Genomic DNA, 72089 nt, shown 5'->3' with positions numbered 1-72089 from the left:
TAGTTGAGTTAAATAAGATACACCAATCAAACATGGACGAGATGAATGAGTTGAAAAATGATTAGGGCCGAACTTCAAGATGAAGCTGCCTACGTATCGTAAAGATAGGAATCAGGCCATACATAGTTCTGACTAAGGTTCACTCGAGTATGAATACTCTCCTTTTGTGTTCTAACTTTTTCCAAAGTCGCCTTTTTGGGTTTTCAACCTTGCCAGCTTTTCATTTTTTCATTTTTCTATTTTTTTTCATTTTTTGTCAAATTTTTTTTTCCTATTTTTTCATTCATTTTTTTTTTTATTTTCTATATATTTTCTTTCCTGCTCTAACTTTTGCCTGGGTTGCCCTTCCGAGTTTTCAGCCCAGCGAGCCTCTCAAGGGTGGTACTCTCGTTTTAGCTTGTCCATGTTGATTAGTTGTGAGATCTCTAGGCCATCTAAATCTATAAGAATGACTGCTATACTTGACCAGATAGACACGATGATGTAGGGACTAGGCTAATTGGTTTTGAATTTGCCCCTAGTGCCATGGATAGGAACTCGATTGTCCTTTTTCTCCCAAATTTTGGGTTTTGACTTTCTGGATGGTCTTCATTGGGAAACGATCCAGTTTTAAATCTTTGATCACATCTAACCTTATTGCCCCTAGTTCAAGAGATGCTTCTAATCTGAATCACATCTGACCTTATTGCCCCTAGTTCAAGGGTTGTTTCCAATCTAAATCACATCCAACCTTATTACCCCTAGTTCAAGGGTTGCCTCCATTTCGGCTATGCAAGCCTCATACTTTGGTTGATTACTGAACATTCTGAATCAAGGTTTGAAAGCTAAGGAGGTCGGACCTTAAGTCAAGAGGGATCCTATGCTGTACAAGCTCAAGATCAATTCCAGGCATATCTTCATAGGACCACGCAAAAATAGTTTTTGAAATCTTTTCACAAAGTGACTAATCGCTCGTGCTCTTACGAAGACAATATAGAACCAATCTAAACCAAGCCAGGATCCTTCTCAGTAGCCACATTAACATAAATGATCTCATTTATCAAGGGCTTAGCACACTTCTCTTTCTTTTAGTCGATCAAAATTTGCAAATCCTGAGGAATTTCTTTCTCTTCATTTTTATTAGAGTTTTGAAAAAAAGTTTTGTAATTTTTGGTCAATGCATTGAATTCAAGGCACAGAGAAGTAGGTAGAATCTATGGCACTTTTATTGAAAAGAAACAACGACTCAGCAATGACAATAGACTCAAAAGAAAATGACAAAGAAAACCTAGATAGGGCCAAAATGTCTAGTTTAGCATTCTCGAAATCAACAGACTCTGGATCACTAGAATGACTCGAGCCTGATCCCAACTCTACAAACTTGATGGAATCACACTTAGACTTAATACTCAATTTAGAACTTAAAATAAAACCATTCTCAAATTGCTGGTCAAAGTGTGGGCCATCCACAACATTCAAAATAAAGCCCGTGCAATCAACAGGTGGTCACTCCCTTATCACAGAAATGGTCGGATATCTCACAAGTTGTATTTATTTAAACTGGAAGACTTTGTGGGATATTGGACTTTTCTGAAGTAATGGTGCTAAACAACTTAGCAAAAATAGAAGTTCCAATCAGAACTACGGCAGCGCTTTGGCCCAATTCGCACAACGGCCACTATATACATCATCGAAAAACTAAACTCAACCTCACAAACTAAAATGCCTGAATCACTCATTCGAATTTGAGAACCTCTGTATACATCCAATACATTGCACATAACATATAACAGGAAAAAAAACAATCACCCCTATGGATGATAGGGTTATCCTGTGCTAGCTTTTTAAATGATCTAGGGTTCACTATTCAAACAAGCGACATCATACATCCTATAACTGGGAGAGCATCATGTCCTAATTTTGGAAGGTACTATAGTTCATTATATGCACAAGGTTGGCTCTACTCTAGGGGTTGAAGTCAAGGTATCTCTAAATCAACATGTAAGAAATCATGTAAAAAGTCCCAAATCAAAACTCTAAGAATAAATTTCAAATAAATCATGTAAAATGTCCCAAATCAAAACCCTATGAACATATTTGAAATAAATCGAGTAAGAATATCTCAATCAACATATTAAACAATCTTACATTACCATTACCATTACCATTACCATTACCATTCAAAGAAAATCCTAACTTTTGGAATCAAAACCCTAATATTTTAAGTTTGGAGGATGAACCGGTGGTTTTTTTCCTTTTTTTTTTTCAGGAATCTGTTGGAGTATGGCGGGTAGGGCGGCGGCGTGGCAGCGATGACGGCAATGCGTTGGGGTGGGAAGGGACAGGGCGAGGCGGCGACGTCCTCCTCCTTTTCTCTCCTTTTCTTAGCCCTTCTCTCTCTCTCTCTCTCTCTAACTCTCTTCCAGGAACGAAGCATATGAAAAGTGAAACCCAAAAATTTGAAATTTGAAATTTGAATATATATATATATATATATATATATTTTCAATTTACTTACCAAAACGACGTCGTTTTGGTGAGATTAAATCTCAGCCCTTGGTTGGTGAGTGGGCCAGGTGTTAGTTGCCTCTCCATCATTGTAGGAGATCATTATAGGGTCTAGAGGATCTTAACGCAAGATGAGAGCCTCTCTCTAGATTGAGAGCTTCTCTACCCTAGTACAACTTGTTGGGTTTGGTTTCCTTTATTATTCATCTCTCTTCGTTTTCTTTTGTCTTCTCTCTTATGCTTCTAACTTCGTCCTCTTCCATAAGAACCACCTACTATTGAGTTTTGTTTCCTTGCGCACCTCATAATACACTTTCTTTCCCCTATTTCTACATCTCTTCCATTACCATCATCTTCTCTGTATATTACCCATATTTTTCCTCTATTTCCCCAAGCCCAACCTGCCATAGCCACGCTTGTGAAAGAGTTCGAGGATAGGGAAACAGACCTTGAGAACGTTTTTGCTATTTGTCTATTAGGTAAAATTCTATCCCCAAAAACCTTGAATGTTGGTGCTATCTCCTCCATTATTAAGTGGGCTTGGAAGATTCGGGGTGAGCTAACTATATCTCCATGGAAGGACAATATTTTTCTTTTCTCCTTCACTATGGCTGAAGATCAAAGCTGTATTCTCAGAGATAGACCCTGGTCTATTATGAGCTGTCTTCTTGTGCTCAAAACGCTTTCTATAGGCCAAACAATTGAGGAAGTTGATTTTCATTGGTGTCCTTTCTGGGTTCAAGCCCATAGCCTACTGTAATAACCCCGATACGTAATATGCTATTAATTACTATTTTTGAATGTTAATTAAGTGTTTAAGGTGAGATTTTATATGTTAATTATGTGTTTGTATGATATTTGAATTCACATTTGTTAGTCATTGGAATATCTGTTGTGAACTGTCTTACACTAGAAATTGAAAGTCTAAATGGCGTCAAAAGCCAAAATTGACTAGGTCAATAGGTTAATTGGAATATTTAGAATTTTATGGTAAATTTAATTAGAATTTGATTTGAATCAAAATAATTAAAATAAATCAGTTAGAATTGATTAGGATGAATTAGTCTAAGTTAATCTAACTATATATATGTAATAAGAACTTAAGAACTAGTTTCATCATTTTGAGTTTGGTTCATGCTACTAAGGTATGAAATGAGAATCATATCACACATGCATCCATGAATCATGAAAATTTGAAGCTCAATTGCATGGTTTTGAAGTCTAGGAAAAGAATTCAAGTCAAATTAGTACATTCATGGTGAATTCTCAAAGTTTTAAGCTTTAATTTTGCCAATTGAGTTAGTATCCATATTTTTGGTTGTGTATTTGAAGATGAGAGTATGTCATGCATGAATTGTGGACCTTCAATATGTTTTTTGGAGTTCAAATTGCATTCGGGAAATTCTAGAATCTGGTTGCATCGCTCGAGCAAACAACTCATCGCTCAAGTGCACTTTGCATGCTTTCAGTATTTTTGCAGGCGTTAGCAGTTGACGCTAGCGATTAAGTGTGCGCTTGAGCGAACTCAGCTTTACATTGCATATGGGTCATGCTTAGAATTTTAGCATCCATAAGTTTTACAGAGTTTTCTAGACCGCTCGAGCAACCAAAGTTGTGCTCGAACAAACTGCCCTGTTTTCAGCATTTTTGAGATATATTTCCAATGTACACTTTCATCGTCATACCTGCATAGGCATTTTTAAGCTATTATTTGGACAATGATAGTAATGAAAAGAGTTAGAAACACACTAAAGGGGGACTAAATTCGATGAGACATAGTTTGGGGACATGTGTTTCAATCCAACTCTGTTATGTGTTTGTGAAGGTCATGCGCTTCATTTTATTCAATTTGTCTAAGGAGCCATCTGTGAGTAACAACTCTGTAAAGCCATGTTTGATTACAAGTATTTTTTTGATTTACAATTTATATTCTGTTTCTGAACTGATATTTTATGAATGAATGAATAATTGTCTATTTTCTGAAATGTAATTGTTGTATCCTTAGCATCTGTATCTGTTATCAGAGATCTTTGTGGGTTCCAACTCTTGGAATTGTCTGTTAAACCTTAATGGTTATTTGTTTGGATTATGCATCATCATCTGTCTGATCTGAATAGGTCTTATAAGACCATATGCTCTACTAGCTAATGGCTATACCACGTATGTCACACCCCAAACCCGGGCATGACCGGCCGTGGCCCACAGTGACTTAGCCCAAGGCACAAGTAAGCCTAAACATGAACCAAAAATCACAAAGAGTAAATGTGACGATAGCCCAGAAATAAGAAAATCAAAACCCAAACCGGTGACAAGTCATAAGTATAAATGGTAAAACCAGCCATAACCAACTTCCAAAAATATATACTAAATGGAACACAAACCGCCTGTGACATGCCCGGGGGGTACCCGTGCGCGTTAAACAGTTCGGACCCTCGATTTCTTTGATCTAGCCTCACGAGTACAATGTGAAACAAATATGAGAGTCAAGATTTGGCAACTTTATAGAAAATCCATTTTATTACAAAATTATTGCCACAATGGACTGCATCATTAGATCTTAGAGTTGCACCTAACAGTTTGGGAAATTTGAAAACCCATGACTCGTGCCAAGGACATTGTTCGTCATAACCAAAGTTGTCTCGGTTCAAAATCTTAGGTATGAGAAGGGAAATTCATTAATTGAGTACCCCCGCTCACCCGATCAAAAGATCAGCATTTACTAACCATGATATGAATTTTATTTTCTTTATATGTTCATGTTCTGATTATTTAATAAATCCTAAAATTTACCATATGAAGCATACAAGTATTGTAATAACCTGACCTTTCAAATGCTCTATATGCTTTAATTCCCTCATCTTATGCACGATTATATGTATGCTTATGTGCTTGATGTGAAATTTCATGTTTTAATGTGTGAATTACATGTTTATAAATTTGTGTCTATCGGTTAAGAGAAAACCTATTGAAATTGTGACCTTTGGACAGAAAATTGAAAGCCTTAGAGGCGCGATGAACCGAAATTGACTTTATAGTTATGATTAGCGTAATTTTTAGGACATCATGTAAAATTTTGTAAAAATTTGATTCGTACTGAATTAATTAGTTTTATTTGGGTTAAAATTGAAATTAACGACTTTAGTGAGTTCAGGAACTGAAATTGAGTACATAAATATGCTAATGGGAATGTTTAGAGCCATTCGGACAATTTAATTGAAAATTAGTTTCGTCTGATTCGCTAAGTTAGGTTTGGTTGGCCTATATAGATACATAGACTTGTTATATATATTTTTTTGAGCCTTAAATGTTGTATGGACTCAACCAAACACCAAAAATATCTCCTAGAAAAGAGAGAGAAGAAGAGAAAAGAGAGAGAATGAGAGAGCTCACCTTAAAGCTTGTGGAGTTGAGAAATTTGAAGGGGAAATCAAGAAGATAGCTCAAAGTAAGTCTTAAATACCCTAAATCTTTCTTTAATTGGTTAGAACCAAATCTTAAAATGAAGTTTTCTACATGTATGGGAACTAGGGTTTTGGGTTATGATCTGAACTTAACCAATTTCATGAAATTGAAGATGTAGTCTTTGGATTTGGCTAATTTAAGGGTTGATTCTTGTGTTTGAGGTGTTTTGAGTTAGAGTGTGGGTCACTACCTTTTTATCTTTAGTTTTGGTATGTGTTGAACTCATACATATATGTATGTATATGTTTGTATATATCAAGATGAAGGAACTATGGGAATTAGAGTTGCAGATGTCAAATTAAAATGAGTTATGTCCCATTTGAGTTTAGGTTTCATGTTTATTATGCTTACATGTTATGTTTTGAAATGAATTTTTCTTGATTTGGGCCATATGAATACCTTTTGAAAGCTTGAACTTGTTGAAGTTTCGGACTAGTCAAACAGAGCCCAAGACCGCACATGCGGGGCTCATGGCTGCACATGTGAGGCCCACAGTCGCACGTGCAAAAAACGGGGAAGACAAAATGAGGCTTACTGCAATAAAAGCACGTGCGACGCACCCTTCCTCATGTGAGGTGAGGAACTCCTGCACGCGCGGCATATGGGGATGAATTCTGTCAGCTTCCTTTCCCCTGTTTGACCTTCTGAAACTGTTAATGTATATATTTGATCCTTCTAAACTGTTTAAAACTGAATAAGAATTTACGAATCGGACGTAAGGAAAAGCTAAAGAAAAGTGAATAATTTATAAGTTGTGTGTGTGCGCCTTGTGTAGGTCACTTGCCGGAGGAAGCTCCAATGCGACCAAAGCACTGTGAGTAATAATAGTGTAATGATATATTTGTTCTTGTATTTTTGCTTATGAATTATTATACCTTGAATGTACTTAGCATGTTGGAATCATTGTGCTATGGTTTATATATTGTGATTATGAATGGCATATTTGGGATGAGTAGTACTAGGATTCATGTATTTCTGTTGGATACGAATTGTGTTTATTACAATGGAGTACATTATGTGAATTATGTTTTGATGGAAATGATTAAACAATGGCATTGACATAGACTTAAGGCCGTTTTGTATTACGTTGGGCCCGAGGTTGTTTTGTATTACGTTAGGCCCGAGGCCATTTTGTGTAATGTTGGGCCCTAGGCCGTTCTGTCTTATGTGGCCCCGAGGCCATTTAGAAATATGAATATGAGGTTATGTGTACTCTAGATGAATATTTTCCAAGACACATGCTTATTCACCCGAACCTCCCTATATTATTATCCTTCACTAAGCCTTGCTCACTCCATTTTTATATGTGTATGTAGGTGATCAGCTTGGAGGGCAGTCCTAGGTGAGCTTCAGGGGAATTTATGAGGGACCGGTTTTCTTAAGCCTTCAAAGTGCAACCTTTTGTCTTTTGGGAAGCGTCTCTACATTTGTTGAGTCTTTTGGAACTTGCTATTTAGATACTAATGGATATGTAATTTTTGTCTTGTTAGTGTACAGGAAGCAAACTTGTATATATGAACTGTGTATATGAACCTTCGGAACATGCTGTTTAATGATCCTAGCATGTAGACACAAGCTCGATGGACATCCTTAGTTTGGTATTTGCGTCCGCTTAAGGCCCCATATTTGAATAAATATTTTTGGAATTTTGTTTTGAGGCCTACGTATAGGCCGGTCATGGACCAAACTTTTAGGGGCGGGTTTGGGTTATGACAAGTATAGACTGTGTCACCCACTTTGGAACAACTTGATTTCATGTAGTTTTGAAGATGTACAACCCAAATAAATTGAGTTTACAAACATGAAAATCAACATCATTCCAAGTTAAGTGACACAACCTCCATCCACTAGCATTCATAGAGTTTTATCACATAAGCAAATAGTCTCATGGTGGAATGCTAAAGATAGTAAGAAAAACACAGACAAATGGGATGCTAAAGCATAAAAACTTACATGTTTGACGTCCCGCGAATAAGCTACAAAACAAAGTTAGTAAAACATTCATGATCTTATATATAAAATCCTAATGCAATTCACTTATGAGATGCAACTAAAGATTCGGCTTCTAAGATATGACACGTGAATCATCTCAAGAATATTAGGTAGCACACATAATCACATAGGAATTGATTAAATCCACAAATGCAAAATTAGCCGAATCAAGATGTATGAAACATGGATACAAAGTAAGGATATACTAAAAAAATAAAAATAAAATAAACATGATGCATATCCACAAATAAGGAAAGCAAGTAAAAGAACAGGATAGAAAGAAATGGGCGAGAAATTATTACAACACTTTGAATAAATTATTACAGACCAAATGAGAGAGAGGAGGGAATATTGCAATAAAATAAAATAAAACCTCACAAAACACTCAAAATAAAAATAAACAAAATAAAAATTCATGTTCCTTGGAACCGTTGGCGGAAATTGGTCAACATTGGGAGATTACGCCATCTTGTCCAAAAGAAGTTAACCGACCGGCCAACTAGGCCGAGCAAAACTTGTCTTGTTGCGAAACCAAGAAAAGGAACAAAAAAGAAATATGTAGGTGGCTCAACTAACCAATACCGGTTAGCTTACAGTACAACTAATATGAAACAAGAGCAAGCAAATAAGCAAATAATAATAATAATAATAATAATAATAATAATAATGAGCTAAACACACCACTTGGATTACAACAACACACTATGAAATATAAAGTATGAAAATAAATATGAGATAAACGAACCACTTAGATTATAACAAAACACTATGAAATATAAAGTAAAAAAATAAATATGAGATAAACAAATCATTTGGATTATAACAAAACACTATGAAATAAGAAGCAAGAAAATAAATATGAGATAGAAAATATAAGAAATGAAAGACTAGAAATTCACCTTCCAAAGAAAGATTGAGCTTTTAGATTTTGAAACTTCCTCTTGACCACCCTCAAGTTTAGGAAGTGTGTTCTCAATCCTCAATTCGAAACTAGAATTTGGACTTGGAATGACGGTTTTGAACAAAGGCTATGATCACTCCTTTCTTGGCAAGAATACTCTCTCTTTGATTAAGGCTTTGAGTGGTTTTGACAAGGGAAGATAAGATGTAAGAGATATGTAACTTCACTAGTTTGGGAAGATAACTCTCTGTTTTTTAAGACTTTCTTTTCTTTCAAATTCTAACACAATTTTAGCATTCTCTCCCTACACTTCTCTTCTTCCAAATTCCTCTCCAAATTCAAGACTAGAGCTCTCATTATATAGCCAATGCAAGTGGGCAATGGTGGAAGACAAAGTGAAGGATAAAATGGAAGACAAAGTGGAGCATTTTTAGGAAGATAATGGAGTTAATGGAGGACAATGTATAATGGAGGTGAATGATAAATGGTGATGGTGGTGTGTGATTTAAAAAAATGCATGATTAGTTGAGATGGTGGGATATGATTATGAAAGATGGTGAGTGGAGATAGTGGGATGTGATTATGAAAGTAGATGGTGAGTGGGAATGGTGGGGTGTAATTATGAAAGTGGGTGGTGAGTGGAGATGGTCGGATGTAATTAGTGAGTAGAGATGGTGGGGTGTGATTATGAAAGTGGATGATGAGTGGGGCTGGTGGGGTATGATTATGAAAGTGGATAGTGAGTGGAGATGGTGGGGTATGATTATAAAAGTGGATGGTGAGTGGGAATTGGTGGGGTGCGATTATAAAAGTGGATAGTGAGTGGAGATGGTGGGGTATGATTATGAAAGTGGATGGTGAGTGGGAATTGGTGAGGTGTGATTATGAAAGTGGATAGTGACCGGAGATGGCGGGGTGTGATTATGAAAGTGGATAGTGAGTGGAGATGGTGGAGTGTGATCAAGAAAGTGGATGATGAGTGGGGATTGATTTGTAGGAAATTTAGTAGTGGAGATTGGTAAATTTTGGATGAAAAATAATTTGGCCAAAAATGTGTGAATGTTGGGATTAAAGCTCAAATTTCATCTTTTTTACTGAGGATTCTGTGAGAAACACATTTTGATTGTCATCATCGGGTAATCAAAATAAAGCGCTCAAGTCTAGAGCCGGTCAAAATGGGATGTCTACACCGCCCCAAAAATAAAATAATTCTAAATAAAATCCAACCACAATGTATGCACAAAACCGACATAACAAGCTAAAACAAAATGATGAATGTCCTAGAGGTCCATGCAATTGAGTCCCCGCTATACCATGAGTCCACTCTAAGTCCTTCCAACACCTGAAAATGATAAACAATTAAGTCAGCTGATAGCTCAGTGAGTAGTAACATGGATAGTAAATACAGTTTTGAAAACAGGGTTCGATTCCAAAATAAGATATATATCACAGAAACTAGATTAGCATACACTTTTGATAAAGATAATCTGTTTCAAAAAGAAGGTTCCACAGTTCAACAGTTAAAATACTCATGTCTCTCAAGAACATGATAAATGGCATTTTCCACTTAAAACAGATTACAACAAGAACACCAATAATTTTTTGGTACCAAGAATAACAAGTAATATGCCACATAGTTCTCAAGGCAATAAGCCCATTGGATCCAATATCGAACCAAGAGTCATCCTCAGGGTGGCAACCCGGGCCTTTTCTCTAAGACGATCCGATTGAAGGTCACCTAGCCTAGCCTAGGTCTTTTCCTTACAATCGTTGAGCACTAGAGTCATCACGACCGAACCCGGATCTGTTCCCTAGTGGCCAGAGTCATCACACACAGTGGAATAATTTCGCTGGACTAAAATATACAGATGGTCCCGATAATCAATACAATTCAGTTTCGCAAATCATGGTAGTTCATCATTATAAACATGAGACCATAACAAATAGTTTACAGTATGCCATGCTTACACATGTTTCAAAAATAATTTAATTCCATTGATAATATAATAATTTATTAAAACAGTTTAGTCCTAAAACAACAATTTAATTTTCTAACAGTTCAAAGTAGGGGAACATTTATAAAAATATGTAGCATGAAACTACTCACCTGAAAACAAAATAATGTAATCCTCGAATAGAGTATAAAGTCCAACTAGTGCCCTGAACAAAGTATTAAAACTACACGTCACTACTAATTCAAACATACTAAAAAGAATAATAACTCCAAACTAAAATGCACTAACACGACTCAACCCAACTCACTATTACTTTTAATTAAGTTTCGATTTGAACCCATGTCTTGGGTGATTTTAGACCTTGAAAAACATGAAGTTGGATTTTATTTAGAATTATTTTATTTTTTGGGCGGTTTGTGTTCCATTTGGTATATATTTTTGGAAGTTGGTTATGGTTGGTTTTACCATTTACACTTGTGACTTGTCATGGGTTTGGGTTTTGATTTATTTATTTATGGGCAATCGTCACATTTATTCTTTGTGATTTTGGGTTCATGTTTAGGCTTACGTATGCCTTGGGCTATGTTCCAGTGGGCCACGGCCAGTCATGCCTGGGTTTGGGGTGTGACAACGTATGCCTGATTACAAGTCTGAATATGTATCTAATTACGTTATGATCTGAAAATCTGAATCTAGAATTTTATATTATGGAAGATTATTCATTAACCCTTTGCTCTGTAGTTATTCATTGGCCTCCAACTCACCTTATATATATATATATATATATATATATATATATGTAGGTGATTAAATGCAAGACCAAGCCTAGAGTTGTCTGTCTGGATTTCTGTTTTGCAAAGCCAACCTTTGTGCCTCACGTTGAGGTTCCAGAAATGTCAAGTGTCAAGGCTTCATAAGCTGGGTAGTTAGCCTCTTACTATGTAATTAAATTGTTTTGAAAAATGAGAACAATGTTTCTGTATGTAGGGTTTATCCCTTTATGACGAGATTGTACTGTGAGTTCTTTTGAATAATGATACGAATATGTATGTATATAAATGTGTAAATTTCTCCGTCTCATATAAGTCTGCACAGTTCATTGGGCGATTTATTTTAACATATTTGCTTCCACAAGCCCTTATAATTATGTGTCTGTTTAAGAAGACCTTTGGCAATGTCAGATTACTAGCCAACCACTTCGCTAATCCCTTGAAGCGGGGATTGGGTCGTAACACTTACCTTTTCACAATATGACTAAAAAGAGTGGTGAAGTTATTGGTAACCATAGTATCAAAAAAAAAAAAAATTTATTGGTAACCGTATTGGAAGATTGATAATGGTGGAAGCTCAAAAGGAAGGACTCTTGCTCTATTGTAGCTTTCTCAGAATTCGGGTGGAGATCAACACCAATGAACCTCTCCTTAAAGGCCCATGGCTAAAAAGTAATCAGGAGGGCAATGATACTTGGATCTCCTTCAAATATGAGAGACACTCTAAATCATCGTCAAAGGAATGCCTCTGAACAATTGACCCACACGACAGTAGCGACGGCGCGTGTGGCGGCACGTGAAGCTGTCATGCATGACCCAGGAGAGAATACTAGCACTACCCTGGTCACCACTTACTCCTGTACAGAGTCGTGCACACAATTTCTAGCTCCTGGCTCAACAGTGACCATTGACATAGCTAGTGACCATTTAATTTCTGTGGATCAGACACCTCCTTTAAAGAAGGCTGAACAACCCATCTCTCACTCCTCTAAGCCTGATTCAATAAACCAGTCTATTACCCCAGGCCATGGTTTATCCATATCCAATTCTGTTTCCACTGGGCCTTCTTATTTTGTGACTGAACCCCCAGATATCCCACATGGGAATGAATCCACTACCTCTCCATCTGGTAGGGACCTTACTAACTTAATTTTGATATTTTTTTAAATTTTTTACTAAAAGATTGTACCATGTTAGTTTATTAGTAAAGTTATATTATAATTAAAGAGATCACCGGTGCTCCATCAGTTCAAATTTCTAACCTTTACCTCACTATGCCTTAAGATGTGGCTACAAGATTACTAAGCGGCTGAACTTTTGGATGAAACAAATTCAAAATTAAATTTATGAGCCAAGCGCTGATATTTATATCACTCCACTTAACATACTTACTTTAAATAATTTTAAAAGCACAAACAGGATATGATAAACATTTGCTAATCTACTTTTTTCTTTTTAAAAAAATACTTTAATTTTGTAAAACATGGTTCATCTAATATAAAATATAGAGTTAATTACCAAAAAGTCCTGTCTACATATTTGGTGGTAACTTAGATCCTGTCAAAAAGTTTTTGAACCAATAAGTCTCATTTATAGGTAAAAATACGTTTTTCCCTTTAATCCCAAAACTGATAATGTTCTCAATTTCAAAACTCAGAATGATTTCAGTATATAATTATCAAAACTAAGAAATTTTTGTTTGGCTTCTGAGAAAAGTATGGGATTGAAAAGAAAGATAATTTTGCGAACCTGACACATTAGATTGCTGAATTGAGTTTTTTTTCATGATTAAAATTGCAAATATTATCAACTGAGAATATTCTTAATTTCTTTAGCTCGAACCCACCCTCACCGGCGAACCGGCGACCAGTCCCGACGGCGACCCAGACGTACCCTTGAATGCACAGTTCACATTCCACCAAAAATATAGTAATAAATATTGACCAAAGAGTCAAATGTTGAACAACAGTAGACTATAAAGAACATACAGAGCAAAGAGAGAGAAATTTACCAAAGAATCAACACATATACATACATAGATAGATATAGAGAGAGAAGATTTTGTAGTTTTTGAGAGAGCAAGAATCAGAAATCCCCATGGATTTCAAGATCTATGGTTGAATATTCAATTTACCAAAGAATTAACACATAGATACATAGATAGATAAAGAGAGAGAAAGTTTGTATTTTTAGAGAGAGAAAGCAAGAATTGGAAATCTCCATGGATTTCAAGATCTATGGTTGAATATTCAACTTTCTTGTAGGTTCAAGCAATGGAATTTACGGGTTCACCTCAAGATGCAACAACAATAACAATTCGACCCTTCAAAATTCGTCTTCGGAGCTGCAATTGTTCTCATTCTCTTCCTAATTTCTCTGTGGTTCAACTCAAGACGCAAGCAATGGAATTTACGGGTTATTATCTTTTTAGTCAAGTGTGAAGGAGGAGAGAAACTATCGAAAATCGATTCATTTGCTACAGCATTTGAATGGAATTATTACGGGCAAGAATTGGCCACAAACCTGGAATCACAACTAAATCAAACAAAATGAATTCACCACATCGTGGCTTGCTTTGTGTTGCGATTATAGAATCTAAATCTGGAGCCGACGACGCACTAGACAGAGGGGAAGTGATCGGAGGTGAGAGGAGAGGGATGGAGGCAGATGAGGCTATGGTTGGAAGACGACCATCTGATTCCCAATTTCAGGTTTGGAAGGGTAAATTGGTCTATTAAAAATTAATGGGACTTGACGGAGCAAATGATTTTATCTAGGACCTAATGGATTATAAGTTCAGAAAATAAGACTTGTATGTAAATGCCCCAAAAATATAAATATACATAGTGAATTAATATAATATTTAATTTACAATTAATTTCAAAATCTCAATGCAAAAGAATTGGAATCGAGGGAATGCGGGTCTAGACAAAAATTTTAGTGGGTGTATTAAGGAATGGGTGTCATGTTGATTCATATCAAAATTTATCTTAATTCTAGTCTAGATTGTTCAGTATTTTGTATAATCATGTCTTGTCATTTTCAGTCCATTTCTGATTCATATCATATCAAAAAATTTCATTACTACCTAAAAATATCAAATGTTTGAAAAACAAAAATTACAAGTTTCATTTAATAAAACTAATCTTTATTAATTAAAATTATGGGAAACACTATGTAAAATATGCATCTTATAACTAAAAAAAAATGACATAATTTTAATTTTTTGAGACATAACTGAAAACAAATGTCATAACTAAACACAACAAGATGCATAAGTAAAGAACTCATAAGTCATAACTATAAGAAAATTAGTCATAACTAAATAAAAAAATGACATAATTAGGGGTATGATATACCCTTTTTAAAATGGTGTATATTAGAATTTCCATAAAATTATTCATAATAATATTTGATTTCAACTCAATTTTATTTTCTGAATTTACGAAAATTATATCTTATTATTATATTTTTTTACTATATTAACTCAGATAGTAGACCGAAAATTCATTATCTTCGATTAAAAACAAAAATAAAACATATATTATCCTTAAAATCTTATTTTACATATTTTTTAATAAGTTAAATGGAAATACATAAGAGATTAAATAAATAATATTAAAATGTCTACCTAATTCTTCATTAAATGAATTATTTGTATCAATTTCGTATTTGTGTAGGTTTGACATATACGGTTCTACCCCTGATATTATTGAGTCATGTCATATACTTATTTGAGTCAAAAAATTATCAATTTTAACCTACTAATTTCGTATACAATTCGAGTCATATTAGGGCCCCATTCGGGAAGAGGGTTAATAGTGAAAAGTTAACTTTTAATCCATTTTGGATCATATCACCTCTCATATTTTTTATACATTTAAAAAAAATTAAAATAAAAATTAACTTTTAATTATCTTTTCAAAACACCCCTAGCATTGTGTTCAAAATTTTCATCCTTAATTAGAAGGGTGCAGCAATTAGAGATAGATGGGCCAAAAAATAGCAATTGGATCCGGACCATAGCCTAGCCCGGAAAGTATACGTAGGCGCTGACGTAGCAGTCATACTAGTTTTTCCAGCACTCATCATCCATGATTTCATCATATCTTCCTTCCTCATTCTCTATATAAGTTCATTTCTCATCATCACACCATCTCCATGCCACTACTACTGCTCTTTCACAATATCTAGAGAGAGAAAGTCAGAGAGAGAGAGAGAGAGAGAAAAGGAAATGGAGAAAGTGGGGAGGATGAAGCTGGGATCACAAGGTCTGGAGGTGTCAGCACAGGGACTGGGCTGCATGAGCATGTCCAATGGCTACTACGGTCCTGGCAAACCCGAACCCGACATGATCAAACTCATCCACCACGCCATCCATCACGGTATCACCTTCCTCGACACCTCCGACGTCTACGGCCCTTATGCCAATGAAATCCTCCTTGGCAAGGTCTGCTTATTTCACCCTGTTTGATACAGCTTATTAAATTGCTTATATCTCTTTCTTTTTTCGTTTCTTCTTTTTCTTTTTCTTTTTCTTTTTTTTGTTTTTGTTTTTTTTTTTTTTTCTTTTTCTTTATGTGCTGTAATTCATGTTCACAATTTATGATGTAAAAATAACTTTCATATATATTTATATATATATAATATCTCCACTCAAACATTCAAAATTTAGTGTGACAAATTTTTTTTGAAGACTTGAGCAGAAAATTGACATGCGTCAATATAACAAAGAAACTTCTCGCCCGATATGTCAAATTTATTATTCTTTTATTTTTAAAAATGAAATTGTTTTATGGGGTAGACTTCAAATTTGGTAGTAACCTGGATTATGTCAAATTCGACATGTTAAGTTCATGCCAAATGCCAACTTAGTATTTGTCATATATTGGGTAAACTTCATTTTTTATGTCAAAATTGAACTGTTATTGTATCGTGTAGAATTTGACACTTCAATTGGAACTGGTCAAACCTTTTCTCAGACTTTTTTTTGATGTGGGTGCAGGCTATGAAGGGAGGAATGAGAGAGAGAGTTGAATTATGTACCAAGTTTGGTGTTAGTTTAGCAAGTGGGAATATAGAAGTACATGGGGATCCAGCATATGTGAGGGCAGCCTGCGAGGCCAGCCTAAGGAGGCTGGACACCAATTGCATTGATCTTTATTACCAGCATCGTATTGACACCTCTGTCCCCATCGAAATCACGGTTTGTTGCCCCCCTCTGCATTCTTCTCCCTTTCATATTTTTTATTTTATTTTTAAATGTTATAAATCTTTATTATAAGTGTTATGCAATTTTCCCGTAGAGTAATGATAATTTGCAATTTTTAAAGTGAAGTTGTAACAATTTGTGATATGATTACTTATTTTTTTTAGTGTTTTGCTTTTTTTCATTGAAATATTATTAGCCAGTAATAGATTATATTATATTTCAAATTGTTAAGTAACATTTCAACGTAGAAGTCGTTTGTATCACAAATTGTTGTAATTTTATTATAAAAATAAAAAATTGTCACAAATCTACCAAAATATTGTATGACAATTATTACAAAAATTAGTAATATTTATTAAAAAAAATAATGTAACAAGATATATATGGTAGAGTTTTCCTAGTTATCTTAATCTGCAGTCTCGGCCTTTGGGCTAAGATCAAGTGCAGCATTGTTGACTTGTCATAGGCCCATCTATTTGCCTTACATTTGTGTTCGGTTCAATGACAATTTTATGTGCTCCGAGCTGAGAAAGAAATAGGGATCTTCACCAAATGCCCATATGGGAGGTTGTCAAATAAATTGTACAATTCAAAATAGATTAACGGCTGCTTTTTAAATTCCTAGATATCTTAACCTGATTGTCTTTGAATTTCAAGAAATGGTTCAAAAAAAATTTTTTTTTTTTTTTTGTTGGGGGGGGGGTGGAGGGGAACCAATGTTCCTAACACAATTGAAGTTGATAGGTATTACCTTTTACACTACAACCACTAGCTAATTTTGTCTCTGGTGGTTGTGATTTAACATGTTACATAAATAATCCCTCCCAAAATTAAGTAAAGTTGTGTAAATATCTTTATCCTTTTTAGACCCGACTTTAGCAGAAGTCTTATGTAGCAGGGCAGGTCTGGGTCACCCTTTTAACAACCAACTGATTGCTTTAATAGCTGAATTTTCTCTGAAGAGCAGTAGTGTGCATTTGGTAATCCTTTTGTGACATTTTTGTAGATGGGAGAACTCAAGAAACTGGTTGAAGAAGGTAAAATAAAGTATGTAGGTCTCTCAGAGGCCTCGGCTTCTACAATTAGAAGGGCTCATGCTGTTCATCCCATAACAGCAGTGCAGTTAGAGTGGTCCTTGTGGACAAGAGATGCAGAGGAAGAAATCATTCCTACTTGCAGGTGAGAGGTAGAGGCACTGTTGTTATGTTAACTAGTCAGTTTTGCAAGCAATAAGCAAGAATCCAATGTTTTCTAATCTTTTCCATTGTTATTTTGATATAATCAGAGAACTAGGAATTGGGATTGTTGCATACAGTCCTCTGGGTAGGGGGTTCTTTTCTTCAGGTGCAAAGATGGCCGAGAACTTAACTGAGAATGATATTCGAAAGGTTTGCGCGCATCATACTTGCACTTTTCTATGTCCACAGTGAATTTATGTTTGTAGCATTATGCTTAAAAACTATTGCTTAACATCAGGTTTCATGTTTTGATCATGTAGTTAAATCAAAACCAAATAAAAAAATTCACTAGAAGCATAATCTCTAACAATCAGATCACTACAACTCTTCTATAATTCTATTGATTATTAAAATGCTAAAAAAAATATATTAAATAAGAAGGGTAGAGTTTTAAAAATTTTATACCTACGATTGGTAATTTTTTCGAAGATAAAAGCTATAAAATAAATAAATAACAAAAAAATAAACTGTATAGCATAGATTTGAGCCACATCAGAGTTTAGGATGTGGTCAACTGAGTTCTATGAAGTATGGTTACTTTGAAAAATATGTCGTACCCGTACCAAGTACTTAACGGTGTATAGTTCCTCGTATGGTACTTCTGCATACGTACTGGGTATATGAAATACGTACTCAAATTTTTTTCTTCTTAATTTTTTGCGTACCTAGACGTACTTAGTACATACCCAAGCCGTACCATACATCAATTAAAACAATATTTATTCTATTACAGAGATAAAACTCTTTTCACTAGACTTCTTTTTTATTTTTAGTTTTATACTTAGCATGATTTTAAAATTAAACTATGGTTTGTAAATTATTTAATATATTGATATTTAATTTTGATTTATACCTTTACTTTTGACATTAAATGTTAATTATAGGTTGGATCTTAACAAATTAAACCATTTAATTGATTTTTGCATTACTCTAAATTAAAAATAAATATTTTTTTACAAGCGTACCAAGCTGTATTTGTACTCTACTCTTTTTGGATTTTACCGTATCGACGTACTCGTATCATACCAATACCAGTACTCGTACCCGTGCCCGTGCTTCATCCTTCTGGCATTGCTCTCTCTAATTTGTAGGTCATTTGGGCTTCCTTTATTCAATACTAGTTGTGGGTTATGCATATACAAATATATGTAATTTAACAACAAAGAAAATGAATAGAAACCGTTTGTAAAATTTTGAATATATAAATCAGTTTATGCTAAGTTCTTCCTATTAGCAAGTTATCAAATTGTTAAGGGCATTTTTGTAAAAGACAAAAATGTGACAAAAGAACACACATTCACACCAAGTCAATTATTTACTTTATACAATAGACTAGATACCTTTTCTTTCTTGTTGGCCAAAAAAAAAAAAAAACAAAAAGACAAAAGGTCACACCAAAATAAATTTGTGCTACACATCTTATTTTCTATCCTTTGTTATGGTGATTTTGCAATGGTGATGCTGAATATGTATTTTCTTCCATTTGTGTAGAATCTACCAAGGTTTCAACCAGAGAATCTGAAACATAACAAAAACATGTTCGAACAAGTTAACGAAATGGCAGAAAGAAAAGGTTGCACCCCATCACAACTAGCATTAGCATGGGTCCATCACCAAGGAAATGATGTGTGTCCGATACCTGGTACCACAAAGATCGAAAACCTCAACAACAACATTGGAGCTTTGTCTGTAAAACTATCAGTAGAAGACATGGGTCAACTTGAATCCATTGCTTCAGCGGATGTGGTAAAGGGTGATCGATATGGGCCAATCTCTATGAATTTTGCTTGGAACTATACAGACACTCCACCTTTGTCTTCATGGAAAGCTTAGTAATAAATTCCAGTAGTCACATACATACCTTCCTTGTTTGTTCTTCAAATGATTTATGTTTATGTCCTTTGGAGAGTTTCCTCAAAGTCTTGTTTAGAATATATGTGTGTTTTGTCTAAAAGCCAGTATGTTGACTTAGGTTTCTTGAAAGTTCTGAATCATCATATGTTTTGGTTCAATAATTATGTTGGATTTAATGATAATAATAATTTTATAATTATTTACTTGTCTGGTTAATTTGGCCACAGAGACTCTACAATTTTGTTGTTTGAGTTGTTAGGTAATCGGGGAAGCTCATAAGTGCACAACAATAACGGCCCAATCCAACATGAACAAACTCTAGAGTCTAGAGACGCCACATCAAGGTCAAACATACATTATTTGAAACTTATACATGCTTAAAAGCTTAAGCTTATAAGTGGAGAGCTCATCTAATGTGTATTAAGACCTATCTTTTTTTACTCTTTATCCGATGTGGGACTCTACCTTCACACAAGCTCCAACAACGTTCACCTTATGTGTGAACCAAACATTGGGTGTCTTCTTAGTCCCCCTTGAATCTTGATCTATCATCTGCAAATTCGTTATTGATCATACGCACTCCACCTTAATCTTGATCTATAACTCTCCAACATCGAGTTCAACTTGGGCCACCCACACACACTCCATCGTGAGTCACCATATTCCATTGAAAGTCACCTTATCGCAGTCTAACTTCTACGTGCACTAGGAATTTTGCTTTGTCAAGAGTCACCATGGAATCGATGCTTTAGGAGAGTTTGCCCATAGATTGCTTACCATTAGCTTTGATACCAATTGTTAAGGAATCGGAGAGCCCATAAGGGTTGTTAGGGAATCAAAGAGCCCATAAGAGTACCAACCCAATTCAACAGGGAGAAACTCCAGAGTCTAGAGACGCCACATCAAGGCCCAATATATATTATTTGAAACTCATACTCACTTAAAAGTTTAAGCCTATAAGTGGCGGGCCCATTTAATGTATATTAAGACTCATCTTTTTTACTCTTTATCTGATGTGGGACTCTACCTTCACACTTGTTCCAACATGATTTACAAAAAAGTAAATAAAATATTTTTCAAGTAAACCATTTTTAGTCACAAGGCTGAAAATAAATTGGTAAATTATTTATTTATTTATTTCTCATTTAAGTAGACAGTACTTGACATATTTAAAAGACCCAAAAATGAATGTTAGAGAGAGGGAGAGAGACAATGAAGCACTTGAAGGTTGCTTCATTCTCTTTGATTTGGCAAGTCACCAATGATTGTTTATCGACTTTTCGATTTGGCAAGAGAGTGAGAGAGATAATGAAGCACTTGAACGCAATTTTGGAGATGTTGCGCCTTAAGGCACATTAGCCTGTTGTGACCTTCTATAGGGGCCGATGCTGGGACTATTTTAATTATCCGAATCGTTTATATTATAGTGTTAATGTATATATGGTATGTATTCCTAGATATATTAGGTATTGATTTCCTAGATATATTTGTATTTCCATAGTTAGGTTTCTTATAGGATACTCTTTCTCATAGTTAGGTTTCTAGCAGGATACTCTTTCTCAGTCTATACATACAGGCCTTCTATTATATAGGATAAATTCATTGAATACGATACATATTATTTTCTCTCTCTCTCTCTCTCTCTCTCTCTCTATTATTCTAACATGGTATCAGAGTTAGGTTAAGTACCTAGTAATTTTGCTTCACTAGTGGGCAGCAGCCTTGTCTTGATCGCCTGTGGGACCTTAATCTATTCCATTGTCACATTTTCCTGTCAGTATCGCTTCATGGTGATCTCTTTCTTTGTCCACTGGTTTATTCCTACCTCAAATATCTCCATCATATTTTTTTTTAGTCGTAATCCTTTTTTTTGTGTGTGTGTGTGTGTGTGTGTGTGTGTGCGCGCTTCTAGTCCACTCTGTCTTTCCCTCTACTTCAATCTCAAATAGGCTTCTATCTTCAAACCTATTTGAGTTTGTGGGGGAGGGGGGTATTATACCTATCTCATGGTGAACATGGTTATACACCATACAAACCACCTAAGCCACCTCCTCGGTGCACTCCCTAAGCCATCTCATTGGCGCACTCTCTAAGCCATCTCATTGGCGCATTACCTAAGCCGTCTCCTTAGCACACTTCCTAAGCTGCCTTTTTTTGGCGCACTCTCTAAGCCGTCTCCATGGTGCACCACCAAAGTCGCCCCCTGGCGCACTATCCAAGCCATCCCTGGCACACTCAATCATCTGTTGCCATCATCGTTCAGCACCATGTCATAAGTTATGTGTGTGCCACGCTTACTCGTTCAACATCCAATCTCTACAACGGTTCGGCATGACCCCGTAAATTGTTCCGGCATTGATTCCAATCAATTCCTACAATGGTCCTGCATGACCATAAATTGTCTCTCAGCATTAGTTCTGGCCTCTAATTTATCGCAAACACAGTCCGACATGACATAAACGGTTTCCCCATCATCAGTTCTGGCCTCTGATCTATCTCAAACGCCCTTGCGCTCTCCTACAGACTTTGCAATCTATTTGCCTTTTATTTTATTTAGTTTTATTTCATATTTTAGTTTCTTTCTCCAAACTCAAGATGTTTATACTCCTTGAGTTTAAAGGGAGGGGGGGTGTTAATGTATATATGGCATATATTCCTAGATATATTAGGTATTAATTTCCTAGATATATTTGTATCGCCATAGTTAGGTTTCTTGTAAAATACTCTTTCTCATAGTTATGTTTCTAGTAGGATACTCTTTCTCAACCTATATATATATATATAGGCCTTCTATTATATAGGATAAATTCATTGAATACAATACATATTATTGTCTCTCTCTCTCTCTCTCTCTCTCCTATTCTAACAGATTCGTCGAGCAGATCATTTATTAAAAAATGAGGTTAATCAAACATTTGTAGCCACATAACAAAATCACATTAAAACAAAAACAAAAACAAATGGAAAAAATGATTTTGATAATAGACTCCCATGAAGGGCCACAATAGACTGTTGTGACTAAAGGCACAACAACATCCCCAAGTCTCTTGAACAGTGTTTCATCTATTTCAATCTGGTGAGTCACCGACGACTCAAGTCTTCTTCGTTTCATTGCATTTTATGTTGTTCTATGTCACTTCCTTTTATTTTGTTTTGTTTGAAGCAAATATCATGAGGTTTTTTAATACATTACAAGCAAAGTGGGCTTAAAAGACGGAAGCATTTGCGACAGCACACTTGCTGTCTCAAAAAGTGACTTTTTGCGACGGCACAATTTGCTGTCGCGAAAAAGGTGAGTTTTTGCGATGGCACAATTTGCTGTTGCGAAAAAATAGAGTATTTACAACAGGAGAAAATGCCGTCACAAAAAAATGAGAGTATTTGCAAGAACAGAGATTGCTGTCGCGAAAAAAATAGAGTTTTTTGCGAAAATACCAGCTCTAGTCACAAAAAATAAATAAATAAATAAAAGTGATTTTTTCGTGTCTATAACAGGTACCGTTGCAAAAAAAAAAAAAAAAAAAAAAGTTAAAAAAAAAATTTGTGGCTTTGAGACGGCTTCATATATATACAGTCACAAAATGGTTTGAATAAATGCAATGGTATTTTTCTGTCGCAAAAAAAAATTTAAAAAAAAAACGACGTCTTCTTACTCTTCTGATATAACATTTCTCTTTTCACCATTTTTTCATCTCCCTGTCTCTCTGTCTCTGTCTCTCTCTCTTGCTCTCTCTCTCTCTCTCTTCTCTCTCTCCCTCTTTCACTGTGTTCGCCTTACTCGCTCTCTCCCTGCCCTCTTCTCTATTTACCAAGCTCCCTCTCGATTTATCAATTCACTACAAGAAAAAGCACTTTTAGCGACCACTTTGTCTCTCTCTCTCTCTCGCCACTACTCCACTATCGTTGTCACTCCACCACTGCGATCAATACTACCACCACCACTATCAATACTACCACCACCAATCTTCCATCACCGCCATCACCACTCTACCACTGTCGCCACTAACTCTCTTCCACCACCACTACCATCGTGGCCACTTTACCACCACCACTACCATCGTGGCCACTTTACCACCACCACTATCAACTTTACACCACCACTATTACCACCACTGCTGCTACTCGACCACTAACGCCGCCCCCGCCATTACATCACCACCACTACCACCATCACCTCTCCACTACCACCACCACCACCACCACCAGTACCACTGCCCCATCATTACCATTACCACCGCCACCGTTACCATCTTTCTTCCACCACTACTACCTTACTTTACCACTACCGTTGCTGCTACTCCACTTCCACTGCCGCTGCTCCATTACCACCACCACTCCTCCACTACGACCACTTGCACTCCAGCTCTACCAAACCCATTTAAACCCATTTATTAAATAAGTGAGTTTTAATCGATTTCGTTTAGTTTCAGTTTTCGAAAACTATTTTTCAAGTTTCAATCCTTATTTTTTTAATTTTTAGTGAACTTTTTTAATATTTTAATTATTTTTTTTAATTGATTAAAATATTAAAAATTTTCACTAAAAATAAAAAAATACTAATTAAAAACTCAAAAAATAATTTTCAAAAATTGAAACAAATTTTTAATACAAAACCTATTTTGACTCGTTCAAACCCACCTGTTTGCTATGTATGCAATAAACAAAACAAAAAAAAAAACTAACAAATTATTTCCGAAATTCCCCCAAAAATTTCTCCCTTTTTTCTTCTTCTCAGTTGCGCTCATCTCTCTCTCTCTTTCTCCCTCTCTCTTAATCGTTTTGTATTCTTTTCCCTTTAATTTTCAGCCTCGTTTCCTCTCTCTCATTTGTTTCATAACCCTAACCCAACCCGTCTTTGAAAGAGACGCTAAGACCTAACGACGTGGAAACGAAGGCGATGTGACTCCGCAACTAGGCGAGGGGAGGCGGCAGCAAGGCAAGGGAAGGCGACGACCGACAAGGTCCCTTTCATCTTCATTTTGATTTGTTACTGATATATGTATATATATATGATTTCTTGTCATGGTTTGATTTGTTGTTGATTTGTTAAATGAGTTTGATAAGTGCTTTGATTTATTTAGTTTTATGGGTTTGATGATTTAGGGTTTGTTGTGAACTTTTTTCATCATCATTCTCATTTGTTCCTATTATATATATATATGATTTCCTGGGTAAAAATTGCTGTTGATTTCTTAGATTTGTTATTGATTTCGGAAATGGATTTGATAAGTGGAAAAGAAGAATGAAATGGTTTTGATGATGTTTATTCTATCTAAAAAAATTTAATTTCTTGAATCTAAAATTAGAGAACCCTTAAGGGAACTCTGGGTTCTTGAGGGGTCTTACACAATGGTGTTTTCAGGTTTGTTATGTATTTTTGGTAGATTATATTTGTCTCTTGGTATTTCTTTCCCATTAGTTTTTTTTTTTTTTTTTTGTCATTTTTATTCTACAATTTGGCTTACAATTTGAGATAACAATTAACTTGGTTGATCATATTCTGAGCTAAGGTCTTTGGGATTTTGTGCTTAATATTAGGAGTTTTTTTGGTCTTGTTTATTTTAAGGTAGTGCACTATTTTCTTGTATTGTTATTTTGTTAATGTTTGTTTAGGGGGGAAATGGTATTAAATTTTTTCACTATGTTTGTTGGTCTCTTTTTTTTTCATTTTTTTTCTTCTCATTTTTATGCTTTTTCCCTTTTGATGTGTTTTTATCTTATCTGCTTGTAGAATCTTATAGCAACAGGGCTATGTAACCACTTTGTTCTCTGCAGGTAAAGAAGATTTTAGTTGTTATGTTATTATTTGGCTTTATATATTTGGCAGTTCAGCATTATTAGTCCTATTTTGTTCTTAGTTAGTTAATTTTAAATTTTAAGTTGTTATCGAATAGTTTTAAAATTTTTCATTATGTGTATATACTTAGTTAATTTTTTGTTATGTGAACATACTTATAATTATTCTCTGCACATTCTTCTTTTTCAATTCAAATGTTAAATTAAAAAATCTGTTGCTACTTTTTGCTTGTCCTTATAGAACATGTCTTCCAAATTTCATTCAATGATGACAGGTTGTGTGTTTGAAAAGTGATTCTCGAATTTAGGAGCTCACATTTCAGAACTAGCAGTTCATCTCTACTTTCGAGCATAAACTAGCTGACAGAAAGTTCGTAGTCTTTGTTCTTTTTGGGTGTTTACTTCCATAAATTCCTATCTATGTTATTTAAAAATTTCATTTTTTTGGACTTTTTTTCCCCACTTATGGTTGACCTTTACCATGTTGTCTATTTGTCTGTTTCGTTTGCTTTTTGGCATCTTCTACTTTCATGTATTTGTATTTCTTTGTTTTATGCCTATGTTTGGTGTGTGTAGCACCACCGGCTACTGATGTTGCTTGTTTGAAGCAGGGTACTACTTGTCATATGGCTACCATACATTTTCTGCTGCTATAGTTCTTTACTACAAAAGGGAGATTATTTTGCTTTGTTTGGATGCTGGGGGGGTCATCTTATGCTAGGAGTGAAAAATTACTTGGTTATTTTATTACACTTATTTTTTAGTATTACCAATTATGTCTATCTCTGTGATATATTGAAATTTAGAGACAAATTCTCTTGCAATTTTCTTGCAACAGTAAGAGAAGTGACTGCTATTCTTGATGAGTTGGCAGTAGAGAGAAATGCATAAAAATGGCTACTGTTGAAGAGGAAGGAAGCACAAGTCCACTTCCTGAAAGGGTATGATTCAAATTGTTTTAATTTAATATCTAGCATTAGTTTTTCTTTTTTACCTTATCTTACTCTATTTAATTTATACTTGCTGATATTTTTTCCTTTAATTTGGCTTATTTATATATCTTATTTTTAGTGCACTACCTATTTCTTTCTGCTACAATGATGTTAGATAATTTCAGCATAGCCCTCTTTATTGGTTCACATACTAACCTCTCATCAGGAATAATGACATTAAAATCACCCCATTGTCATCCTAAGTAATTCCAACTTGCCTTCACTGCTGACAACTCAGCTCACATAAGTCTTCTATCTTCCTCATCTTGGTGCTCAAAAACACCTAAAAAGGTCCACTGAAAAGCACTCTATAGGGGACAATGTTGGGACTATTTTGATTATCCGAACCGTTTATATTACAGGATTCGTCAAGTAGATCATTTATTTAAAAAATAGGGTTAATCAAACATTTGTAGCCACATAATAATATCACATTTAAAAAATGGCAAACATGATTTTTATAATATACTAACTATTTTTTAGTTCCTGATCATGTGGTTACAAATGTTCAATTAACTTTATTTTTTTTATTGGTACTCTACTTGAGGAATCCTATGAACTGTTCAAATTATTGAAATAAGCTTAGTATTGACTCCCATGAAGGGTCACAATAGACTATTGTGACTTAAGGCACAACATCCCCAAGTCTCTTAAACAGTGCTTCATCTATTTTGATCTGGTGAGTCATTGATGACTCAAGTGTTCTCCGTTTGATTGCATTTTATGTTGCTCTGTCTCACTTTCTTTTGTTTTATTTTGTTTGAAGCAAATATCATGAGGTTTTTAATATGATATTCCCATGGTGTATTTCTCCTTAGATTTGAACATTTTCTCGAGTATTTGAGTTTAGTTCTTTCATGGTTGCTTTTTTATTGCATTCAATTCCTATCTTATTGTATTCTTTTGTTTTGTTTTGTTTTTTTTTTAATGGTGTTATCTATATTTGGTTCATTGTTAAAAAGTTTGTTCTAAAAAATATTTTTAATGCCAACCAAACAATAGAAAATCAAAAGGATAAATTATTTTTGTGCAAAATCATTTTACATCAAAAATATTTCAAGTGTAAGATATTTTAAATCTAAACAGATAGAGCATTAGCGTCCTAAATGAATGTTATAGAAAGAGTACACTGCCAACATATCGAGAGTGGTATTTTGTGTTATAGAAAGAGTACACTGCCAACATATCGAGAGTGGTATTTTGAGGTTATTATATTGAATTGGCATACATTTAGCTCCAAAAAAATGTGTCTGTTTAGATGAAAATTGAATCAAGTATATTAGCATTAGCAATTTCATCTTTCTTTCAAACTTAATTAAAGCCAACAGAATTTACTTAAAATGAGACAAGCCTTCATTGTGGTTGTGTTGTTATCCTTAGGCTAGGGGTGTAAAAATGACCCGTAGGATGTTGGTTGCTCGAAGTCTGCCCGTAGCCTGGGCGGGCCAAGTCCGTCTAAGCCTAGCTAGGCCTAGGCTCGAGCCCAACCTGGGCCTAGCCTGGGCTGTGTGTTTTGGAGCCGAGCTTATCTTCTTGCTCAAGTCCCACTCAGAGCCCGGCCCACCCAAGGCCCAATGTAATTTTTGGTGGAAAAATTTTAAAAATTAAAAAAAAAAAATTGTTCAAGCTCGTCCAGGCCCAACCTAAGCCAGAGCCCAAGTTCGCTGGCCTGGCCCGGGGCCCGAATATCCCCTGGGCCTAGTGCTAATTTTTTGGCTTGTGGGGCGGCTCGATCCAAATTTTGACAGGTGCCCGCACTACCCGACGTGGGTCGGGCCAAATTTACACCCCTACGTTAGGCCCATAAAATTCATTGATTTGAAGGGGCTTTAAATAGTCAATTAAAGCTGATTATATAGGATTGCAAAAGGAGAAATTATAACTAGGTTCAGTTAATGAGTGCCATAAGATAATTGATTAACAATATTTAAAAGGGAATTGATTGAAAAATCCTATTAGAAAGATAGGTGTATCAATAAGTCCATCTAACTTTTTTGTGCATCAAAAAATCATGTTCACTTTTAATTATTACCACAAAATCCTATTATTTATTTTTTAGTGGCATTTTCATAAAACTGTCACTAATTGTTGGTTTTTAGCAACAGTTTAAAAATTCGTTGCGGAAATATGTCACTAGTTATAACGATTCTGGTTTAGACCCGACCCGACCCATATATTATTTTGAATTCAGGTTTCCTTGTCCTTAATAACTGTCCATGTTCTTGTTCATCTTATTCTCTATTGAATTGGGCTATGTGAGCACTGTAGTTGCGTTTGAAATATGTTGGGAGTTCGTTTTTCAAAGGAGTTATTGCCCAAAATTCTACTTGTTCGCTTGAACGAACTTTTTTGCGCTCGAACGATCTTCGCGAACTGCTAGTACTTTTGTAGATCTGCAAAACTTTTAGGAGTGTAGTGTTTTTAGCTCGATCAAACTTTCTTCCGCTCAAGCGGTTAGCCTTTGTCTGCAAAACTTCTGAGAGGGTGTCATTGTGTGCTCGAGCAGTAACTTTGTTTGCTCAAACGGTATCACTTATTGTGTCTAGTCGCTCAAGCGGTGTTTTAGTCGTTTGAGAGGTCTATGCATATATCGGTCCATAAAAGTCACTTTTTAGATCACTTTTCTCGATATTCTCTCTCTTCTCTCTCCTTTTTCTCTATTTTTGGGTTTCTTCAACCTGAAAGCTTAGGTTTTATCTAGTCACATCCATTTTTTTACCCCAAGTCCTATAGATCAAATCTTAGAGGGTGATGAGGGCATCGTTTTAATCTAAGCAGATCGTGATTTCGTCGTCGGTGGATTTCGGAATTTCTCATCTTCGCTTCAAGAGGTAGGGATTTTAGAGCATCTGTTAAATACCTTGCTATAAATAGACTAGTGGTACTTTTTACGACATTCACTTGATTTTGTTAAAAGGCATATGGTTTGGTTTGGGTTTAAATTGGTAGGTTTGTGGGTTATGTTTATAATTGATTATGGGTTGTAAAAGCATGTTTAGGATATGGGGTTGGTAGGGTTTGGTATCTCCTTCGTAAATTTCGGGATGTTAAAGGAAAAGCTTAAGGTGAATTGAAATTGAGTTATGTTGTGGTTGTTTACAAATTTTGGGGTTTTGGATTAATGTTATTGGGTGTTGGTAAGTGTTGTGTATGTTGGGATTTCGAATATGGAAATATCTACGGGTGTTTTTATTGTTTTGAATACGTAATTGGCATTTAGAGTTTTGTCCTTGGCCATTGGTAGAGGATGGTATTAATTGTTGGTAGATACATGCTATGAGTACTATTGTAGGATGGGCTATGTAAGGTAGAAGGATGTATTGTTGATTTTAATTGGACATTGTGAATAGATAATTCCATTGTTGAGTTATAGATTATGTTGTTAGAAAAGGAATTGGAATGCTTGTGGATGTGTTTATGTTATTAGACGATCATTGGATAATTATGGTTTTGATGTTTGGTAATCCACATTTTGTTTTAGGAACGTTTTGAAAATGCAAGAAAACCGTTGTTGAACAGTGGTGCATGGAGCACATTTTAGAAGAAGTGGGTTAATGTATTTAACTGTCACTAGTCAAGATTATGATAATTGGACTAGGTGTATGTGTTACACTGTGTATTATTTTTTGTGGTTAGTGTGTCATGCTTTTAATTGTATATTGTTTGGGAGGTCCGTTTCTCTCCGGGTGAGGCCAGTAAAGCGTGGCACATTGACAGAGATTTCCTCTCCCTACCAGTTTATGCCTGGTGAAGTTTGAAATGAGGCATGCTTCTCTCTGGGTGAGGCCAGTAAAGCATGGCACATTGATAAAGGTTTCCTCTCCCTTCCGATTTGCACCGGGAAAAGTGTGACCTAAGGAGCACCCCCTTCCGAGTGAGGCCGGTAAAGTGTTATAGATTATTTGTGTTGTAGGATCTGCCATCCATACTGTAGGCCAATGGAGATGAAATTAGTAGTATATATTACTTCAGTTATTTCTTTTTGAATGTATATGTGTTATTGGTTTTCATGTTGTGGTTATCTTTTAGTCCTTGGGCCTATGGTCAGGGAAGGTAGTAGATGTATTGGTGTGTAGGTGCGTATGGTGTATTGAGATGTAGGGTTGGGTTATGACTTGCATGTGGACTTATGTTTTCAGAATGAATGTTTAAGTGAGATTCTTTTATGTCAACGTGGAAGGTTTATTAAAACAACAAAATGGATTTTGAATGTTTTTGGAAGTAAAAAGAAAATTTAGAAGAGAATGATTGATTTTATACTGTGTTGTGTCAAGAGGATATTTTTGAGAAAAACATATTTATGGGAATATATCTATAGCGATTCTGGCTTAGACCCAACCCATTTGATGTTTTGGCTCCGAGCTTCATTTTCTTATACAGTTGTTCATGTCTTGTTTCCCCTTATCTCTCTTTGAGTTTGGCTTTGGGACGTGTTGTTTACGTTTGGAACAGGTTGGTAGCTTATTTTTCAAATTGTTGATGTCTAAAATTTTGTTCCTTTACTCAAGCGACACTTCTTGTGCTCAAGCGGTCTTTGTGAACCTCTAGTAATTTTGCTAGTCTATAAAACTAATGAGCGGTGTAACTTATTGTGTCTGGTCACTCGAGCGACACATCTTACACTCGAGCGAACTGTACGTATATCAGTTCGTAAAATTACTTTTCTGAGTCACTTTTTTATCTCTCTCTCTCTAAACATTTCAAAACCCTATTTTCTCTCACCCTCTCTCTAAAACTCACCTATCTCCCTCGAATATACCTAGATCCGTCGATCTTTTCACCCGTGTGCCTTTGTTAAAAAGGTAGAGCTTGACGAGGGCTTCGTTTCAATCGGAGCAAAGTTGATTTTTGGCATCTTTGAGTTTTCATCCCTCTTTCAATCATCTTCTAAGCTTGAGGTAGGAATATCTCTACACTTTTTATGAGTTTTAACTTGGTTATTTGTTATTTCTAAACAATATTGAGATTTAGAAAGATTTGGAACAATCTAGGGTTTTGGGTAAAAATCCAAAGAGGGAATTTTTTTTTTTTCCCCTTCAAATGGATCCTTGAAAATGATTTTGATATGGAAGAAAATGCTGAGTTGGGAATAAATAGTTGATTTTGATATTTGTGATTGATTTTGGAAAAGAAAGGGATTTTGCCCTGAATGCCTCAAATGTTGATTTTATATAAATTATGAGATTGATATTGAAATTGTGAAATTGGATTGATGTTGATGAGGATGGTGGAGTTAGATATGTATTATCACTCACCTGTTTAAAATTTGGAGAGTTAATCTTTATTGATAATTGTTTATCAGTTTAGAAATATCTATTTTGGGCTATTGGTGGAGGATAACTATGAGTGTTGTAAAAATTGTATGTGAATTAGGAGAATTGAAACTATTTTTCTCGGTCATTTAAGTTTAGCATTATATCCCACTTTTACATTGGAAATGTTTATCATTTTGAGAAAAAGGGGTGAATCTGGGATATGCCTCCGCCAAGACAATAGCTTGAAGGGATTTGGAGCAAAGGTTTCTCTTTTGTGTATTATGTTATTATTTTGATTTAAGCCAAGGGCTTTACATGTATTGGATTTATATCTGCTTTTGTTGTAACCAAGCATGGTCTTGGAAAGATGTAAGCCTATAAGGAATTTATTTAATTAAACTCTTTTGTACTATTAACCATCATGAAATGAAAGAACATTATACTCTAATTCATATTGTTATTTACATATGGTCTTGAATGGATTTATGGCATCTATTTCGGGGCGCTACACCTATGGCACAAATTTTGGCCATCACTTAGAAAGATCTCCACTGTATAAAAAAAATAAAAAATAAAAAAAAAGCCATACTTTTTGGTATCTCTAACTATTGACAATAAAAATATTTACAATATTGACAAACTAACAAAAATTAAAAAAAATAAAATAAAATAGGTATCTCTAAATCAACATAGAAAAAATCATGTAAAAAGTCCCAAATCAAAACTCTAAGAATAAATTTGAAATAAATCATGTAAAATGTCCTAAATCAAAACCCTAAGAACAAATTTGAAATAGATCAGGTAAGAATCTCTCAATCAACACATTAAACAATCTTATATTACCATTACCATTACCATCACCATCACCATTACCATTACCATTCAAACAAAATACTAATTTTTGAAATCAAAACCCTAATATTTTAAGTTTGGAGGATGAAACTGTGGGTTTTTTTTTTTTCAAGAATCTGTTTGAGTGTGGCGGGCAGGGCAGCGGTGGCGGCGTAGCAACAGCGACGACAGTGCATCGGGGGTGGGAAGAGACAGGGCGCGCAGCGACCTCCTCATCCTCTTCTCTCCTTCTCTTAGCCCTTCTCTCTCTCTCTCTCCCTCTCTCTCTCTAACTCTCCCCCAAGAACGAAGTATATGAAAAGTGAAACCCAGAAATTTGAAATTTGAATATATATATATATTTTTTCAATTTACTCACCAAAACAATGTCGTTTTGGTGCGTTTAAATCTCATCCCTTGGTTGGTGAGTGGTCCATGTGTTGGCTGCCTCTCCTTCATTATAGGAGATCATTGTAGGGTATTACTCTAGAGGATCTTAACGCGAGATGAGAGCCTTTCTCTAGATTGATAGCTTCTCTACCTTAGTACAGCTTGCTAGGCTTGGTTTACTTTATTATTCCTCTGTCTTCATTTTCTTTTGTCTTCTCTCTCATGCTTCTAACTTTGTCCTCTTCCATGAGAGCCACCTGCTATTGAGTTTTGTTTCCTTGCGTGCCTCACAATACTCTTTCTTTCCTCTATTTCTACATCTCTTCCATTCCTATCATCTTCTCTCTATATTACCCATATTTCCCCTCTATTTCCCCAACCCTGGTTTGTCATGGCTATGCGTGTGATAGAGCTTGAGATTAGGCAACAGACCTTGAGAACGTTTCTGCTCTTTGTCTGTTTGGTAAAATTCTATCCCCAAAAACCTTTAATGTCAGTGCTATCTTCTTCATTATCAAGGGGGCTTGGAAGATTTAGGGTGAGCTATCTATATCTCCATGGAAGGATATATAGACGCGCCCGCGTGGGGCCCTCGCCACAGTTCGGACTCTCGATTTGTGTCACGGTTCTTGATCTTGAACCAAAGAGTCCAAATCTGGCAAATCGTTTTGAGAAACAGATTTTTTGAAAAGAAGTGCCAAACATGGACTGCTTTGCCAGATACAGAGTCGCCACATAAATATTTTAAAATGGGAGAATTTAGAAAACCCTGACTCGGTGCCGAAGGCCACATGTCCGTCATCATCGGAGTTGTCTCGGCTCGGGAGCTAGGGTACGATTGGGGAAGGTCAGCTATGAGCACCCCCTCTCGCCCGATCCGAGGATCGGCCTCTACTAACCGTGATATCCGTTTTTGAAAACGTTATGTGTTCTTATTCCAGTTATTAGCCTAGAATTACTATATTATGCGCGCAGCAAACAAGTATAGACTAGATTGCCTAATTTGGGAATAAACATTGCATATCCATTCGTTTTGGAAAGCGCTTTGGAATTTGCTACTCGCAAGTAGGCTAAAACACGGATTTCAACGAGTTTTTCCAACTCAAACAATCCAACCTTCACCCACAGGCATTCAAACAGTTTATCACATAAGCATTTAGCCGCATGGCAAGCATACTGTCATGGCAACACTCACACGCATGTGGGATGCTAAAGCATAAATACTTACATCGTACTCCGTGCCAAAACAATAAACTAGTTAGCAAACATGCATGTCCTAGTTCATGTTAAAAATGGCTAATGCATCGCATGCAGAAATGCAATTAGATAGGCTCGGCTAACCCTAAACATGGCATGTGAAATGCGATCAATTGATGCACATATTCAATTTGGAATTGAAGTACAAATGCAGTTAGCGTGATGTACCGAGCCTAATGCATGCAATACAAATGCATAAATGTACGCATGTATAGCATAAGGTATGCTAAATTGAACATGTCCTATTACTAACCATCAAAGCAGGTAAGTAAAAGGGAAGAAAGAAGTGGGGATTGGAAGACATACACACCACTCACACACACTTATTACAGATTTGCCCTCGCTCGGAGGGACCAAATAAATAATACAAATTAATTAACTACGCAAGCTAATTAAATATTACAAATTGCCTAATCAGCTAAGCAAATTAACTAATCTAGGAAACAAATAAACCGCCCCGGGAGAAGAGCTCGATGCAATGCATGCTCGATCCTGCTCGAAAATGCACCGCCATGCATAAGCTGCCTCTGTTTTCCTTCCTTTACTCCTCTGGAGGCTGCCAAAATCTCAAGACTGCTTCCTTGGACATTGGGGGACACCACCGGCTGAATGGGATTACCACCGGCAGTGTTAGGTGGCCACCGGCCATTGGTGAAGCTATCGGCAGAGAAAAGATTGCCGGTCGGCACTTGACATTGCCGGTCGGCAGAGTGTTCCTGCAGATTTTGCAATTGACAGCAACAGAGGGCAAGGCAAAGCATGGCAGTACAATTCAAGGCATATATGCACCAATCATGTCCCTTATCATGTTTGTGACTCAAAAGGACATGTGCCTCGATTCTCGGACCACCAATCACGCATTTTCATGCATGATGGCCCAAAGAGTCAAGTGTGCAACTTTCATGTCAAATGAAATGTAAACCAAACAAACAAACCAAGGCCCAATTCCTATCACCAAGTCAAGGAACAAGGCATGCATGCAAGATGCAATACAACCTAGGCATGCAAGCTAAGGATGCAACATGGCATGGCGAGGCATTTATGCAAGCATACAAGCAAACATGAGGCAATGCAAATGGATGAAAAGATGGACTTATACATGATTTAGGCAACTCTAAATAGGTCCAAAACAGTAGCCAAAGTGACCAAAATAAAGGACCAAAACACATACACACATGCACATGTTGAAGGGCCAACACTTAGGCACAAGTGAGGCAACTCTCAAGCACATTTGAATGAGGCAATCATGGACATATGGCATGCAAGGTACGCATTGAAAATCATGTTAGGATGGTGTCAAACCAAGCAAACAAAATAGACCAAGCATGCAATAATGGCCCAAGTACTTGAAGCAAGTCAAAGGGACTTGAACCATGGCTAAGCCAACCAAGCCTCACAAGGCTAAGAGGGCTTAAGATAGGTTCAAGACAGACCTAGACTATGCAAAGGGGACCCCTTAGATGGCATCTAAGTGGCTCAATTTCAAAGCATGCACAATGGCCAAAACATGGAACATGCCACACAAGCTTTCAAAGCATTAAAGAGGCATTCAAGACAAACGTATAGGCATGCAAAGGGGACTGAAATGACATGGTAAATGATTCCAAATTACCAAATCAATGCAAAAATGTCATGCTATACATTCACATACTTAAGGCCAACAAGCCGGAATGCAAAGGGGCTATACCAAGCATGCCAAATCCGACCCAAACAACCATGGACAGACCTAAAACATGGCAAAATATGCACAAAACCTTCACAAGACTAAGCCTAAAACATGCTTGAACAAGGGCTAACAACCTAAGGCATATTAAGGCAATAACAAGGCATTACATGGTAGGTATGCTAAGCATGCATGGTGTACCAAAACCAACAATAAACAGAGGCATATTATGATGTAATAGGCACAAAAAACAGCCAAGGCATGGTCAACATGAAGCTTAGCTAGATGCTCCCTCAAGAGGCCAAAAATGGTCCATTTCAAGGACAACAAGGAGAGGGAATGGCCCTCCCCTTTTGGAGACTTCAAGGCACCATCTTCACCACTGAAATCCCTCAAGATTTCAGTGGTGAAGAGGCCCAAACACCAAAGTCTTGAAACTCACTCAAAATAGCCCAAAATGGGGCCTTTCAATGCCTAAGAGGGGTCAAACACCTCCAAACCACAAAACACTCTAAACAAACAATTTAGAGGGCCTAAAAAAAGAACTTTTTTGTATTATACACTAAGCTCAAAAAAGATTTTAAAGCAGGTAGAAAAGCAATGCAAAAATGGGGAATAAAAGGGAAGTTTCTCACCCTTGTAGACCACCTTCACAAATGATGCTCCAACAGCCCCTTTTAGGTTGAAAGCAGCTCCAAAACTTCAAAACCAACCTCTTAGAACCTCAGTAGCTAAGTGAAGGTGAAACACTATGTGTTTGTGTGCAATAGTAAGACACAAACACAATTTAACACACACAAGAGGGAGATATAGAGATAGAAAGTGTATGGTTTCTAACCCTAGAACTCCAAACCCTAAAAATGGCTGTCTAAAAATATCTAAGGTGTCTCAAGTGTCTAACCCTTAAGCCAAGAGAGAAGACCTCTCTTTATAGAGGCTTTTGTCTTGTAAAGCTTACAAGACAAGCTTCTAAAGAGGGAGATCCCTCCATACACGTGTATGGAGGGGAGCAAAAAGCAAGACAGCTGTCTTAAAATATCTGCAAAAGCAGATGCACAGTAGTCGGCTGGCCAAAGATGCCATTTTGGCAAAATTGAGTGCCGACCGACAACAAATAGTGCCGACCGGCAATATACATTGCCGGTGGCAGCAAAAACCAGCCGGTGGCCTCTGGCCATGGCCGGTGGTGTGTGGGGATGCCTCACAAGGCATTCCCTGCCCCTCCAAGGCAAAATGCAAGTGTTTGGTGCAAAACCAGACACTAAACGGTCAAATTCGGAGATCCTGAGGCAAGGCGCGTAGCCGAGACCTCCGGGAACTCCAAACGAACACAAACATGGATGATCACCGGGTGTTCAAATGGTGACGTCCAAGTCTTGAGGACGGTCAAAAATGGGGTGTCTACAGGATAATATTTTTCTCTTTTCCTTTACTATGGCAGAAGATCGAAGCTGTATTCTCAAAGATAGACCCTGGTCTATTATAAGCTCTCTTCTTGTGCTTAAAACCCTTTATATAGGCCAAATAGCCGAGGAAGTTGATTTTTAATGGTGTCTTTTCTGGGTTCAAGCCCATGGCCTACTGTAATAACGTCGATACGTAATATGCTATTTATTACTATTTTTGAATGTTAATTAAGTGTTTAAGTGAAATTCTATGTTAATTATGTGTTTTTATGATATTTGAATTCACATCTGTTAGTCATAGGGATATCTGTTGTAAACTTTGTCTTACATTGGAAATTGAAAGTCATAATGATGTCAGAAGCCGAAATTGACTAGGTCAATAGGTTAATTGGAAAATGTAGAATTTTATGAAAAAATTAATTAGAATTTGATTCGAATCAAAATAATTAAAATAAATCAGTTAGAATTGATTAGGATTAATTAGTCTAAGCTAATCTAACTATATATATATATATATATAATAAGAACTTAAGAACTTATCTTTACACTCAAAAACAATTTGAGAGAGAGCATTCTAGAGAGAGAGAGAGAAAGAGTTCAACTTGGAAAATTGCATGGTAGATTGAGGAATTGACTTAAAGAACTCAAGAATTTGCTAATTAGAGCCTAATTCAAGATCTTAGGTAAGCTTATGAACTTTAATTCAAGAGTTTAAGTCATTTAATTTGAGAATTCAAGAAAAGTGTGTGATTAAATGTAAGAAATGAAACTAAAATGAAAAGAAATGTTTTACCAATTTTCTCATTGAGAAATCCTTGGTGCCTCGAATGGCTCGAATTTCTATTCACCCGTCGATCGTCCGGACGATTGGGTGAAACACGTGTCTACCGTGGTTGTCATCTGATTGACCGCGGCTGTCAGCCTTTTTACCGGACAACCGACAAAGTGAAATTTAAGTCATTCGAGACAAATTCAAATTCGAGGTACGTAGCATTGTTCTTTATCGTTAAGTAATGTGAATGATGTGGAGTATTATTACAAGACTGTCTAATAACCAACATTAAAACAGTGGATCAAGGAGTATCAATCCAATACTACCATACAATCAATATGAAAAAGGTAATGTTATATAAGCTTAATTTTTATACAAAAGTTTCATATCAAATGACATAATTATTTATGATTTTCTTTAATCAAAATATCTATTATTATGTCTCATAATTATAAATATATTGTTATTACATCATTCTAAATACATTTTTTTACATATAAATTCTGATTCCAAATAAAAAACTAGGGCACTAGATGGATTTGCCCTAGCAATAGTCTAATTGCCCCAATAGGCCGGACTAGTAGTTGGTGAAGTGTAGAAAAAGACAAAAATTGCTCATGTACCCATGTGAATAGGGATCATAATGGAAGTTAATAGGGTGTATATTAATTCTTTATTCTCATTACCCTATAACTATTTTTCCTCATTCGCCATGGGTATTACCATCCCCATCTCCTAATGCCATCCCCATCTCCTAATGGGTTCGGATTTTCCCCAACCCAACTTGATTTTTTTTTTTAATTATTTTTTTTAAAGGTTCACAACCAAATTTATTTTTTATTTTTTATTTTTTAAAGATTCACAACCAAAACTAAATATACATTCAATCTTATTTTATTTTATTTGGCTCAACAACAAAATCAAATACACATTAATTAATATTGTCACATTATTCTCGTCAAATTTTATGTATATTTAGAATTTTTAAAATTTATTTAGAAAAATTCTATTCCTACCAAAAAATTCCATCTTCTTTTTTAATTTTTATTTAATTTTTTTAATTTTATGTATCTCCTTCTCCTCTCTATTAATTGATTTTCGATAATCTGAAGGTGAGTTGCTACTCTCGTTTCCGTCTTCTTCTTCTTCTTCTTTTTTAAATTTTTATTTGCATTTATAGAATAAATTTTCTTGTTTTAATATCTCCTGCAATTGTTTTATTGGATTTCTCTCTGATTTGATAGTAGCCTTAGATTGAATTTCCCAATTTTCATCTTAACTAGTGATCACCTAGATTGAAATTTTGTATGTTTTTGTCTTCAATTTCCATGTTTTGGTTATGATTAATTGCACGTTTTTTTATCAATAGTCACAATCTTGTCGCCGCTAGATTGTCGCCATCGCAAATCGCTGTTGGTGTAGTGAGAGGATGGGAGAGAACGAGAATTAGAACTCTAATTGTAAACAAAGTAGTGAAAACTAAGGATGGCAACGGATAACCTACCATGTGGGTATCTATGGAGACCCAACCCAAATACATTGGTTTTCCCCTTTTTTCTTGTCCGTCGAGTAGGGTAAGTGATGTTCTTTAAATTTGCACCGGGGATGGGTACCCACTAATTTCCCCATATATTTTTTTTTAGGTACATCAGAAGATAATTTCTTCATATGTTTTCACTACTCTATTTACAATTAGAGTTCTAATTCTCACTCTCTCTCATCCTCTCACTACAACAACGACGATTTGCGATGGCGACAATCTAATGGCGACAGGATTGTGACTATCGATAAAAAACGTGCAATTAATCATAACCAAAACATGGAAATTGAAAACAAAAATGTACAAAATTTCAATTAAGGTGATTACTGGTTAAGATGAAAATTGGGATATTCAATCTAAGGTTGCCATCAAATCAGAGAGAAATTTAATAAAACAACTACAAGAGATATTGAAACAAGAAAATTCATTCTATAAATGCAAATAAAAATTAAAAAAAGAGAGATGGAAAAGAGAGCAACAACTCACCTTCATATTATCGAAGATCAATTGATAGAGAGAAGATGGAGATACATAAAAAAAATTTAAAAAAAAAATTAAAAATTAAAAAAGAAGATGGAATTTTTTTTTAGGTATAGAATTTTTCTAAATAAATTTAAAAAATTCTAAATATACATAAAATTTGACAAGAATAATGTGATAATGTTAATTAATGTGTATTTGATTTTGTTGTTGAGCCAAATAAAATAAAATAATATTGAATGTATATTTAGCTTTGGTTGTAAATTTTAAATAAAAAAAATTTCAAAAAAAAAGGTCAAGTTAGGTTGGGGAAAATTCAAATCCATTAGGAGATAGGGGAATGGGAAAAGATAATTATAAGGGAATGGGGACGGAAATTAATATCCACCCCATTAACCCTCATTACCATCAGTGTCCCTATTAATCAAGTCTGGATCCATCAGTGTCGCTATTAATCAGGTCTAGATCGATGTCTGTCTACAGCCTATTTTGAGGGGAGGTTACAAAATTATTTATTATTATTATTATTATTATTATTATTATTTACATTGGAGAGGCGATGTGAGTAGAGGTATGCGTGATGCGATTCAAACAGTTTGAAAATAAAATTATAAATTAAATGGTAGATTAGTGGACTGGCGGATTGGCAAATCGTTGTTTGGACGGTTTTGAGCGGATTGATAGATTGAAAAATATTCTAACCAATTATCAAGTATTTGCATAATATATAATACTAATTTGTATAAAATTTTCCATATATATAACACAGAGCGGAGTGGTTTCGAAGGCGGATTATAAATTTTAAAGTTTAATCCGCGGTTAGCAGATATAACGGTACAGATTGATATTGATCTGTGTGGTTTTAACATATTGGATGGTATTTTTTACATCCCTAGAAGTGATTCAAAAACGCTAAAAAGATAATAAACTGACTTTTAACCTAGATGCTAATGAGGCCTACAATTATCCACAGCGGCTTAGAACTTGTTTGGAATGTGGATACAGTTTGTTTTTAATTTTTTTTTTTACAAAAAGATGTATAAAAAAGTAAAATAAGTGATGTGATTAGATATTTTGAAATTTTTGACTATTTTAGTTAAAAAACCAACATCCCAAACATTTCCTTAATACACCCACTGAAATTTCCTCCACACCCACATCCTTTTTTGAGTCCCGTGTTTTTAGGTTGTGTAGGATACATTTTATAGATTTGGATAAGAATTTTAAAAAATAAATAAATAAATAAAAATACATTTTACACCCTTTTTAATCAGGCTAAAATAGTCATAAAAAAAAGTCAACTAAAATAGCCAACCTCCCAAACGAGCTCTACATCAGTTTTGGTTTTGGTGTGTTTTTATTTTTTTATTTATTTTTATTTTTTTATTATTGTCATTAGGAAAGCATATTTATGTGTTTTGCTAAAAGTTGCAAAAACAAAATAATTCGTAATGATTTTGAAGGGAAACAATAACCTCCCTAGTTTATAGAATTGTATTCCTCTCCATTGCATATTTAATATTTATAATGGAGAGCTTTTATTATATCATTTAATTAATGATCTTTTTTAATTTAAAAAAATTGTAAATTTATATTCCTGTTTCATATCTATTAAATATGTAATGAAAATCTTTCATTACATACATAGTATTTGTGGAGTTTCCAATATGTGTTGGATAATTAGTTTAATGTGTATTTTCAATTTGATTTAGTTTGGTATTTAATTTTGTAATTGGAATAAGAATTGTGCCAAGAGTTATTGAGTCAAATTTGGACTTATTTTTAACTCGAGTTTGAATTTGTAAGAGATCTATTTGACTTGATTTGGATCCTCTAAAACTTTGAATTTAGAGTTTCTTAATTATTGTGAATTAGATTGATAGGAAACCTATTTTGTTTAGGATTAGTTTTAAGAATGATTATTTGGTTATAAATATGTGAAGCCTACTCGTTCAATTAGATTTTTTAGTTCCTTGCAAGCCCCCCATGTTGGGAGGATTTTGGAAGGCCTCTGAGTCTTTGGTAGAGCTTTTGAAGTTCCTTAAGGTCTCTTTTTGGAAGTTTTCTCCATGCTTGGTGATCCTTCATAAATATGTAATCGTTAGTTTTGAAAAATCTATATTTGTTGGTCTTGGAAGATCTGTATATGTTCACCATAGTTTGTTTGGAGTCGTCAAAAATGACTTTTTTAGTTTGGTGTCATTTTTGAAGTCTTGATTTAGTGAGATTTTATCTTGTTTTAGAGGGTTCAAATTTTGTTCTCGTCTCTCTTTCTTCTTTGCTTTGGGATCTATAATTATGTTTAATTAAATCTATTATATGTCTCCTTGTGAGAACTTGTCTCTCGGAAGTAGAGAGGATTTTGGGTTTGATAAGAAAGTATTTGAGTAATAAGTTTTGTGAGAGATTGTTTTGTCACCTTATAACTCTCAAGAGCAACTATCCTCTCGATAGTGAATTCTTCTCTTCACGTGTGAATGTAGACTAATGTTAAACCACATAAATCTTGATATCTTACAATTGTTTCTCTCGTGAATTTATATAATTTACATAATTCTTCTATTTCATATTTAAAACCATCAACTATTTTGATATGATTTTATTTTCTACGGACTTTTCGCACAACAATCTACATTTGATTTGTTCCCATAATTCATTTGGTCATTTCTCGATCCATAAACAAATAACTAATAAATAGAACAAATGTGTTATTTGAATTAAAACTTTCAGGAAGCATAAAATTGGAAGCCTTGATATATTTTCTTCAAACGTTAATAGAAGTAAGTGTAATTTAACCAACCATAAAATTAACCACAGAAATTTTAACTCCTTTTATTTATAGCTCCAATGGTGATGGACAAAATGAAGGTCCCTTCCCTGCTCACATCACACTCAACATGGTCTCACATAAAAACCAAATACAGATTACACACACTCCAAAAACAGAGGATCACAAAACCGAGTTCTTTTACAACTCCAAAGGAGCAACCAACACAAGTGAAAGATGTATTTCTTAAGATGTCCATGAGGACAAGGGTGGGGTGTCTGAATTCTTCCAAGTAGTCAGGCCCTCCCCATACCTATCTCCCTTAACTTTATCAGCTGATGCAATGGATTCAAGTTCAGACATTTCTTCCGGTGTTAGTTTTACCAACAAAGCTCCAATGTTCTGATCCAAGTTTGCAATCTTGGTGGTGCCGGGAATTGGACACACGTCACTCCCTTGGTGATGAACCCATGCCAATGCTAGCTGCCCTGGGGTGCACCCCTTCTTCTCTGCTATTTCATTAACTCGCTCAAACAAACATGTTTTTGTTATGCTCCATATTCTCCGGCTGGAACCTTGGTAGATGCTGCAAAAAAATAAAAAATAGAAAATAAAAATTAAATGAAATACATGATTCAGCATCAGAACTGTGAATCCGCCATACAGAGATTGATCACGTAAAACATGCTCTGAAGTTGCATCACAACCCAACACAATGCCTGTTTTCCCAATGGATTAAGAGAGTTTGAAGGACGAAATAAACGTAACTACATTCACTATAAAAAATTCGTGCCAAAAGATAAAAGAGAAAAGTTTTTCATTGAATAGTTACACATGTTGACAAAGTTCACCGGAATGTAGTTTAATACAAAATCCAAGAAGCACAAAAGTAATTTATGCCCAAAGAAGCAGAAAACATACAACTGACAGGCTATAAAATTACAATTTCAGAATAGGACTTTAATAAGTTTTATATATGAAACTTTCACCAACAAGCGCTCCTCACTTTTAGAAAACATGGTGTATTTTATCAGCTTATAACATCGATTACTTTTCTACAGTTTGCACGAAGAGAGAAAGTCAAGACTATTCACAACAATGTTATGATGACATTAACATTGCACAAACCTTTCGGAAGTCTTCATTTGCAAATTTCTCAACAAGCTTGGGACCTGATGATAAAAATTCTCTTCCTAAAGGACTGTATGCGACAATCCCAATGCCAAGTTCTCTGAATAATCACCACGGATATCAAATTAGCAATTTGGATTTCTTGTTATTCCCTAAAATGTCAATTAGCAGAATAGATGCCTCACCTGCAAGTAGGAACTATTTCTTCCTCCACATCTCTTGTCCATAAAGACCATTCCAATTGTATTGCTGTAATTGGATGAACAGCGTGAGCTCTTCTGATTGTTGAAGGAGAGGCCTCAGATAGACCAATGTACTTTATTTTACCCTCTTCAACCAGTTTCTTGAGTTCTCCCATCTGGTGAAAAGATGGGTTACAAAAAGAAGAATCAAAGAAAAAAACAAGTAAATCATTTTGGAGACATGCAGAAACATGTATATGTAAAGAGGAAGGGAAGTAGAAACAAGATTGTCATCCTACTCTACCACAGCATAATGTTGGTATATGATCAAACAATTTGGATGCATGCTTAACGTAAGAAAGAGTGCACGTTGATCGTAATCCAAAGAGTGTGGTTTGCCTTCATGGGTAATTGATCTCCAAACACGGGCGTTTTTACTTTTTTATTGGCTTAATTGATTCCAACTGTTTTAAAAAATTGCAGCACGGTGGTGAGTTGAGCCAGAACTCAACTCAAGCCTGTCCTAATTACTTGGGATCAGCTACATAAATCCAGTTCTCCAATGGATTTTATTTGATGTCATCTCCCCAAGTAAAATATAGAACAAAACCCAAATGGGTTTAAGAAAACTAGATAAATCAGCAAGGGCCTGTTTGGTCATCCCAATAATTGGGGTGTTTGGGAAGGATTTTTTTTGGTTTTTTTTTCACTAAAAGACAAATTGGTTACAAAATCAAAAAAAACAAATCCAAACAAAATATCACATCAAACCCCATAATCATATCACTTTTTCTCTCACAAACATCACATCCAATCACAAAAAAAACACAACTATCTTTCCAAACACAAAAAAAAATTTCTCCAATAATATCCTACAATTAAAAAAACCCACTTCCCAAACACCCACAATGTGAATTTGGCCCCAGAATATAATTTGAATATCTACAAAAGTTAGATAATTAGATTTGTTTGGCTGAAAACATGTAACACCACAAGTTGACAAAGCCCTTCTCTCTTTATGAGTTTTTAAATTCAGTCTTTTCTATTAGAATATATAATAATTTTAAACTAGATATGAAAGATTCAATGTTATTCCGTTGAACAGCTACACAAATTTGAACTATCTCATTTACAAATTGAAAAAACAAAATGGAATTAATTAATTTACGATGGACCAATTCATGAGGCAAATTTGGCACAATCGAAGGTACGATATAAGCTTTATCATGCAAGTGGAACTGCAAATCTTGTCATGTTAATTGAAGCAATTTATACTCATCGATGACTATGGATGGCAATTGGGCATAGAATTCATTGAAGAAACACAAATGCTAGTAACTAAAAGTGAAGAGCTGAAGTAGGAACACCCGACAACAAAAAATAGGGAAGAATGTCATATATTTTCAAATTTGACATCATCATCATCACCAAAAGGCTGGCAAAATACCATATCACAGTAGAAAGGCAAACTAGACAACATTGACTGAGAGAATAGCTAGCTCTCAATTGGAAATGTAAACTATAACATAATACTAAAACAAACACAAACAAAAGTGTATCAATATATATTGGCTTCGTTTGGAAAGTGGGTTGACTTTTTGGCTATTTTGGCCTAGGGCTAAAAAGCTTGGTTTGAAAGGGACTTTTGCTTTTTTGGCTTTTTTGGTTTTTTTGTGAGAGAAAGAATGTAATGATTATGGGTTGGATGTGATGTTTTGTTTTATTAGGCTAAAAAACCTATTTTGTTTTTTGTGGCAATTTTAGCTGGAAAAAAGCCCCAAAAACCACTTCCCAAACATAGGCATTATTAACTTGGGTAAAATACACTTTTTACTGCTATAGTTTGACTCAAATTTTACTTTGATTTAATTTAGTTTCAATTTGGTTCTTCTGTCCAAATTACTGTCGATTGTTTCTACAGGCACACTTCATGAGAGACACTAGGGATGAGCATAATTTGGATTGGTTCAGTTTAGGAGAAAACCAAACAGAACTATTACTTGGAGCTTGTTTAGAAATTGACTATTTTAGTTGTTTTTTTAATTTTAATGAAAAAACATATAAAACTTAGAGAGATGTGATTTTGTATTTTGTCTTTTTGACTATTTTAGCCAAAAAAAAACCATATGCCAAAAACCCAATTTTATGAAATTTGGAACCAAACTAAATTATGAAAATCTTACAAACAAAAGAGGCTGAGCAATTAAACCGTGGTTTAGTTTGGTTCGATTTAAAATTACGATTTTTAAAAACTTTATCATCATTCACAAAAGGAAAATTGTAATATACACACCTTTGAAAGAGTTGTATCATATGCACACTGCTTATGTCATTTTCTTCTTTAGTTATAACCATTTTTTTTTCTTCAGTTATAATATTATTTTAATTATAACTCATGAGATCTGTAATTATACTCCATATTGTGACATTTTTTTTAGTTATGACTCATAAAGTTTAAAATTATGCATATGATACACAGGATGTACCCTAGTGTTTCCCTTCACAAAATATTATTCATAACCAATGACTTATAAAACTAGTTATACCACTATAAAAAACATGATTGCAAAAGTAAAAGATTACAAATTACGTATATATAGAGAGAGAGTTGTACAAAATACTGCCCAATTCGTTAAAATCACACTGCATTAGTCAAATCGCTCTATCCGCTAAACGCGGTCTAAATTTTAAAACTTATAAACTGTTTTCGAAACTGCTACACTCGGCTATAATTAATACATATATATTTTTTTAACCTATAATGAAATATCAAATTAAAAATGAGTATGAAGGAAATTTAATATGTGAAATTTATTACAAATTAGTAGTCGTATACATGAAAAAGATTATGCAAAATTAGTTTGGGTTATATATATAAAAAAATATTATATAAATTAATGTTATATATTATGCAAATGCTTGATAATTAGTTAAAATATTCTTCAATCCGCCAATCCGTCCAAAACTACTCAAATCACAATTTGCCAATCCGCCAATTTGTTAATCTGTCATTCGATTTATAATTTTACTCTCAAATTGCCTATATATATGTGTGTGTGTGTGTGTGTGTGAGAGAGATAATAATGAGTTACTTGAATAAATAATTTAATATATATTTAAACGATTTAGTTCGGTTCTAATCGGATCTGTAAATATAAAACCGTCACACGAATTGTGAAATACAATTTTGTTTATTTTAAAAATGAGGACTGAATCAAAGAAAACCTAATGTTTGCATCGGACCTGTATGTGATTTTTTTGATTGATTTTTTTAAGATTTACTTTTCAAAAAATTGAATTTTTTTATTTCTTATGTTTTTTTTTTTCACTAATTTTTTTAATATTCTTTTTAATTTTTAGATATACTTAACATAAAGGGAAACTTATTTACAAGTCCTTTTTCATACACTTATACTAGGCTAAGTCTTGTGTAATTTCTTATAGAGTCTCAAGTCTTATTTAGATAGAGATGTATTCCACAAGATTCTACATAAACGTAACGTGACGTGACACTTACATAAACGTAACGTAACGTGACACCTACATAAACGTAACGTGACACCTACATAAACGAAACGAAACGTAACGTAACGTGTCACGTTACGTTTCGCAAACTTAATAAGTTTTTATTTTTTTAAATTGAATGTGAAAATGTTACTGACTTATGTTGGTGCCACGTTACGTTTCATATAAACATGATCTATGGTAACATTTAATTTCCTATATAGTAAAACCATATATAGGAAATTGAATGTTGCCATAGATCATAGGTGTCACGTTACGTTTATGTTGGTGTCACGTTACGTTACGTTTATGTAGATATGATCTATGGCAACATTCAATTTCCTATATAGGAAATTGAATGTTGCCGTTACGTTTATGTAGGTGTCACGTTATGTACAGGTGTCACGTTACGTTTATGTATGTGTCACAATACGTTACGTTTATATAGATATGATCTATAGTAACATTCAATTTTCTCTATATGGTTTTACTATTATTTATAATATTAACAACTAATATTGAAATCAAATGTGTCAACAAACTTCCCACATGACTTATGGGAACATAAGTTTTTAAATAGGACCATATGTAGCATAAGTCTCCCTAATAGGACTTATAAATAATTTTCCCTAACACAAATATATTTAAAAATATAATATTTATGAAATTTTTTTTAAAAAATTCACTAAATATCAAAAACACAAAAAAAATAAAAATAAAGATTCAATACATTTTTTATAATTTTATATATTTATTATTTTTTTATAAATATTTTATTTTTTAATATATCTGCATCAAAAAAATTACTTAAAATTTTAAAAACATTAAAAAAAATTAAAAATATAAAATATTAATTTTCAAAAAATTAAATTAAAAAAATTAAAACCAAACACATTAAATAATTTTAAGTACAGACAAAATGTTCAAATTAGAGAGAGAGAGAGAGAGAGAGAGAAGGGGGGTTGAACCGTGATTTCAATGGGGACGCGGGTGTCAATCCGATGCTGGTAATAGAGATCGATGCAATCCATGTCCAGCCTCTCCAAGCTCGCCTCACATGCTGCCCGTACGTATCCCGGATCACCTCGAATCTCTCTCTTTCCGTTAGCAAAGTCGATCCCAAATTTCGAAGCCAATTCAACTTTGTCTCTCATCCCTCCCTTGAGTGCCTGCTCATCAAAATCAAAATCAAAATCAAAATCAAAATTAAGATCAACTCCACCATTTGTTATGAATAGAAATCAAAGAGTAGGAAATTGAATTAATAATAGGGGCGACCTTGCCGAGGAGGATTTCGTTGGTGTGAGGGCCGTAGACGTCGGAGGTGTCAAGGAAAGTGACGCCGGAGTTGATGGAGTGGTGGATGAGTTTGATCATGTCTTCTTCCGGCTTTGGAGGCCCGTAGCCGACTGACATCCCCATGCATCCCAGTCCCTGTTTGGACACCTCTAGACCTTGTGATCCCAGCTTCATTCTCCCTACTTTCGCCATTTCTCTCTCTCTCTCTCTCTCTCTCTCTCTCTCTCTCTCTCTCTCTCTTGCTTCTCTCTCTAGATGTATTAGTCAAAGACAAGTGTAGTAGTATGAATGGAGATGGTGTGATGAGCACTCAACTTTTACAATGAGAGGAAAAGAGGATATGCTGCTCCTGCTCCCGCTCCCGGACAAATACATTGGTGTCTGTCCCAATTAGTATTTTTGTTTTTTTGTTTTTTTGTTTTTTTTTTTGAAAGAGACTATGGCCTTGCAAAACAATTAGTAAAGATAAAATAACTTAAAATTATTAATAAAATAAAATTTTATATTTAAATTATAATATTTTATTTTTTTAATTATCAAATCAATTATAAAAAAATTAACTTTTTCAAATATATTTTTTTAATCAAGTTGAAATAGTCATATAAAAAAAAAAACTAATAAAAAAGTCAATTAAAATAGACAATTTGTCAAACGAGTTCTACATCAATTTTAGTTTTGATCTTTTAAATATATGTATATATATATATTTTTTAAAATTTTGTTATATTTTTTTTTATTTTTTGATGAAAGAGACTATCTGTTTTGGTTTTGTTCTTTTAAAAACATTTTTTTTAATTTTTTTAATTTTGTATTTTAATTAATTTTTGTATATATATTTAATTAAATTTATTTTAAAAATAAAATATTTATAAAGAAATCTTTAAAAAAATTAGTAAATACAAAAAAAAATTTAAACATATACTATATATTTTTTATTTAGTGTAGTTTTTAAAGACTTCTTCACAAACTATATATATTTTAAATATATCTAGATTAAATGAATTAAAAATTAAAAAAATAATTAAAATATTAAAAGTTTGAAAATTATTTTTGAAACTTTAAAATCAAATAAAATTCTATATTAATTTTTTAAAAACAAGAGGTTAAGTAAGTGGTTTTAGTTTAAGGTTCCTAATATTTAAATTTTATTAGATAAAGGACATGCAACATTTTTATAATAGTTTAGGTCCATAAATATTTTTACAGAGAAATTTCAGCATAGAGAACAAATTTCTCTGTGACAAATTAATTTTTTTTAAAAAAAAAATTCTCTAATAATATTATTAAGGGACCTTAACTAAAAACCAAAAAAAAAAATATTTTGAACCTCTTCTACTATCAAAAATTAGAGAGGAATGTTTCACCAATTTTCTCGTTAAGTAATACAATGTGAATGATGTGGAGTTTTATTAAGATTGTCTAATAACCAACATTAAAACAGTGGATCAAGGAGCATCAATCCAATACTATCAAATAATCAATATGAAAAGAGTAATGTTATATAAGCATAATTTTTATACAAAAGTTTCATACCAAATGACAAAATTATTTATGATTTTGTTTAATCAAAATATCTATTATTATGTCTCATAATTATAAATAAGTTATTAATATATCATTTTAAATACATTTTTTTATATAAATTGTAAGAAATTCTATTTGTAAATTATTTTTCCAAATAAAAAATTAGGGCGCTAGATGGATTTGCCCCAACAATAGCCTAATTAGAAATGATACTGACGCCTACAAACACCTCACTCCCACAGCTTCACACACACGAGAAAAGAAAAATTACAAAAATAAAAATACACATGATCCATTACAATTATTTGGAAGTCATGTCCCCCAAAATGGGTCCCAAGTAATTTCCATAGTCTAATGCCCCCGTAGGCCGGACTGGTTGGTGAAGTGTAGAAAAAGACAACCCACCCAAAAAGATAAAAAACAGACAAAAATTGCTTATGCCAGCGCCTACGCATGTGAATAATTTCCGGGCTATGGTCCGGATCCGTCGATGTCGCTATTAATCAGGTCCGATCCTTGTCTGTCGAGGGCCTATTTCAGTAATGATAGAGATCACTAAAAAATCTCATCATTAATAATTTTAATGAGTTGAAAAATGTAAAAAATAAAAGAAAAAAAAATGCAAGAGACAACCATCACATCAAAGGGAGAGCCACCTCATTAGTGCTCCCTTTTTAGTGCTCCCATGCATTAGGGGAGGTTAAAAATTAATTTTTTTTATTTTATTATAGAGGTGGTGTGATTAGCAGTATGCGTAGTGCAATTCGAACGGTTTGATAATAAAATTATAAATCAAATAGTAGATTAGTGAATTGATGAATTGGCAAATCGTCGTTTGGACGGTTTTGAGCGGATTGATAAATTAAAAAATATTTTAATCAATTATCAAGTATTTGCATAATATAATATTAATTTGCATAAAAAAATTATATATATAACACAAACTAATTTTATATAATATTTTTCATATATATAACTACTAATTTGTAATAAATTTAACATTTTAAATTTCTCTCATGCTTATTTTTATTTTGATATTTCATTAAAGGTTAAAATATATATGGGTGTGTGTGTATTAATTATAGCGGAGTGGATCGATTTTGAAGGTGAATTATAGATTTTAAAGTTTAACTAGCGGTTAGCGGATAAAACGATGCAGATTGATACTGATCAGTGCGGTTTTAGCGGATTACATGGTATTTTGTACAGCCCTAGAAATTTCCTTAATACACCCACTGAAATTTCCTCCACACTCGTATCCTTTTTTGAGTTTCGTGTTTTTAGGCTGTGTGTAGGATACATTGTGGGTGTTTGGTGTAGCTTAAATACAACTTATTTCAGATTTTAGCTTAATTTAAGTTGAAATTGTGTATTTGGTGTAACTTAGAAGGTAGCAACATATAACTTGTTACAACTTAAATGTGAGGAAAAAAGTTAATTTTAAAAAACATCTGAAGGGGTGCTTTTTAGATTCAGATTATGCGTGTAGTTGAAACTAAAGAAGTCAAAATACTTAAATGCCCTCTATTATTACAAAATATTACCATTAAACCAAGTATATAAACTCCTATTCTACTCTCTCTCTTCTCTCTCTTCATTTTACGTCTGAGAAAATAGAGAGCTCTAGAGAGAACCTGAAGAACTCTCACATTTTTGCCCGGATCAAACCTTAACCTGTGAATATCCCAAGTCGATCGAAGGCATCGTTAACTCCGACAAAATTTGGAATCACTAAACTCCACTCCATCTCTGACAAACTGTAAGTTTTGACTTCTTTTTTTTTTGTGCACAACTAGATATATATATATATATATGTGTATATGTTTTCACCATGAAAAAAAATTGTTTAGGGTTTTTTTTACTTGTTCTCTTTTTCAATGAACTAATTTGTGAATTTAAGTTATGATTTATGAAATTAGAAAAAATCATTTGGGTTTTAAGATTTTGTTTTTTTTATTTACAACCAGTTATATATATATATATATATATATATATATATATATATATATATATATATATATATTTGTTTACACTATGGAAAAAAAAAATTGTTTAGAGTTTTTTACTTGTTATCTTTTTCAATGAAAAGCTAAATTTTTAATTTGTGAATTTAAGTTATGATTTATGAAATTAGGGAAAACCATTTGAGTTTTAAGATTTTTTTTTATTTATAAATATCACCAATTTTTTGGGTTTATTTTATTTATGAGTTTTATTTGCTCGATTTATTTTTTAGGAAAACCTAAACTTACTAATTGTTTAGCATTGATGTTTGTTTGTTTTCTGGGGATTGTTTCTGGGAATTACTTGTTGGACAATCTTCATTGTATTTAAATAGATTTAATTCTGTTGTGTACAGAACAACAACAAGAATATAAAGAAAAATGAGAGAATTTGTTTGATTACAAAAATCAAACTCGAAATAAAAATAAATAAATAAAAACAGATTTTATTTTGATACAAAAACAAAATTAAAATCTGATTAAAATAAATAAAAACAACACTGAAAATAAATTAAACAACTTACTTGATTTAATTTCTTCGAATTATTTTCTGATCAAGTCCAGTGTTTGACACTGTGTCCTTAAGACAGATTCGTCCTCTCTACGGTGCTTTTAGAATTTGGACGTCTATCTCCCAGGATGAAATGATCTACCACAAACAATAGCAGCACTACAAATTATTTGCCTTACGAACACACTAAGTGTTTACACTCTTTCTTTCAGAAATAAAATGCAACAAAATGAAGAATAGAATAAGCAGAGGTAAAATACGAAATTTCTGAATGAATAACATCAAATGAGGGTGGTCCTATTTATAGATGTAAAGGTGGCTCTTTGTTTTAAATTGAACAGGTATGATACCTGTTGGTTTTGAATTCAAACATATTTGAATCTGTTAATAATTCAAACAGATAGCAAAAAACGGGAAGGGCCCTATTTGGGTGTGCACTAATTCCAAACTAGTTTATTTCTGTTTGAAAACAGGAAGGGCCCTGTTTGGATGTACAAAAAATTCAAATCAGTTTAATTTGAATGGATTTTATTTTACCAAAAATAAAATTAAATTCAAATGTTTTTGGCCTAAAAAGATTAGTATTGGGCCGAACAAGCCCAGCCCAACCCAACCACACACCACGCACCTGCGATTTTTGGGTCCAATAGGTCTAGCCCATTTTGCCCATAACCTCTCCCTCTAAAACACTTGGGTACTCCTTGGGGCACACCCCAAGTACCAAACCCATGCCTTATAAACCATTTCAAAACTTCTTACCAAATCAATGTGGGACAAGCCAATTTACAACCTTAAGGAATTTCAATCAAAACTCCATTTCTACGGAGCACACTTTGGCTTCAATTTCCCATTCACTCGGTAATGGTTTTGAGCAACCAAATATACCACGTGAATCACAACGCAGCATAGAACGCGTTACCACTTTGAACCGAGTAAATCGAAGCTCGGGGCCCACCTAAAAAATAGATCAAACTTGAGAAAAAATTCTGGTTTTACCCAGAATTTTTCTACCATTTCCAACATTACTATGTTCATTACTATATGTTTCATATGTGTGGTAAGACACACAGTCAAGTGCGGTCATGCATTAAAGCACACAGACATCAAAGATGTTGTATCCTGTGTACAATTTTGTTAATATGTTAAAAGGAGTACAATGGCAAGCAGACAAAAATCTTAATTTAAAAATTATTTGTGTTGCATCTTCTTTGTATCAAAATTGGTATCAATTTTCCACAAGTTCAGCAGTCTCTTGTTTTCTTTTTTGTTGTTCATTGAATTTCTATTATATATATATATACATATGTATATATATATATATATATATATATATATATGACATTAGTGACAATAGAGTTAGAAGTAGGTATTAGTTCCATCTACGCAATGAGTAAAATTGTCAAGATGAGAAGAAAGTGCACATGATACTCGAATATTCTTGGATACAATTAGGAACCCTAGCTGTAATTTCCCAAAATCGCAAGGAGGTAATAATGTGTGTTATAATTGTTATATATGTATTATAAGTTGCTTCAATTGATTTTATCTTGGGTATCATGTAGATGAGTTTTACTTGGTGGATTTTGGGTATCCTAATACAAAGGGATATTTTGCACCCTACAAAGGAGAAAAATACTATTTAGTTGAATTTCAAATTGGTCAACCTCTCCAAAAAAACACGAAAGATTTTCAACCAAGCGCATTCATCACTTAGAAGTGTAATAGAAAAAAACATTTAGGGTTTGGAAATCAAGATAGCTGATGATGAAGGATATCCCACCAAACTATGTGTGGCCAACTCAAGTAAAACTTGTTTGTGCAACCATGGCAATTCACAATTTTATTAGGCAAAGTAAGCTACGAGACATCCCATTTGAATCTTATGATAAATTCAGTGATTATGTGCCTATTGATAAAGGAGGGTCAATGTCACAAGAGCCATGCCATGGAAATCATGTTCAATCTGATGACAACGAGGTAGAAGTAACGAAATGTAATATTAAAATGTCAATTTGTAGGGCAAATTAGGAAAATTGCTCGTTATTGATAATTGGTGCACCTTTTGTTAGGGCTTAGTTCCTTTTATTGTCTTTTTCTTGTTCTTTATATCAAAAAAATTAAATAAATAAAAATGTTGAAATGGAATTGTAATGAAGTGTACCAATATAGGTACTAATTATTAAATTTCATTTTAAAAGAACTTTTTAAAAAATAAAATTGAAGAAAAGGAAAAAAAAAATTATAATTTTTACATCTTATAAGGACAAAAAAGATAATTATACAGCAAAAAGCTATTTTACTACTTATTCAACCAAATACTACTCTGTTACTTAACTTCATAATCTCACAATTGCACCAAACATGTTAACAACTTTTATTTAAAGTTGTAATTTATAATATGTTAAGTTATAATCTATAGTCACTTGCTCACAGCTGCACCAAACAACACCATTATAGATTTGGATAAGAATTAAAAAGGGAAAAAATAAAAATAAAAATACATTTTACACACTTTTTAATCAGACTAAAATAGTCACACAAAAAAACAAAATAAAAAGTCAACTAAAATAGCTAACCTCCCAAACGTGCTCTACATCAGTTTTGATTTTGATTTTTTTAATTAATTTTTGTATATATATTTAATTTAAATGTATTTTTAAAATAAAATATTTGTAAAGAAATCTTTAAAAAAAATTAATAAATACCAAAAAATTTAAACATATACTATATATTTTGTATTTAGTGCAATTTTTAAATATTTTTTCACGAACTACATATAATTTAAATACATCTCTAGATTAAATGAATTTAAAAAATTAAAAAATAATTAAAATATTAAAAGTTTGAAAATTATTTTTGAAAAATATAAAATCAAATAAAGTTCTATATTAATTTTTGAAAAACAAGAGGTTAAGGTTCCTGATATTAAAATTTTATAAGATAAATGACATGCAATATTTTCATAGTAGTTTAGGTCCATCAATATTTTTAGAGAAAAATTTCGGCACAGAAAAATTTGGCATAGAGATATTTGTGAAATTTCTCTGTGACAAATTGAAATTTTTCTGTGACAAGTTAAAATTTCTCTGTGGCAAGTTTAAATTTAATCCGCGGTTAGCAGATAAAATGTTACAGATTGATACTGATTAGTGAGGTTTTAGCAGATTTGACGGCATTTTGCACAGCCCTAGATGTGATTCAAAAAAACCAAAAAGACAATAAAGTAACTTTTAACCTAGTTGCTAAAAGATGCCTACAATTATCCACAACGGATTAGAACTCATTTGGAATGTAAATATAGTTTGTTTTAAATTTTTTACAAAAAAAAATGTATAAAAAAGTAAAATAAGTGATATGATTGGATATTTTGACTTTTTGACTATTTTAGGTAAAAAACTAACATCCCAAACATTTCCTTAATACACCACTGAAATTTCCTCCACACTCATATCCTCTTTTGAGTCCCTTGTTTTTAGGCTGTGTATAGGATGCATATTATAGATTTGGCTAAGAATTTAAAAAGGGAGAAAAATAAAAATAAAAATAAAAATACATTTTACATAGTTTTTAGAGAGAGAGAGAAAGTGAAAAGTGACTTAAAAAATCTTTTTCTCAAACTGATATATGCGCAGGCTGCTCAAGCAATCAAAACACCGCTCGAGTGTCAGACACAATAAGTGACACCGCTCGAGCAACCAAAATACCGCTCGAGGGCACAATGACCCCCTTCTAGAAGTTCAGACCTGCAAAAGACCGCTTGAGCGGAAGAAAGACCATTCGAGCGAAGATGTCTCACTTCTAGTAGTTTTGCAGACTATAAAAGACTGCTTGAACGAACAAGCAAAAATTTAGGTAACAACTCTTTTGAAAAACTAACTCACAACTTGTTTCAAACACAATCATAACTCCCAAATAGTCAAACTCAACTAGCATGAAATGAACAATAGTTAAAGACATGGATTCCTAGATTCAAAACAAGAAATGGGTAAGGTCTAAACCGAAACTGTTATAAAAGAGACTGGGATGCTTTGGCAACCAAATACAAAGCTAGTTTTTTTTTTTTTTTTTGGCTTTTTTTAAATCATATCATTTCTTTATTTTTTTTCAATACAAAAAAGTCAAAAAAATCATAAAAAAATTCAAAAAATTAGTTTTTTACTAACTTCTCAAGACACCACACTATAACCTGGCAAAACAAGTAGTAAAGATAAAAATAAATTAAAATTTCTTTTTTGTAATTATTAAATCAATTAAAAAAATTAATTTATTTTTTAAATAAATTTTTTTAATTAATTTATAATAATAATAATAATAATAATAATAATAATAATAATAATAATAATAAGTCAATTAAAATAACTAATCTCTTAAACGAGCTCTACATCAATTTTAGTTTTGATTTTTTTAATTTTGTTATTATTATTATTTTTTTTTTTTGATGAAAGAGACTATCTGTTTTGGTTTTGGTCTTTTAAAAACATTTTTTTTTAATTTTTTAATTTTTTATATTTTAATTAATTTTTGTATATATATATTTAATTAAATATATTTTAAAAATAAAATATTTGTAAAGAAATCTTTAAAAAAATTAATAAATACAAAACAAAAATTTAAACATATACTATATATTTTGTATTTAGTGTAATTTTTAAAGATTTTTTCGCAAACTATATGTATTTTAAATACATCTAGATTAAACGAATTTAAAAAATTAAAAAATAATTAAAGTATTAAAAGTTTGAAAATTATTTTTAAAAACTTTAAAATCAAATAAAGTTCTATATTAATTTTTGAAAAATAAGAGGTTAAGAAAGAAGTTTTAGTTTAAGGTTTCCTTAGGGGTGTTTTAGAGAGTTGGTTAAAAGTTAGTTTTTTGACTTTTTTTAATTTTTTTTTTCTTTTTGTGTGTAAAAAATGTTAGAGCTAATGTGACTTAAAATAAGTTAAAAATTAAAAGCTGGCTTTTAATCAGCTTCCCAAATTAGCCCTAAATTTTATAAAATAAAAGACATGCAACATTTTCATGATAGTTTAAGTCCATCAATATTTTAAGATAGAAATTTCAGTACTGAGAAATTCAGCATAGAGAAATTATGATGAATGAAATTTCTCTGTGACGAGTTAAAATTTTTCTAATAATATTATTAAAAGACCTTAACTAATAAAAAAAATATATATTTTGGACCTCTTCTACTACCAAAAATTGAAAAGAAATGTTTTACCAATTTTCTCATTGGGAAATACTTGGTGCCTCGAATGGAGCTGCCTCCAATGGATTGAATTTCTGTTCACCGGTCGACCGGTTGGACGACCGGGTGAAACACTTGTCTACTGTGGTTGTCACCTGGTCAACCGCGACTGTTAGCCTTTTTGCCAGACAACTGGTAAAGTGAAATTTCAGTCATTCGAGACAAGTTCAAATTTGAGATACGTAACATTGCTCTTTCTCATTAAGTAATACACTGTGAACGATGTGGAGAATTATTACAAGATTATCTAATAATCAACATTAAAACAGTGGATCAAGGAGAATCAATCCAATACTACCATACAATCAATATGAAAAAGGTAATGTTATATAAGCTTAATTTTTATACAAAAGTTTCATATCAAATGACATAATTATTTATGATTTTTTTAAATCAAAATATCTATTATTATGTCTTATAATTATAAATATGTTGTTATTAGATCATTCTAAATACATTTTTTTATATATATAAATTCTAAGAAATTCTATTTGTAAACTATTTTTCCAAATAAAAAACTACGGCACTAGATGGATTTGCCCCGACAATAGTCTAATTGCCCCTGTAGGCCGGACTAGTAGTGGGTGAAGTGTAGAAAAAGACAAAAATTGCTTATGTTAGTGCCTATGCATGTGAATAAGGATGGCAATGGAAGTTAACAGGGTGGATATTAATTTTCTATCCTCATTCTCCTATGGAGTGTTTTGGAAAGTGGGTAAAAAGTTAATATTGTGTTTGGAAGAGTTTTGTAAATATGATTTGAGAGTATGAGTTGTATTTTGAGTTTGTGAGTTGTGGAACTATGATTTGAGTGTAGAAAATTTGTTTGGTTATGGTTTTTGTATAGAGTGTTGAATTAAGTTTTGAATTGTATGTAGAATTGAGTTTTGAAAGTTTGATATGACATGTGAAATAAGAAAATTTGATTGGTGATGAGTTTTCAAAATAGTTTTCAAAACTTAATTCAACTTATAATTGATAATCAAACACACAACTCATATCTCGATATCCGTATTTTTGATCAATAGTCATAACCAAACTATTTTTAAAATACTCAAATAAAAAAATGAATTTTTTTCCAATTAATTGTTTTTAAGTAATTTTTTTTGAATAATTTTTTTTAAATAATTTTTTCTTTGAAATAACTTCTATGTCAATTATTTTATGTCAATTCATTTTTTGGCCTGTACAAACATTTTGTGCAATGCGTTTTTAATATTTTTCAAAAATTTTGTTGAAGTCAACAAGTTTGGAGATTACATAGTGATAAAAATTAACAAAAATCAGTGTGCTCAATTTTTTTAAATACAAACCAAAACGTAAACGTTACCAAACATTATTAACATTTTTTCATTTATTAAATTTTATTAATTTAATAAAAAAAATCGTATCTTTTTGTAGGTTCATTATTGTCTCTCACACCTAACTCTCACCTACCCGTGAAGCTCATATAATTGGGGGCCATTGAATGATATTTGTCTACAAAATGACCAATTCGCCTCTCTTTCATAGAATGGCAGGTTGTTATGTAAGAATAAAATGAAAAGGGTAATAGTGTAATTTCACTCATCCAATAGACCCACCCCCTCCTCTGCTGGGTGTCAGTTGATCACTGTTCGATAAAGGAAAAGAAAAAAGAAGCCAAAAATGAGCACAGATTGTCAGTAATCAGTGTACGAAAGAAATGAAAAATAAGTAAGAAAAAAAATGATCAGTATACTAAAGAAATGAAAAGTAAGTAAGAAAAAAAAAAAAAAAAACACCCTTCTGGACCTGAGCCTTTATATAAGTCAGTATCTCTACATTTGTTTAACCACACCACCTTCATCATCTCATTCCAACAACTTCAGCAACTTCTTCACCCTACAATATTGACTACATTCAATGTAGATATTCGTGTGAAAGAACAGAGAAGAGCTTTCATAAGAGGTTAGTTTGAACCACAGTTTCATATTCTTGATAGCTTCAGAGTTGAGTTACAGGAAGGCGAAAAATCATACGGGACAATCGGCCGGTCATCTCGCTAGTCAACCGGCCAGTCATTCGGCCGATCATTCGGTTTCAGCCACCAGTTTGCCTTTTGCACTCAGTTTCGCTATCTGTTGGTTGCCTTTTAGCAGAGGCTCAGTTTGCCTATTTGTTCCTTTTTTTTTTCACACCAACATCATACATTCTGCTATACATTTTTCATACATTTTCCATAACTTTTGCAGTCATCATGCCGAAAACAAAAAGAGCAAGACCCGAACGTGGCGAAACCTCTAATCCTGCACAACGTGAACCACAGCAACAACATCATCGCTATACAACTGTTGATTTTCTCACATACAATCACGAACAAGCTTATTCAAATTTTGCTAATCAACCAATTGTTACGAGGAGAAAGGTAAATCTACCTTCTCAATATGATCCACTATTGCTTGGTAGACTGGATACGATGGGATGGTTACCTTTAACTAATTTACTACATAACGTATATCCTCGTCTTGTATATTTATTTTACCTTCACTTGAGATCTACTGAGGGACAAGTGGAACAGTGCAGTCTGACCTCTTATGTGAAGGGGAAAGTAATCACACTAAACCCTTGCACTTTCACACAAATTATTGGAGTTGAAACAGGAGATTTGCAATGCCATTTTCAAACTGAGGGTCAGTTAGCTAACATTGTTGATGATCTAACTGAGGTTTATAGCACAATTTGTGAGAACCGATTTACCAGCACTAATTTACAAGCAAAACATTTAAAACCCCACCTTCATATTCTTCATCGATGGATAGTTGAAAATGTCACTCCCAAAAAAAGACATTTTGATGTTGTTCCAAGTTTTAATGTTTATTTGTTATATTGTTTTGAAATTGGACAAACATTAGATTTATGCTACATATTACTGAAAGAAATGATGGTTGCAAATCTTGGTACTCTTAGTGGCCGGTCACTACCTTTTGGAGCTTTGTTAACCAAAATCTTCAAAGCGCATCATGTCAACATTGAAGGTGAAGTAGATGTGAGAATCACTTCACCAATTTATGAGTACACACTGACCTGAGCTGGTGGTGCTGAAAACTTACTGGGCTCTATTAATTCTGAAAATGAACCAATACCTGATGAGGAAGAATCCAATGACAATGCCATGCCACCAAATGAACAACCCCAATACTGGACTGATTATTTAGCGTTGGAACAAGAACTGTACAATCAACGCCTACAATGGGAACAACAAATGGCTAATCAGGTTGATACATTGGGTACTCGATTCGATGAATTTGCCGCCGTTCAAAACTCACTAATTTAACAATTTAGTGAGTTTCGTGTAGACTCAGGAAGACGTGATGAAGTGGCAAGCAATTGCATTAATCAGATTGACCATCGAGTCATTTAGGTGTACCATCACTACTTCTCTTCACCTCCACCACCACCTGACAATGATGCTTAACTTGTTTCGATGAGCGTTTAAATGGTTCACACATGCTGTCGTTACATTTTGTTTTCTTATTTTGTTGTGGTTATTTTGTTTTCTCATTTTGTTGTGGTTATTTTGTTTTGTTATTTTGTTGTAATATTTTGTATTGACATTATGAACAGTATTTTTTTTTTTTTGCACGATAAAATTAACCAGTGACAATGTTATAACAATTTGTGAGTTATATTATGAAATTAAAAAACAAATCACACAAGAATTAATAAAAAGAAATTAAAATTAATAACAAAGCCTTCATTTCAATAAAATGAAAAAATTAAAATTAAAATTAAAAACGTCTACGAATTAATAAAAAAATTAAAATTAATAACAAAAGCATTATTTTAATAAAATTAAAAAAAATTAAAAATGGGGCAAGAAATAAAAAAAATGGGGCAACAAATTAAAAAAAAAACAGCTAAAATGAAATAAAAAAAGATAAAATTTAATAATTATAAATTTTTTTAATAAAAAGGAAAAAAAATTAATAAAAACTTATTTGGCATAATATCTCAAAATAACAAAACCATTATGTTAACATGAACAAAAAAACAATTAATAAAAAGAAATTAAAATTAATAACAAAGCCTTCAAATTGTTTTAAAATGAAAAAAATAAATTAATAAAAAAATGTCGTCTACAAATTAATAAAAAAAATTAAATTTAACAACAAAACCATTATTTTAATAAAATGAAAAAAAAATTAATAAAAAAAAATTGGCTAAAATGAAATAAAAAAAGTTAAAAATTAATAATTATACATTTCTTTTAACAAAAAGGAAAAAAAATTAATAAAACTTATTTGGTATAAAAATTAATAACAAAACCATCATGTTAATAACATGAACAAAAAAACTATTAATAAAAAGAAATTAAAATTAATAACAAATCCTTCATTTCAATAAAATGAAAAAAAATAAATTAATAAAAAAATGTCATCTACAAATTAATAAAAAAAATTAAAATTAATAACAAAACCATTATTTTAATAAAATGAAGAAAACAAATTAAAAAAAAATCGACTAAAATGAAATAAAAAAAAAGTTAAAAATTAATAATTATACATTTTTTTTAACTAAAAGGAAAAAAAATTAATAAAAACTTATTTGGTACAAAAATTAATAACAAAACCATTATGTTAATAACATGAACAAAAAAACAATTAATAAAAAGAAATTAAAATTAATAACAAAGCCTTCATTTCAATAAAATGAAAAAAAAATAATTAATAAAAAAATGTCGTCTACAAATTAATAAAAAAATTAAAATTAATAACAAATCTATCCATGGCCAACATTTGTTCTTTTAATAAAAAGTTAATGAACATCATAAACTGAATGAACATCATAAACTACAATTTTTGCATGCATCATTCAACCATCAAATTCAATAAAATGTTTGCCCCTGCATATTATACATTGCAGCAACAACATATTTAAGTGTCTTCATTCATGTAATTACATTTTGTTGATTAAACATGTGATGATCTTTGTGTTCCATTTCCTTTAATTGCCATTTAGCCCAATACTTGTCCTCATTGTTAGTTATCCTACAAAAAGAGGGAAAAAGTCATTAAATTCACAGTTACATAAAGTGGGCGAAATTATGTAATAAAGGTGTCATAATGATTGAAACTAGTAAAATAATTATACATTTAAAACCATTAGTCACTACGATATTCACTTGCCTTGTTCACATCACAAATCTATCCATGGCCAACATGATTTTGCCACATAGTGTAGACACCCCATTTTTGACCGACCTTAAGACTCAGACGTCACCAATTGGGCGCTTGGTGATGTTGCATAATGTGCTCGTTCAGAAGTTTCAAAGTCTCGGCTGCGAGCCTTGCCTCCGGACTTCCGGACTTTTTTGTGCTTTGCCTCGGTTTGCGAACCAGGCTCGATTTTCTCTGTTTCTTTTCCTGAGGGGAGGGAGAGGTCTCGTAGACCATCTCTCAGTGCCCGTGGGCTACATTTTGTGGCTGTAGGCCATTTTTCCCATTTCGGAGCCCGGTTCCCGGTTTTCGGAGCCGTCAGGCCGTGTGCCTCGGTTCGGGACCGCTTAACCATCTCCTATTGCTCCAGTTTTTGGCATACATCTTATTTACTCCCTTTTGAGGGACACTGAGGTCTGAGAGACCCACTTCGTGGTCGAACACCACTCCCGGTGCCTAACAGCCAGTTTTCGGGGCCTCGGGCTGCGTGTTTTGGCCCCCGAGCATTCGTTTTGCATTGGTTTTCGTTCATTTTTGGCAGGTGCCTCCGTTTCATCACCGGGAAGGTCACTGGAGGGTGGGAGGCCAGCAATTATCTTAGCAACCAGTTATATTCCAATTTCGCCCTCCGACGCCCGTTTTTCTCACTCTCGAGCCAATGTTGAACACCTTGGGGCCACTTTCTTCAACCCCAAACCACATATTTGTGTTGCACACACATGGGAGGACCCTAAAAGTTGGTGGCCGACCACTAATTCCATTTGACCCTTTTGAACCCCTCCTAAAAATGGCTTGTTCTCTCTCCTGTTTTAGAGTTTCCAAATTCGAACCACAGGGTTGTGAAGAGGAGACCTGGGAGGCCACCTTTTTGTGGTGGCCGGCCACTAAATCAAGTTGACCCTTTTGACCCCTAGCCGGCCGGCTAGGGGAGGTGGCCGGCCGGCCACCTGCAAGTCCAAAAGGTGGCCGGCCATGATCCTCTCAAGTGTCACTTTACAGCTGTATAGCTGTTGTTCCCCATAAATATCTGTATCCGGGGATATTTTGTGGGGGAAAGCCTTGGTCCTTTTCCCCCACCCTTTCCTTCCATGCTCCCCCTCCTTTTGGTCCATATAACCAGCTGCAAGCATTGGTGGAGGGGTTAGAAAAATTAGTCTTCAAGCCTTGATACACAAATCCTCCTTCATCTCTCTCATTTCCTTGAAAACCTCCAAGTCCAACACCACCATTTCTTCTACACCACCAACCCCCACCCTTCCATCCTCCATTCCAGAAGTTTGAAGGTGTTCTCCAAGGCCTAAGGGTGCTGCAAACTCAAGCCAAGGAGCATCCAAGACTTGTCTTCAAAGGTAAGTCCTATTTCCCCTCTTTTGAGCTTAATTTTGCAACATTTCTTAGCCATACATGCTTATTGTTTTGAGCTCCGGTCCTAACTGAAAGTGGCCTTCTTTTGAGCTCATTTTCTTGTTTTATTAAGGGCTCAACCCTGTTTGAGCCCCCCATCTTGCACTTGCTTCAATATCTCCCTTGAATGCCATTTTCTTGCATGCTTTGGCAGCCCATTACGCTTCCATTTTTGGGCATTTTACAGAACTAAAAATAGACTTATTTTGAGCCCCTCTTCAACATTGAAGAAGGGCTCAACACTGTTTGGGACCTCCATGCTATACTTGCCTTTATATCCCTCTTTGGTCCCCATTTCTTGCATGTCTTGGCAGCCCATTATGCTTCCATTTTTGGGCGTTTTATAGATCTAGAAAAAGTCTTATTTTGACCTTCTTAACATGTTTTATTAAGGGTATTTGGCTGTTTGATGAATATTTTGTATACTTTGTGTTATAGCCACTTTTGAGCCTCATTTTGCATTGCATTTCTAGCATGTTTGTATACTGTTTTGGGGTTTTTACAGTTCTGTAAATATGCATATTTTTGGTCCCTCTTCAATGGTGTAGAAGGGAACTTTTCATTTTGGGCTTTGCATATACCACTTGCCTCTTTGGCCACCTTTTGGCCCTTTTTCTTGCATAAGAGCTTAGCCATATCTATGTTTGTTTTTAGGGTTTTTACAGTTCTGTAAAGTGGCTTATTTTTGGTCCCTCTTTAATGTTGTTGAAGGGTCCTAACCTATTTGGAGTCAGCAGCTGTGAGTTGCTTCATATCTCATGTTTAGGGCCATTTTTGCATGCCATTGTTGCCCTATCTTTGCTTGCTGTTTGGCCATGATTTGTACTGGTAAAATGCTTATTTTGGGGCTACCTTGCTTCTGTCTTTTCATTCCATGTACCAATTATGCATGCTTTGTATAGCTGTAGTTCATTCTACGCGCCTAATTTGCATTTCGGGAGAGATTCCATGCATCGGGTGTGCTTTCACCTCATTTCGGGGCTGTTTTCCCCCACTTTTCAGTGCTGGAATTCCATTAGCATGTTTGCATATCATTTCCATGCCATTGCATTGCGTATGCCATCGTCTCGGTTTGCGTGCCCATGTGCACGCATTTCGAGGCACTTCATTTTCATTCACCGGCCTCTTATGTGAGTGTGGCTGAGGCTCTCTCATGTTAGTGTAAGTCCATGTTGCATTCTATATGCCACTTTAGCCATATTGCATTGCGTATGCCATTGCCTCGGTTTGCGTGCCCGTGTGCACGCACTTCGAGGCACTTCATTTTCATACATCGGCCTCTTATGTGAGTGTGGCTGAGGCTCTCTCATGTCAGTGTAAGTCCATATCATATTTCCATGTCATTCGCATTGCGTATGTCATTGCCTCGGTTTGCATGCCTGTGTGCACGCATTTAGAGGCATCTCATTTTCACAGCATAGTGTATACTAGGTTGTATCTTAGATCGCATTCATGTATTTTCTCGGTTTGCGTGCCCGTGTGCACGCATTTCGAGGCATGTCATTCCATAGCATTGTGTATGTTAGGATTGTATCTTAGTTGCATTTCATGCATGTCATGCATATTGCATCGTGTTCGGAATAGGAGTTAGCCCGGGCACGGGAAACGAGGTGTGTTTCGTACTCCGAGTGACGGAACGTGTCTCCATCCCCAGTCACCGACGCTCCGGATTATCCATGATGGAGTTAGGTTCTTGTTGTGTTTACACGTTCATTCATTCTATATTAAGTTGCACATTTTGACTCCTCTGCCATCATGCATCGATATGTGTGATTGGTGGCACGAGGATCGAGGCATGCATATATCTGTGAAAATACATTGCTATGCCCCTTTCCTGCTCTCTGTTGCAGCAAATGAAGAATCAGCAAACTTCTGGAGTTTGGCGCGCTTTCCAAGAAAAATCACAAAACAGAGGCTAATTGGGGCATCCCAGTGGATTTTCACGCAAGACAACCCGGACATGCATCATCCATCAGAAGCAAGGCAGTCCCTGGCTTGCATGCCAGTTTTATTTATCTTCTTAGTTGATTTATTAATTAATTAGGAATTTGTACATTATTCGGACTGTAATATTTGGACTGTAATATTCTTTTATTTGGGACCGTATTATTTATTCGGACCTTCTGTGCGAGGGCATAATTGTAATAAGTGTGCGTAAGTGTGATGTATGTCTTCCAACCCCACGTCTTTCTTCCCTTTTATTTACCAGCTTATGATGGTTATGTTAGGGCATATTTAAATTAGCATACAGTATGACAGCATGTTTGCATCATTCATCTGTTTTGCATGCACCGGGCTCAACGCATCATGCTAACTGCATTTGTATTTCAATTCCAAGTTGAATACATGATTAGTTGTAGCATTTCATATACCATGTTTAGAATAGCCGAGCCTGCTATAGTTTGCATTCTTACATGTGTTGCATTAGGCATTTCTGTATACTTAGGATCATGCATGATTTCTAATGTAGTCTCTTTTTTTTTGGCTTGGAGTACTTGGTGAGTTTTATGCTTTAGCATCCTTGCATGCGTGTGAGTGCCGCCATGAATAGCATGCTTACCATGAGGCTATATGCTTACGTGATATAACTGCCTGAATGCCTGTGGGTGAAGGTTGGGTTACTTAGATTGGAACAAATCATTGACTGTGAGTTTTAAGCCCACTAGATAGTGGCAAAACCATCTTTTCTAAGCCCACCTGCGGCTGGCAAAATCTGCATTTTAAGCCTACTTGCGAGTAGCAAACCACCTTTCAAATAAACAAACATGAAATGTTTTATTCCAATTCGGGCGACCCAGTCTATACTTATATGCTGTGTGCATCACATAGTAACCTAGGCTAATAACCGGAATAAGAACACACAAAGTTTTCAAAAATAGATATCACGGTTAGTAGAGGCCGATCTTTGATCGGGCGAGCGGGGGTGCTCACGAAGTGACCTTCCCCAATCGTACCCAAGTTCTCGAGCCGAGGCAACTTTGGTGATGACGGACACGTGGCCTTTGGCACCGAGTCAGGGTTTCCTAAATTTCCCATTAAAAAAAACATTTAGGTGGCGACTTTGTATCTGGCAAAGCAGTCCATGTTTGGCACTTCTTTCAAAAATCTGTTTTTCTCAAAACGATTTGCCGGATTTGGACTCTTTGGTTCAGACTTAGAACCGTGACAAATTTGAGAGTCCTGAGCTGTAGTGACTCCAACATGAACGGAACGGGAGCTCGTTCCTCCCGGGGCTTTCGGGGACGTCTACACATAGCAGTAGTAATTGCATCCCTAAAGTTCGATTGGTACATCAACCCATGTTGTGAAATGTCAAAATAGTCAGCTTGGTCTCCAACAAACCCGTTTGCTTTCGCTTTTGCCGCCATTTCATTATCAGCTTCCATGAAGAATAGGTCCATATCTACATGCAAACGGATCGAATTGTGTAGTACATAACATGCAATCACGAGAGGGCCTTGTCTTGTAGACTTATAATTTGGCATGGACCGCAATATTAGGAATCGCTTCTTCAGAACACCAAATGCTCTTTCTATGACATTGCGTAATGACGAATGTCGATGGTTAAACAATTCCTTGGGTCCTGAATAATGACAGCCATGAAACTCTTGCAAGTGATAGCGTTGGGAACGAAATAGGGCAAGAAATCTAGGCATGTTCGTGAAACCAGCATCCACTACATAATACTTGCCTACATGTAAATAATGAATGCATTGTTTTGTCAAACAGATGTACAAAAACATAATTTCAAGAATGTACCGTATGTTATTTCGTGACACTCACCATTGGGTGGGTGTGGGAACTGTAGATCAGCTCTTGTAATAGAGTCAACTAAAATAGCGTTGTCGTGAGCACTACCTTCCCATCTAGAATTAATAAATGTGAACAACGTGTCGAAGTCGCAAGCTGCGAGTACATTTTGCGATACCGTAGATTTGCGACTGCGGAATGTATTTTGTTTTGAAGCAGGGACCCATACATCCACCAATGTGCCATTGATAGCACCGACACAATCCTAATTGAAAGATATTTGTTTGACATTAAAAGCGAAACAAACTTGGATATTACTTTTATAACAGGAGAAAAAAAAAATATCGTCCCTTATTGTTATTAAAAACTTACAGGACAATCATTAAATTCATACCTTGAACCAGGGAAAAAACCTCCTGTCATTTAAAATTTTTGCCGGTATCTCGTCTTGGTTACGTAGTTTGATAACCGTTGATGCAAGCTTGCACAGTGCCCACATAACAATTTTGATGTGCCGACAAATTGTTTTCGTGGAGTGTTGAAATCTATCTGCCAGTAGTCAATGGTGATCATTTTGTGCGAAAGTGTATAAAAAAATTCCAAGCAATTCCTCGACACTGATATGCATATGTTCAGTATTGATAAAGCCATTTTAGAGTAAGGTGTCTTTCAATAAAATGAATGTTTGTGCATCCATTCGCATAATGTCCATCATTGTTTCTGGATGGCTGTTTAATAAGCTGAAGATGTAATTATCACCTTTGAATGGACAAGTTCACTGCGGTGGCCTACTACTTGACGCGTTGATATGGTCATGCATTAAAGCAATCATCAAAAAATCTATAAAATCTTCAATAACCCCATCATCCTCTAATGAGATCTCCATTGCATTGTTTTCTGTGTCGGATGACATATTGTTTCATCTACATCACAGTAAGAGCATAATTATAAAATAATGTTTGACAACATGATAACGCTTACCATTGTTGGTGAAACTGAATTAAAAAGTGGCTACATGAATAGTCGGCCTTAGTCATTTACCAGCATCCACTAAAATATATACGAGAAGAAAATTTGTTTAATATGTAGTCATCTTGTAATAACACAACATATTGATGTAAAACAGAAACTACTTATTTTTGCATAACAGATGATTGAAGGATATACGTACCAGATTAGTGGGAGTTGAATAATTATCACTGGTGATGGAGTGGGTACAGTGACTGAATTTGCGACTCTTTGGTAGTCGTCTGATTCGAGAATAGGTTTGATAAATTTGACCTAAGACAAAAAAAAAAATTTGGGAATAAAATTAGGGATGATTCAGAAAATTAGTGACCTGTAAGAAAATATTTGAAACAAATTTGTGATTTATTTGACCTCGGTGTCGTCGTTGTTTGGTTGCCCGTAGAATGAATCTTCCACAACACACAAATTGTAACTCACTTGATTTGTGGGAGATGGTATGAGTAGGGAGCGGATTCACAGACATAATTTATAAAATGGTCGGAGTTCACAATGAACACTACCCGTGACGAATCGTCAGCCCTGATCTTTGAAACAGAGAAAGACGAGTAGATCAGTTCACCTGTGTATTTCTTTTTGCACGTGAACCTTTTCAGAGATGATGAACATGGAAGCTTTTTAGAAAGGAAGAAGACTGAATACATTGAAAGTGGAGAAATGAAGAACAACGCTACCAAACGAGAAGTCGAATTGCATTTTGAATGATATGGTGGAATTCTATTTTCAAAGTCGTATCCAAACGTGAAGCGGGAGTGAGAGGGCAGAAATGTAATTTGAAAACACAACCAAACAAAGCGATGGATTTTATTTTGCCATTTCATAAATAAATGATTGTTTTGTTCGTTTATCTATTATCATAATTACTATTTTTTTGAAAAAAGTTTCTAACCATATTTGAACGAATAAAACAAAAATACATAAATATCTAAAAGTTGCACAAATATGAAATTTGCAAATCTCTAGGTCAAAATCAAAATGTTTGGACAAAGTTTCAATTTCCTGAGTAGGTACATTGAAATCTCCAACAAAAATCTTAACAAAATTGGTGGATTTGCATTTCAAGATTTGGAACTTTGATTCAATCAATATTATCGCAATAAGAAATCTCTATTTCTACAAACAATGACTTGAGAGTCCAACCCTAACAAACTTTGTAGATTTGAATTTCAACGGAATGAGATCCGTTCTTGATTCAATCAAGAATAATCACAATAAGAAACTTCTTAGGAAAGAGAGCAAGGTATGGAAAATGAAGAGTACAGAGTGAAGACAGGGTCAAAGATGAAGGTTTCCAAGTTGAGGAAGTGAACAATGACTACAAGGATCAAGCATACACAAGGCAAAGAACCATGAGCAAATGTCAAATGGTAGAAAGAGTAAGAGAAGCGGAGAGAGGGGAGAAGATGGAGGGGTCATGAGAAGTGGAGGCACAATCCTATTTTTTATTTTCTTTTTTTTAGAATTGATTTATACAAAATATTATCATAAAACTCAATGAATTATAATTTTAGTAATGAATATCAAATAAAACAAACTATTACAAAGAATACTCTCAGAGTGGGAGATAAAACCTCAATTAATATATGGGTAATAAAACATACACGCATGTGGGCGATTCAAATTACTAACCACCTAGTAAGATGCAAGAGTTTTGGCTAATTGACCTAATCTCATTGGTTAGGCAGAGTCTTATTAAATGACACAGTTGTAGGATGTGTTCTTAGGAGAAATTCTAGGATGTGTATCATATGCACATTTAGTTATGATTTTTGTGTCTATGATTATGATCTATTGTATTGTTAGTTTTATCATATTGTGATATTGGTTATGACATAATTTTGATTATGAACTATACCTCAAGTGATGTTTGGTTATAACTCAATTTTTTTTTTTTTTAGTTGTGATTCTCACAGTATTAAGTTATATGATTTATGATAATTAAACTCACAAATGACATTACTTGCATAGCATTACCTGTGTTTTTAGGGTAATACTATGGTACAGGGTGTACCACAAGCAAGTTATAACGTAGTTGGGTTTCATTTTTATAAATGTCATAACCGAATTCTATGGAAGTCATAACTTAAAAAAATACGAGTTATAACTAAACATTATATAAGGTATAATAAAAAAAAAAAATTGGATCATAATCAAAATAATTTCATGACCAGCATCACAATGAATCATAAATAACATTTCAATATGTCATAATCAAATATTACAAATATTATAACTGAACATATGATACACACCCCAAAGAGGGTGTACCATAAAATTTATTGTATTTTTATTAAGACAACACACAGCAT

The 72089-nt window shown here is 34.1% G+C and overlaps 1 protein-coding gene and 1 pseudogene across 2 annotated transcripts; one reads left to right on the top strand and one right to left on the bottom strand.

Annotated features, from left to right (window-relative positions):
• Positions 1-15678: 15678 nt before the first annotated feature.
• LOC114287972 (auxin-induced protein PCNT115) lies at positions 15679-20074 on the top strand. Its single transcript, XM_082881632.1, has 5 exons — positions 15679-16017; positions 16573-16773; positions 17786-17958; positions 18065-18167; positions 19509-20074. The coding sequence occupies exons 1-5, from the start codon at positions 15802-15804 to the stop codon at positions 19848-19850; spliced, it is 1035 nt and encodes a 344-aa protein (XP_082737758.1). The 5' UTR covers positions 15679-15801; the 3' UTR covers positions 19851-20074.
• Positions 20075-43060: 22986 nt separating this feature from the next.
• On the bottom strand, positions 43061-49454 carry LOC114273608 (putative aldo-keto reductase 2; annotated as a pseudogene). The gene is made up of 5 exons (XR_014336900.1): positions 49116-49454; positions 48806-49006; positions 44337-44509; positions 44149-44251; positions 43061-43606 (listed from the first exon to the last, which is right to left on the bottom strand). The product of XR_014336900.1 is annotated as a putative aldo-keto reductase 2 (transcript).
• Between the last annotated feature and the right edge of the window lie 22635 nt (positions 49455-72089).

The sequence above is a fragment of the Camellia sinensis genome, chromosome 7, assembly GCF_055761805.1.
Source record: "Camellia sinensis isolate YWXY chromosome 7, ASM5576180v1, whole genome shotgun sequence".
Classification (NCBI taxonomy): Eukaryota; Viridiplantae; Streptophyta; class Magnoliopsida; order Ericales; family Theaceae; genus Camellia; species Camellia sinensis.
Note: the sequence above shows the minus strand (reverse complement) of the source record. Positions and strands in the feature narration are given on the sequence as shown.

What these genes read in the sequence shown, in the direction of transcription:
- LOC114287972 (XM_082881632.1), top strand. Translation starts at nt 15,802, where the DNA reads ATGGAGAAAGTGGGGAGGATGAAGCTGGGATCACAAGGTCTGGAGGTG. An exon ending in CTGTCCCCATCGAAATCACG is followed by an intron (nt 16,774 to 17,785) that starts GTTTGTTGCCCC and finishes ACATTTTTGTAG; the next exon opens with ATGGGAGAACTCAAGAAACT. An exon ending in CTGAGAATGATATTCGAAAG is followed by an intron (nt 18,168 to 19,508) that starts GTTTGCGCGCAT and finishes CCATTTGTGTAG; the next exon opens with AATCTACCAAGGTTTCAACC.